The 55,655-nt window shown below is 43.2% G+C and overlaps 3 protein-coding genes across 7 annotated transcripts; 1 reads left to right on the top strand and 2 right to left on the bottom strand.

The window, feature by feature from the left end:
• Positions 1 to 2,855: 2,855 nt before the first annotated feature.
• LSM11 (LSM11, U7 small nuclear RNA associated) lies at positions 2,856 to 23,044 on the bottom strand. Its single transcript, XM_028718370.2, has 4 exons — positions 21,937 to 23,044; positions 12,475 to 12,614; positions 10,735 to 10,818; positions 2,856 to 8,786 (listed from the first exon to the last, which is right to left on the bottom strand). Exons 1-4 carry the CDS (start codon positions 22,373 to 22,375, stop codon positions 8,403 to 8,405), a joined length of 1,047 nt encoding a protein of 348 aa, XP_028574203.2. The 5' UTR covers positions 22,376 to 23,044; the 3' UTR covers positions 2,856 to 8,402.
• A 1,577-nt stretch (positions 23,045 to 24,621) lies between these two features.
• On the bottom strand, positions 24,622 to 32,319 carry THG1L (tRNA-histidine guanylyltransferase 1 like). 4 transcript variants are annotated; one of them, XM_028718371.2, is made up of 6 exons: positions 32,057 to 32,319; positions 30,407 to 30,583; positions 28,211 to 28,380; positions 27,187 to 27,275; positions 26,359 to 26,466; positions 24,622 to 25,953 (listed from the first exon to the last, which is right to left on the bottom strand). In XM_028718371.2, exons 1-6 carry the CDS (start codon positions 32,302 to 32,304, stop codon positions 25,792 to 25,794), a joined length of 954 nt encoding a protein of 317 aa, XP_028574204.2. In that variant the 5' UTR covers positions 32,305 to 32,319; the 3' UTR covers positions 24,622 to 25,791. The 4 variants fall into 4 exon arrangements, with proteins under 4 accessions (XP_028574204.2, XP_028574207.2, XP_028574205.2 ...); XM_028718374.2 differs by having other exon boundaries at positions 28,211 to 28,285; positions 32,057 to 32,197; XM_028718372.2 differs by lacking the exon at positions 32,057 to 32,319 and adding an exon at positions 31,922 to 32,016.
• On the top strand, positions 32,317 to 46,533 carry SOX30 (SRY-box transcription factor 30). Of its 2 annotated transcripts, none has more exons than XM_028718368.2 (5): positions 32,317 to 32,505; positions 40,361 to 40,600; positions 41,346 to 41,582; positions 42,883 to 43,375; positions 44,946 to 46,533. In XM_028718368.2, the coding sequence occupies exons 1-5, from the start codon at positions 32,445 to 32,447 to the stop codon at positions 45,325 to 45,327; spliced, it is 1,413 nt and encodes a 470-aa protein (XP_028574201.1). In that variant the 5' UTR covers positions 32,317 to 32,444; the 3' UTR covers positions 45,328 to 46,533. The 2 variants fall into 2 exon arrangements, with proteins under 2 accessions (XP_028574201.1, XP_028574200.2); XM_028718367.2 differs by lacking the exon at positions 32,317 to 32,505 and adding an exon at positions 32,681 to 34,403.
• The last annotated feature ends 9,122 nt before the right edge of the window (positions 46,534 to 55,655 follow it).

Below are 55,655 nucleotides of genomic sequence, written 5' to 3'. Positions count from 1 at the left end.
TGAAGAATGTTTGAAGAGATGGGTTTTTGGTTCTGATGTATACCAAATAAGAGCTGACAATGGCAGCATTTAATATTGTGATACCTTTTATCCAACAGCACGGCTTTATCCTACTAACAAAGACTGAGAACAGGCTAGCATGATGACTAGCTTGTCTTCAGCATAGGACACATTCTATTGAGTCTGATGTGACAAATCTGGTTGGCGCTATCAAGGGAAGCAAAAGAAGAGGCATTTATCAACAACAGAAAATCCTTATTTTGGATAGGAGAAGCTTGTTTCCAGTAAGTATCTATGAAGATAGTTATTTTCGATCAAAATACGCTGGGCTTCCAGGTATTTTTCGATAACTGTATTTGATAAAGATGGACTTTTAGCATCATTCTGAGGCTCTTTTTCTTCTTTTGCTTTTCCTGAGGCTTGGTGCTCCCCACCCTTTGCTTAACAGAATAATCAAAGACATTTGTTTCAAGTAATATAATGAGACAGAACTGAGCGACCTGCTTCTTCTAGGAAATGCAGTCAGGCACAGTCCCATCCGCTGAGTTACAAACACCTCATTCCCACTGAAATGGTAAAGTTGCAGCAGGGCTATACTATTTGTGTGGCTATACCACTTGCATCTCCCTTATGCATAAAACAAAAAAAACCAATTCATTCCTGTACGTAGAAAACTAGGTAGGGCTAGAACCCTTTTGCCGTAACATGTCATTAAGTGAGGAGAAATCTTTGTGCTGAGGGAATGTTCTCCTTAATGCTACGATGAATACAACCCACAATATTTGTATACACTTTTCTATACAAGAGTATGCAGAGTTAAAAAAAATAATAATCCCCAAATCAGCATAAGTTTACAGATAAAGTAAAATGGTAAAACAACACCACATTGTTAATAGATTGTGCTGCTTGCTAACGGGCAACAGGAAAAATATTTCAGAGGATTCAGCAAAGAACATTAAAGTGCTTTTGTGAAAAACGCCGAAGATAAAGGGATGTAAGCGTAGGAAAAGAGATAACGGCTTTGAAAAACAAGGCTTCATTTCCATCTGGAAGCAACAAGGGGAAAAAGCAAGGGCTTTTCTGCCTGCTTGGTCTTTTTGACTTGACTTGTCCTTTGTCCTCACATTTTGCTATCACAGGAACTATTCCGAATCTAACTTGGGTTACTTTATTTATAGGTTTTCTATACACAAGCACAAAAGTCCCAAGCGGAAAAGGCAAGCCACCTCCTCCTACTGCATGCTTGGCACATGACTGGGTCTGGCGCCCCTTTCCACCATCTCCTATCACAGCGGCGTAACTTCAGCAGAAGGATGCAAAGATATTCTAGTTCCTCACAAGCCTATGAGCATCCTTTCACTGCCCCTTTTATTATTATGGAAGGGTGCCTCTCACACATTAGCTTTCCCCCTTATCTACGTCACATTCCTTCATTTCCTAACCCTTTATTACTGCGGCCACTGTGTATCTGAATGTCATCTGTTTTCTACCTCAGTTTAAGCACCACTGGCCATGGTTAGGAGTAGGACAAGAGGTAAAAAAACAACAAGTCAATTATATTAGTAAAATATAAATAGTGATATTTGTATGTCTGCCTGGTTCCTTAACCAGCTTCGCTTCCTTAGAATTGCTTTAAATAAGAATGTTTACACTGTTACGCTGCCACTTTAAATGAATTAGCAAATACAACATAGGATTCCTTTAGTAATCGTGTGAGCTTGGTCCTACCTGTATTCAAACCCAAAGCTAATTTTCCCAATGCCACTCTTCCTCAGTTAATGCTCTTCAACTGAGCACACTTGCAGTCTTCAGTCACGTCCATGAACACTTCCCTGTTGAGTCTCTCAAGTTTTTTTCAGGATTTCTGCAGCCTTCCCCCGCCCCCCTGCCCAGAAACTGTTGTTACCTCAGTTTCTCCATAATGGTGCTGATTCTTGGGGGCAGAACTCTCCTGAATGCTGCCTCTCTTCCCCGCCATTCTTCTTCCACAGCTCTAGCCAGTGATTTCAGCTCTCAGATCCTCTCAGGTTTCACAAGCCACTCCGAGCCTCTCCTTATGTCCCCAGGTGTCCACTGTGTGACTCAACTTCCAGCAGATGAACAGCAACCACACACACTTTCCCCCGTCCATTCTTGACCAGATCCCAGCCATTTATTCTCTCAGAAGGCCCCCACCTACCCCCAGCTAATAATTTCAATTTGGGTGGAATTCTGCAGCCTTACTGGCCTACAGTCAACCAACTAAAATCGATCAGATTCTGATGCCTTGGCTCAAGGACGTGGGCCATATCCCCCAGTTGGACACATTGCAATAACTGCTGCTCAGCCTCCCTGCAGATACATGGCATCTCCCGGTATAAACTCATCATGACAGTTCACAGTTAATCTTCTACATTAAACTATGAATAAATCCATTTATGCCCAAACGAAAACTTTCACCTCAGTTCAGAAGGGGATCTCACAAATACACACCTCTGAAATGCAGAAGCACACCCTTCCCAATTCTGCAAAGAATAAACAACTCACAACCATAAAGGAATAGCTAACCTTAGCAGTGGAGTCTATTTTGCTAAGATTCCTCCTCCCCTTCAAAAAATAAAAATAAGAAAAAGTCCAGCCTTTGGCCTCAAGGTGATTGTATTCTCCTGCTGTGGGGTGATGGTGGATGGTTTTAAGGCAACTGCTGTTTTTATCAGCTTCTCAGCAGCTTATTTTGGATTGTTTTTCTGCAATAACCTACAACGTAATAAACCAAGTGTGTAAATATTCCTGGCATCAAAATTGTCAGTATATAAATTGTGCCATATATAAATTGTCCTAATAGTTAGCCTGCAAGAAATAACTCTGAAGCAGTCTATGTTACATCAATATATTTATTGCCTTAGAGGTTGAACTCTTTTGTATACAGAAATCTAAATCAATCAAGCAAAAATAAATAAATAAACTGTACATTCATTTTTAGGTTCGTAGCAGCAATTTCTTCTCAGAAATAAAACAGGAAGACAGATTAAACAGCTTGCATGTTCCTTCCAGTCCGAAGTACTCTGGTGGGTACTTGCAACTAAACCGGGGTTTAGTTCAGAGTATTTTTGTGTGTATTATATGCCATATATCTATCCATTCTGATCTGTTGAGTTGCAAAGCTAGAGAGCTAATGCCTGACAAAAAGGGTGTGTAATAGGTATTTTTACTGTATTATTTTTTACATTTTACATTATACAAAAAATGCAAACGTTACCCCTTTATTTACAAATGGGAACAGTCTCAGAGGGAAAATAGACACAGAAAGCAAAGACATAGAAGAATCAAACCCAGTGATTGAGGCTAAAAGTATACCTGCACTACAAATTTAAATCAATTTTGAGCCTGCTATGGTTTTTAAGCAAGGAACCTTGTGAACTGAAGTTCACTTTGAACTATGAAGTCACCAAACTACAGTTCCCAAGGTTTAGTGGGGAGACCAGGCCACTTAAACCAATTTGTAATGTAGTTCAGGTTCACTTATCTAAGCTTTAAACGCTGAAGCCGGGAATGTATCAGGACAGCAGTCAGCTGAAGAGATTCCTAACAATGCCAAGAGAGGTTGGACAAGTATTTCTGGTTGTTTGTTTCTCAGCCTAAAACTGATCTTACCAAGGAGATGATGCTAGGATACAGCTGCACTTTGCTCTGAAGTAGTGAAAATCAAACATAATTGCGAAAGGAGCCTGGAGCGGCTTTCAGGGTCCCCCCCCCTTCTCCTGAGGGAAAGCTTCAATCTTCTGAGAGAAAAGGGAAGAAACAGACTAGCTATGTTTGTACACAACCTGATCAAACTACTTTTCACTCTAAACGAATACAAGTCTGACAGAGTCTCAGGTGTACTAATCCTATTCCTTGTTGTGAAGCTAATAAAGCAGGCATCCAGAAACATGATAAGCCTTTTTCTCTTTCATGACAGGCTTTCACCTCTGACAGCCAAGAGCAATAGCTCTTTTCAGAGACATCTAAAAAGGGCTTGTATACATCAAGAGACAAGTTATTCACATTACTCCTCCACTAAAGTAGGCCTCTGACATCCATTTTGAGGAAGAGCTTCAACAAGGCACTGGTGTATTCCTAGTGCTGAATAGAAATGTAATTCTCTGCATCTTCATCCCCAACAGGAATTCTGTTGCAAACTGGGAAAACAGAATTAAAATATGTTTCTACCACTCCCAGAGTATGCTTTGAGCTGCGTGGAATGAGTAACGAGTTTTGACACATAGCAGATTCTTACTGATGGAAGTGTAAATAGGCACTATTGAACTCATATTGAGACAAAAATTGTCAAAGCAATATAGGAATTATTTTCTCTCTCTGGGTATTTTCTCTCTTTACACAAAAATTCCCCCAATGGCAGTAAGTCTGCAGCAGGAAAAAGTTCAGCTTTGAGACCTCCATTCTGCCTGCCAATAACATAGTTGCAACCTTCAGAGCCACACATACCTGCATTTGCAGGTTTGCCAACTCTTCACAAAAGTTGAAAAGCAAGGGAAAGGCTCAGTACATGTAATTTTCTTGCCGCAGTGATGGAACAAACACCACCTGCCGCACAGTAACCGAGGGTTTAAATACCGAAACCTCTACATGGAAGTCTAAAAAAACAACCACTTTGCATATTTGTGGTAGTGTTCTACAGCTGAACATTTGTCACATCACTGGTATGGAAATGCTACAAACACCTGGGTGACTCACACATGGGTAGAGTTTTCAAATGTCATACTTGCTAAGTAAAATGTGGCCACACAGACCTTTTTGGTTTTGATTCTCCATAACTTGCTGTTGTTGTTTTTTTAAATGTTGGATTGAATTGGAGAGTTATGTGTTTCATATCAATCAGGCAAGAAACTAACAGAAAAATCTGGAAGAGGAAAGCTGATGAAGAATATGAAAACGTCCCCCTTTCCAGACACTCGTGCCTTACTCATCAGGTCTATATAGTGGCTTTGTCTCAAATTTATGAAGTTACTATCTTTGGAGAGCAGGGGCACTTTACGTTTGACACCTACACTTTGCAACTTTAGAAACCAAGTGCCAAGACAGGATAGGAATTCTAGTGAGAAACTCAATTTCTTGCCAATAAATAAATAAATAAATAAATAAATCCATCCTGAGTTAATTTGTGAGGTGTGGGAAGAATAGTAAGATAGGCAGATATGCTTCCATAAGTACTACTTATACAAGGCGAATTGCAACTCCAAAACAACAGCTTGGAAATTAAGCTTAGCACCTTTGATCTAGAGGCTTCAAGTAACAATAGAAAACGTGCAAGTCAGTAAGAGTCCGAAGATATTTTTAAGAATTCAAAAGAGAGTCTTGTGAAGTTGACAGTGGATATGGGACCACAGACAAAGTTGTGAAAAGGATTCTGGAAGACAAAAGCAGTAGCAATTTAAACACTGAAGCATGAGGTAGAAAACTTACAGAGGCAGGCGTATGAAAGCATTTGACCTTCCAAAGAATATGGATAAAGACCAGTGAAGGGAAAGATCATTCAGGAAAAAGGAAAAAACAAAATTTGATGGTCCACTTAAATTTGTATTTGGGGGCCTAACCTTAGCGAAGTAGAATGTGAAAGGGCAGGCATCTCAAGAACAGACATATGAAGCCTACCCACCCCCCAAAATAGAAAATGTGGGAGATATATATATAATAATAAAGGGAGAGGTGTCTAGGTGAACTTTTTAAGCTAAAAGAAAACTATCTGGAGCACAGAGTCAAGAAACTGTACTTTGAGGAGAAAAGAGCCACAAGGAAGAATCAAGAACAGACACAAAACCCGTTAAATCCAGCCACAAGAATCTCTTAGGATCATTTTTGTGATAGCCTTTGCAGCCAAAGGTGACTGGGGAAAATCAAACTGGAAAGGGCAAAAGGCAGGCTGCTAAGGGAATTCAGAAACTAGTATTTCATGTCCCTGGGTTTCTTTTTGAAGCAAGGAGGGCGAAAGAGTGAAAAACATGTTTGTGACATGCATTTTAAATTGCAGCATGGCAAAGGGAAAAAATAACATCATCCAAGACATTTTGCATATCCCATTCCCACTCAATGGAGAAGCTACACATCAGGTCAAGAGGTTATGATAAAAATAGCAAATGGCGGATAAACTCCAAGTTCGGCTCCTTTCCTTTCCTAGCTCTTATACTTTCCTTTCAGTCTGTCATCCTGAGCTGCACTAGGTTGACAATAAAATGGCTAATTCCTTGAACCTCACAATACTCAGGGCAGAACTTCACACAGTGGATCATTCCATGCTTCTTTTTCACACAATTTGAAGCAGGCGGGCTGGGGGGCACAACCCTTTCTCCTCATGCTGTTTTCTCCACTTGAAGATTGCTTTACTCTCCACTGAGGAAAGCTTTGGGACTCCCCAGAAAAAACAACATGAACAAAAAGGGTTAAGAAGCCCCTCTTCTCCACACTGGCCTTCCTTTTCAAACTGCAGCCTCGGTTTTCAGGGGTGAGCATGACATTCAGAGCTCCTCGAAATTGGGGCCACTTCACCAAATATTTTCTGAAGGGGAATAATTCTCCAGATGATTTGGGAGAGGGCTCATCATTAGCAGAAGATTTCCTTCCTTCCTTCCTTCCTTCCTTCCTTCCTTCCTTCCTTCCTTCCTTCAAAAAGATCCTGTGAATCCCACATGATGCCATGACTCTGCAAATTTCAAGGCACTGAGTGGGGGGGAAATGGTTGCCTCCAAACACAAAAGTTGGAACAATCATCTGCCCTCCCCACCTTGAAACCTACCCTACTTGAGCCTACCCATCCCATTTTGCAGCCCACAACTCGGCTGGAGAAATAAGAGGAAAGAAACTGAGCTCCACCCATGAATAGTTTTTTTAAGCCTGAAAAAAATGATAATTACAAACTACATGCAATTATCTAAGGGTTACTATCGATGGTGGAAAACGCCAATCATTAGAAGATTGTCAGGTTATTCTAGAAAATCAGAACTGACTTACAAAATGTAACCTATATGTTTTGAGTTAGAAATCTGTGTTTTTGAGCTTAATAATTCTACAGAGACTTTTAAAATGCCTCCCAATACAATAGTAATTGCATTCCAACACAAGCGATGTCAGCAAAGTCCAGCTATTGGAGTGCTACATACACACACTCACTGTAAACAGAGGGCACTATTATACAGCACCATAAAATCTCTCTTGGCAGACACTTTATATATATATATGTATTGTTACAACATGTTGCACAGCTTCTTCTGATGATTACTGAATCATAAGGGGGGAAACAGTTAATAATACTGATTTTCTAAATAATCACCATGCATACTTTTCGGTAGTCTTAAAACATGCTTCTCAGGAACAATCAAACTAGCATTAGAGGCATGTCATTCAGAACCTAGAAGCAATCAGGACTACGCTTGCAGGTATCACAAGCAAATAATTCTCTTCAATCACCATCAGGGAAATCAGCCACTTCTATAATGTATAACTGTGCCTAAGCATAAAACACCATCTTCTCTATTTTAAGCAACTTATGTACATCGCCTTAAGTCTTTACCGCTGCAACACACAAATGGATGAAATGAACAATTAAAAAAAACCTGGATTGCCATTTCTGGGTTGTTCCAACCCATTTTACAATACATACATTTAGACAAGCTCCAGGTAGAGAAGTTACATAGTTAGCTACATTCACTGTTTGCTGGTGGCGCAGGGTGGGTGGGTGGGGGGGAAGCAGGGGAAGATGGTTTTAAGAGCATAGGCTGTGTAAATACTGAAGAAAAGGCCAAATACTGCCTTTGATCACAAATGAGTTAGAGAGAAAAGGCATCCCATCAGCAAATAACCACTTGATTCAGTTTCCATTCCCTTTTTGTTCAAGACACAAGCTTGGACACCAGAGGGCACTGTGGTTCAACTCTGGAATACCTCCCCCACCCATGCATGCTATTAGGAGGGAGAGATGAGATCCAAACAAGTCCATACCTAAAGCCATTCCTCCTTTTCACACGCTCTGAATTCCATTGCCATTTTTTATAAACGTGCTTTTCCATGATTTCAAATTACTAGCATTCCACAATGAAGTACCAAGGTCAATGGCACACTCTGCTTCTTTTGCAGCCACGTAGCAAAAACAGAGCTACTTTCAGACCACATGGGTTTTTAATATACAGCAATACTTGCCCCACAAATTCTGGAAGTTCCACAGTTCAAGGACTTAGGAGATCTGTCTCTTTGTGGAGACAGCAGCTTCCTTGGCCAAATTTTAGTCCAAACAAGCTGGTAGCTGGCTCAAGATGCTCTTGCCTTCTTCCCTTTTAGTCAGAGGAAGAGAAGAAGTTACAAAACAATTCACAAAGTAGCATGCAGCTGCCACCACTGTTCATGCTGCTGGCTGAGTAACGGCAATCAGATCAATGGGCTAGATGAACAAGCAAGACATTCTCCCCCCGAATAAAAATCTGGTTTATGTGCCGTGTGAAAACTTGCTGGTAATCCACTTTGGGCCTCCGCTTTTTCCGTGAACGACCTCTTGTGCCACCTGCACTCGTCCCCTCTGTTTGGGAGATTCTGCCAGACAGCTCAATCTCTTTCCCATAAGTTCGAGGCAGGCTAGAGCTCCGTGTCCTCTCTTTGCTTGAGCGCTTCTTTGCCCCTCGCTCTTCTGACCTCCTCCAACCTGACTCGGACTTCCACCGAAGTGTCCTAGGATCACATGGAAGAGCTGGCAGATCAGCAGCCATCTTTGAAACGTCCTTTTTAACCAGGGACTCTTGCAGCTTGAGTCTGTCAAACAGCTACAGGGGGTGGGAGGAAACAAATATGTCATGAAAGCTGTCATCTCATTCTGTAATCTGAAAGCATATGGCCCACCACAGAGGGCCAAGCTAGAGAGTGGGTGTTTTTTGCAAGAGGAAAAATACACAGCAATGCTTTTCATGTACAGTACTTTCTGTTGGCTGGATAATACAAATTGTAAGCACTCTAATGCTAAGGAGATTACTTATTTGGCAGTTATGGAGTTATCCAGCTTCCACGTTTTCTGTGTGCATGACTAACGTACCTCACGCATGTACACATAGCAGATTTGGCTTTGTGACAAATGCCACTGCCATGACTTTGTACTGCTCTGTTAAATCCTGGGGCTAAAGCAATAGATCAATCTGATTTGAGCTGTAACCCTTCTGGGACAAGGACTGCATCATTTCAGTCTGTTGAGTGAATAGAGCTTAGTTCATTGCTGGTGCTGAATAAATGTTAAACAGTAAGTGGTACTAGTGGATACATTTTGCTGGATAAATCTGCTGACCACTGGTCATGAAGAGCAATGGCTAATGGAGAACTCACACATGGATGCTCATCATTTTAGGAAGCTGCCCATGTGAAAAGGCTATCAAGGGCATAACCATAGACAGAAGTTTCCTCTCCCTTTAACAGTGTTTCCCAAGGAAGCAGGTTGCAAAGCAACAAGTCCTAAGCCTTCAAGCACATGTATAACAGTTGCAAGGGGGGGGGGGGGAATACACTGTCTGCCACCTATAACTGAAGCTTGCAAAACACATCCAGTATCAAATGTTTTTAATTATATTTTGTAGATATTTATAGTTTGCTTTTATTGTGTTCCATGTGTTGTAAGCCACCTTGTTAACATTTTATGAAAGAGTGGATTAATGTTGCCAAGTGCGCCAAAAGATAAAGGTTTTGGAAAAAGAAATCTCTACCCTTGGCCAGCAACTTTATAAGTTCTTTACAAGGTAAGGGCTGGAAAGTGGGAACGGGGCCCACTTTTGCTGCTCTATCCATTTACCTAACATTAAGAAATGACCTAGAGCTACAGCTTAACCTTAAGTCTGTTTTGAAATAAAATACACCCTTAGTACGTGGGAAATTGAGCTTATAGGCTTAAATTTAGTGCACTTGCACCAGCCAACTACAAGGCTGGCCCAATACATTTTGCTGTCTGAGGCAGAGAACAAGATGGTGTCCCCCCCCCCCCCCATTGCATGTACAGACTCCAGCTGGAATGGAAATTAGCAGGCTAGCTTGGGTAGGCCATGGTGTGGCACACACAGCTCTCCCTTCCAACACCTTGCCACCATTCTCTTCTCCTCCATATCTGCTGCCTCACTCTGCCTACTCTGGCAACCTAAAAGCAACAAGACAGGCCAATAGTTTGATTACAACACTTTATATAGCTACAAAATTGTATCTTCATTCAGAGTCAAGTGGCATACAATATATACAAGGTAGCACCAACTAATGTGTCTTCAGAGAATTTCCCAAAGCAGGGGATTTTTTCAATGGTGTATCAAACAGAGAACGATTCAAGCTTGAGGCAACATGCCTTCCAAAATAAGTATAACCACAGGACGGATGCGCCTGGTTATATCCACGACTGATTCATATATTTAGCAGTGAACACGCTGAAAGAAGTTGATGCTCCAGAGGCAGTAGCAGGACAGTCCTTCCTGGATAACCGACTGTTTCAAACTTTCTTCCTCAGCAAATAAGAGGTCCAAGAGAGTACACAGGTTACAATGGTTCAGCTTTCACTACTGATTAGTGACTCTGAGTGAAGATACAATTTAGTAGCTATATAAAGTGTTGTAATCAAATTATTAGGCTGTTGTGTTGCTTTTAGGTTGCCAGATTTTTCTGTTCGCAACACGGGAGATTTTTGCTGTCACTCTGCCTAACGGCAGGGCTGGCCCAGAACAACAGACAAGTGGGAGAACGGCTACTTACCCTGGTGAGAGTCAACTGTGGCTCTACATAGAAAGCTTTACCCAGCACAGGTTTTCGATACGTCTCATCTACGTCTGTCAGGGCCTAGGGCAAGGGAAGCAGAAAGAAAACATCAAGGCAGGCTGTGGCTGTACATGGCATTTTTGTAATGTAACTTTTGGGGCCGGGGTGCAGAGAATTAGGAATTAGCATTATCCAGTTTACACATTACTCCAATAATTTAATCCTTTCCAGGTTGTTCTTTTTTATAAAGACACTGCTTACAATTATATTTTTAAAAAAGAAAAACGGAAGAAAGCACAAATTTAAACAGGATACCTGCAGAATTACAATTACAAAATGTTTGCACATTTCTTTTCATCTTCTCCTTAGCCCTTTTCAGAAGTGCTTTGCATGCCTGACTGCCTGCCCAGCCCCTAACATCCCCAGGGGCTCCACGCTTCCAAGTTCCCGGGTTCAGTACAAGAGGAGTCTGTGCACATAGACTTCTCCATATGAATGAAAGCCCTATGCTCTGGGGCTCCTCCTTTTGAACTTCTGCCAAAGATGAAGAGGTTGGGAGGGCTGCGTTAGAGGGCACGGCCACTTGCCTCTTGCCCTTCCCTATTCTTCTGAAGGTCTAGTCAGTTTGGTTAGGATTCTGGCCTGGTGATGCAAGTAAAACTTTTTCTCTGATTCTGTATCAAGTTTTGTGCTTACACTTGCAGCTAATACTCTAGACGGGTGGCACATTCAGCTCGTGTCTTAATTCTGACTCGTCAGCTTCCACTTTGAAGTAAACTAAAAAGCCCTTGCAGAGTTAGCATAACATGGAAGGAACCTTAACAGAAAGATGACAAAGTGCTGTGCATATGGGAGAGAGGTCAAGAGAATGGCGAGGCGGTTAGGAGACAAATGTGAAACAAATATATTATGTTTATTTTAAAGGTACTAAAATCTGGGTTAAAACATTCTGAATTTGGAAACATAATAATTGAAAGTTACAGTAAGTTGCGAAATAAGGTAACAAATTGCTGACACTGTTATTGCAAAGAACGCAAGGCCTGGAAGATGTGAGGAGGTCCAACTGACAGTGATAAATTATGGAAAGATGATTTGATACATATCTATTCTTTTTTATTTTCTTATATCTTTATAATCTGTTTCTTGTTTTTTACTCTTGTATGTTTTTGAACTTGTGAACCTATGGAAAGAAACGCAATAAAAAATATTTATAAAAAAAAAAAGAGAATGGCGAGGCGGGGGGGGACCTTAATGCCAGATGACTTGGGGTTCCAGTGAAACAGATGACTACTAGGGCTTTTGTTGCATATTTTAGGGAGATTTCTGCTTTCACCCATACATTTTCAAAGACATTTTATGCGTGTCTTTCACTTAGCAACCATAACATGTAACAAGAAAATAAAGGAGGTGGGAAAGATCTTGCGGGGGGGGGGGGATGGGGGGCATAAAACAAGAGAGAGAAGGAGGAAGGTAAGTGAGAACAATCTAATGCAATTAGCTCAGCTTGTGTTAACCGAAGACAAGACTCTGAAGAAACACTCCCTGGTCAACAGGGTGCAGGACTGTTCCACTGATGAAACCTTGCCTTGAACTGACCAGATAAGAGCCAAGACTCACTTCTACCTGCAAACTAGAGGATCGTCCTTACCCCTTTGCTGAACATACCATCTGGTTGAAGTAACCCTTTGCCAATTGGTTATAGCTGTAAAATCATAGAAAGGGAGTGACAATCCTTACCATATTCCAGAACTTGTCAAATGCAACCAAGAACCCACTGCAGACTCCACGAAGTCCTTTGAACGTTCGGACGTGGACGTTGACTTTTACACCATCACGGACGCATCGGTGAAGCTCCCCAAGCGGACTGCCTTCGTGAACTAGAATAAATGTAAACTGCCATTACTTTTTACTGAAACAAATGCCATGGAGAATAAAACAAAACCGTTCACTGTTTTAACTCAAAGCATTACAGTGAACTCTGCTTAGGGACAAATTTATACACTCCTACCAAGTATCCACTCGGCTGCAATGTCTTAACTAGATTCCTGTACAGCAGGAATAGGAAAGCTTTAGCCCTCCCATTATCCTCAGCCATTAGCCATCCTGGCTGAGTCTGATGGAAGTTGAGAGTCCAACTACATCTGAAGGGTCGCAGGTTCCCCATCCTTACTCTAGTCTACAACCTGCTTTGGGGAAGATCTAAGAAACAAACTGTTTGCACCAATACTACTTTTCACTTTTGCCATGATAAAACAAGTTAGTCTTTAAAGTGACATGTTTGAATGCAGTTAAGGAATAACAAATTTAGCTACGCTTTATAACACTACTGAAGGCTTCAGTTTTCTTATGTCATAGTAACCAGTGTGGTGTAGTGGTTAAGAGCGGTAGTCTGCTAATCTGGGGAACCGGGTTCGCGTCTCCGCTCCTCCACTTGCAGCTGCTGGGTGACCTTGGGCCAGTCACACTTCTCTGAAGTCTCTCAGCCCCACTCACCTCACAGAGTGTTTGTTGTGGGGGAGGAAGGGAAAGGAGAATGTTAGCCGCTTTGAGGCTCCTTCGGGTAGTGATAAAGCAGGATATCAAATCCAAACTCTTCTCTAACAACATACAGTGGTACCTCGGGTTACAAACACTTCGGGTCACAAACTCTGCTAACCCAAAAGTAGTTGCTCTGGGTTGTGAACTCTGCCCCAGGATGAGAACGGAAATTGCATGCCGGCAGCGGGAGGCCCCATTGGCGAAAGCGCGCCTCAGGTTAAGAACGGTTTCAGGTTACAAACGGACCTCCGAAACGAATTAAGTTCGTAAACTGAGGTACCACTGTATAAGCAAAATTGGTCAACCTCACCTAGCTATTAAGATTTACAACCCACAAAATCCCAGTAAGTAATATAAAGTGGAACTCAGGCTTATTTAAATCAGAACCAGTGTCTGCAAGGTCAGTCTTGTCTTATTCTGAACACTGAGCTCCATGGGCTCCAGTGGCGTAGCGTGGGGGGTGCAGGGGGGGCCAGCCGCACCGGGCGCAACATCTGGGGTTAGGGCAAATCCACGGGTTAGGGGCGCAAATCCACGGGTTAGGGGGTGCAAATTACCCTTGCCCCGGGTGCTGACAACCCACGCTACGCCGCTGATGGGCTCAAATGTAAGACTTGCAGAATATGACCAAGGTTTCACAACTCTTGCACATATCAGTTTGTACTTTAGTCCTGTGTGTTTTCGGGAATGCTTATCTGTGGAAAATTTTGCTAATAAAGCACTCTGATCCTGTCCTAATGGCACTGAATGTCCTATTCACCCTCTTATCAATCATATCCAGCTGGCATAGTTCCCTAACCCTATCACCACCAAATACAAAGAGATGCTTCTACACTCTAATGATTTCTCCAGAGGAGGAAAAACCCTGTGTTAGATTTGTCTCTGCAGCGCATAACCATTCTGTGAACATCAAAAACTATTATGCTCTGCATGTAGCTATTATTTTTCTGTGGCTTAAAAGCAATGCAGATGCATTGTCAATCATTTGTGCAGTCTAGGAGGCCATAATTACATCCCTAATAGTTCAAAATGGATTTTTCCCCCAATGTAAAGTATGTGTTTAATACCCAAATTCTAAAGGATAATTAAAAGGCTACTGGGGATTGTCACCATACAACATAAATACTTTTAGTAGATAATCACTGCCTCTGTAACAAAGTGCCAATCATCAGCATGGTTCCAGTGGCTTAATTTATACAAGAAAATGATCTGTACCCCATAGTTTGATGGGCAACTATAAGCACACATAGTAGTCACTTGCCTTAATGGGACTACAAGACCGGCAACAAAAACGTATCAGAACATGTTTAAAAGAGCTGCAGTGGCTACTGGTCTATTTCTGGATTCAGTTTAAAATGTTGACTTTTAACCTTTAAAGCCCTAAACAGTCTGGGAGCCTGGGACCTGGCCATCTAAATAATGGCATTTTTTAAAGTCAGCCTCAAAGGCCCTTCTCCATGGACATCTGTCTTTGGAGGGTAAGTAACTGGCTACAAGGGGGAAGGTCTTTTCAGTGGTAACACCCAAATTTTGGTCACCCCCGCTAGACAAATATGCAAACGCATCAGGTCAAGTTCATCCTGCTTTCGACTCTTTTAAATGCCTGTTATTTTAATGGCTTCGCCTGGTGTTTTTTTATGGCTTTTTCTGATGCTTTCATAGTTAGCTTAAGTGTGTGTGTGTGTGTGTGTGTGTGTGTGTGTGTGTGTGTGTGTAAAAGCGGCAGTAAGGTATGAAAAACGCCTTCTAAGTAAAACACACAGAGAGATTCAAATAATCCTAAATAGAAAGCAAAAAAACCCCAAAACAACATGTTAGTACTACAGTCGTACCTTGGTTTTCGAACAGCTTAGTGCTCGAATGTTCTGGTTCCTGAACACCACAAACCTGGAAGTGACTGTTCCGGTCTGCAAATTAGTTTTGGAAGCCAAACATCCAATGGGGTTTCCATGGCTTTCAACTGAGTACAGAAAGCCACAGCTTGGTTTTCGAATGTTTTCAGAAGTCAAATGGACTTCCGGAATGGATTCCGTTTGAGAACCAAGGTACGAATGTATTCCATGAACTCTTGCGCAAACAATAGGAGTCTGCACACACTGCAGGACCAACATGGTTCAGGGTGTTAAATTACAGCTCAAGAAACATAGGGAGGACACAGGCTGTGATATATAAACACCAATAAGCCATATAAAAGTCTTAAGAGGAGTTCACACAAACACAATAGCTCCTCTAGATTGTGGATAATTTTTATTGTGCAGCACTCTTCTGCTGTGTCAAGAACAGCCCTCCCATGAGTGGAACAAACTTTCTGCATCTCTGTATCCAAGCCATTCACACATAAGCCAGTGTAGTAACAACGTAGCTTATCTAGCATTCTTCGTCTTGCACACCAAATCTTCTGGATAAGCAAACTATGTAAATGTGAATGCCAGGCATGTAAACATAAAAGCCAGATATCCAACAGAGTGGGGCAGTACTAATGCCTTATTTATGCTTATAACAAGGCAAAAAACCCTGACTATAAAAAATTAAATGATGACGCTGACAGCTCTGATTATAGCCTGTTACAAACTGGCATGCATACTGGACTTGTCCTCACAAAATATCAACTCAAAACTAATGTTTCCATTAGTAAGTGAAATTGATCAAGAGAGTGACCCTGAAAGATGGCAAGATTTGAAGCAGGGTAGCCAACATGGCAAGAATACACAAGAATACACAGAGGAATTATACCAGAAAGAAATTGATGTCTCGTATACCCCAGGTAGTGTGGTTGCTGACCTTGAGCCAGACATCCTGGAAAGTGAAGTCAAATGGGCCTTAGAAAGCATCGCTAATAACAAGGCCAGTGGAAGTGATGATATTCCAGCTGAACTATTTAAAATTTTAAAAGATGATGCTGTTAAGGTGCTACACTCAATATGCCAGCAAATTTGGAAAACTCAGCACTGGCCAGAAGATTGGAGAAGATCAGTCTACATCCCAATCCCAAAGAAGGGCAGTGCCAAAGAATGCTCCAACTACCGCACAATTGCACTCATTTCACACGCTAGCAAGGTTATGCTTAAAATTCTACAAGGAAGGCTTAAGCAGTATGTGGACCGAGAACTCCCAGAAGTGCAAGCTGGATTTAGAAGAGGCAGAGGAACCAGAGACCAAATTGCAAACATGCGCTGGATTATGGAGAAAGCTAGAGAGTTCCAGAAAGACATCTACTTCTGCTTCATTGACTATGCAAAAGCCTTTGACTGTGTTGACCACAGCAAACTATGGCAAGTTCTTAAAGAAATGGGAGTGCCTGATCACCTCATCTGTCTCCTGAGAAATCTCTATGTGGGACAAGAAGCTACAGTTAGAACTGGATATGGAACAACTGATTGGTTCAAAATTGGGAAAGGAGTACAACAAGGCTGTATATTGTCCCCCTACTTATTTAACTTACATGCAGAATTCATCATGCGAAAGGCTGGGCTGGATGAATCCCAAGCCGGAATTAAGAATATCAACAACCTCAGATATGCAGATGACACAACCTTGATGGCAGAAAGTGAGGAGGAATTAAAGAACCTTTTAATGAGGGTGAAAGAGGAGAGCGCAAAATATGGTCTGAAGCTCAACATCAAAGAAACGAAGATCATGGCCACTGGTCCCATCACCTCCTGGCAAATAGAAGGGGAAGAAATGGAGGCAGTGAGAGATTTTATTTTCTTGGGCTCCATGATCACTGTAGATGGTGACAGCAGTCACGAAATTAAAAGACGCCTGCTCCTTGGGAGAAAGGCGATGGCAAATCTAGACAACATCTTAAAAAGTAGAGACATCACCTTACCAATAAAGGTCCGTATAGTTAAAGCCATGGTTTTCCCAGTAGTGATGTATGGAAGTGAGAGCTGGACCATAAAGAAGGCTGATCGCCGAAGAATTGATGCTTTTGAATTATGGTGCTGGAGGAGACTCTTGAGAGTCCTATGGACTGCAAGAAGATCAAACGCATCCATTCTTAAGGAAATCAGCCCTGAATGCTCACTGGAAGGACAGATCCTGAAGCTGAGGCTCCAATAATTTGGCCACCTCATGAGAAGAGAAGACTCCCTGGAAAAGACCCTGATGTTGGGAAAGATGGAGGGCACAAGGAGAAGGGGACGACAGAGGATGAGATGGTTGGATAGTGTTCTCGAAGCTACAAACATGAGCCTGACCAAACTGCGGGAGGCGGTGGAAGACAGGAGTGTCTGGCGTGCTCTGGTCCATGGGGTCACGAAGAGTCGGACACGACTAAACGACTAAACAACAACAACAGCCAACATGGTCTCACTCCATATGCTTAGGGCTACAATTTCCACCATTCCTGATGACTGACCAAGGCTGGAGCTAATGGGAACTGTAGCCTTAAACATCTGGCGGGAACGACGTTGGCTACTCCTGGATTTAGGATCTTTACAAATATTACAGTCCTTTTGGGATATAAACAGTATCAGTTTCCCTGCTCCAGCAATCCCCATCCAGGCGCTAAGGTTAGGATCACTTTACAGCATGGAGCTAGGTCATAGGATTGCAGATCTTCACTCCATATCCCTTATGGCTCCTCTAAGCAGTGTAGAGACCCACTACTCACAGCATGACGACTGAGCCCCAAGCAACAATGGCTTCTAAACTTTATGTGCCAGGGAATAATTACTCACCATAGGAAGACCCTTTCTGGCACTATCGCTTTCTGGTTCTCCAGCTCTATCCATGTGCTGTAAAGACTTTTGGGGAGCTGAAGAATCAGCATAATCTCTTCTCTATCTTAACAGCTAAACAGCTATATTTTTATGCATGGGAGAGACCACACTATTATTTGGGTTCTTCAATCATTCTTTGGTCTTTCACAAAAGCAGAGAAAATAATTGTTATTCAAGGCTTAAAAACAAGAAAGGAATTTAAGATCTCTTCCCATGCAGATTATGTAGCTTTATCAGTCTTGGAGCCTGTGAAGTTTCAGAGTTTTATTAAGGTTTATTAACTCTGTAATGCTTCCAGCTACAGAATCAATGAATCCAAATCAGACTTTTTGCAGCTTAACGAAGGATCAGAAAGAGGCTGAGTACAAGAATTCTGTGATATTCTATAGTCTGAGTTTAAGAAGCTACAACTAATCTTGGTACTTTCTTGGTAAATCCTTTTTTTAATTAGTAATCAACTGATTACTGGGGTTTTTTTAATCAGTAATCAACAAAATTAAATATGATTTTCAGAAAAGGGGCACATGTATTTTCTGGCTAGGAAGGATTGCCTCTACCAAACAACCTATATGCATCTATCGCCAATCATACTGGAGAAAACAAAAGCAAAATAAAGAAGTAACACGTCCTTTAAATAGCATGGCTAGATCCATGGGCATCAATGAGTTAAGTCTGCATAAAATAAGCTCTGCGTGGATAGCAATTCAGTGACCCAATAGTAGATTGCTGTAACATAAACTGGCATGAACACTACAGGTAAACCTATGTTGTACGTTGAAAAGCTTGGGCAGATGCTCCACTCAAACAACTATAGAAGGTCAATATTTTGTCAGGATAACACCAATGTAGACAGCATGTGGTCAATGCTGCTGCCCATGGTTATATATGCTCAGTTTATTATTTACTTGTTGGATATGGAAACAGAACACATATTTGTTCCTAAAACCATCTACTTTAAAAGCAAGTGGCTAGCAATCCAAAGTCAGTTAGGAAAGAAGATTAGAGGTTTTATGGTACAACAACATCTGGGCCACATACCAAGTCAGCATGTAAGAAAACCTTAAAGACAATGGAAATTTGTAATTTAAGGCCAAACTACATTAGACTGTTGTAAAGTGTCTTTGGGGGGTGGGTGGAATAGGCTGTATGCCTGAGACAGGATAAAATAACAACTTGAAAAAAACTCCTCTCTCCCCTTTTTGTTCACAAAGTCTCTCTGCTGGAACAACAAGCCTTCTGTTTGTGGAGGAACACAACTGCATACAACCCTATATACTGCTTTTTGGCCCTAAGGTTCCCAAAGCAGTGAACATAGTTATCACTTTACATTTGGTTAGGAATCACCATCTATTTGCAATTTAAGTGCAATTTACTAGCCAACCTTTTCAACTCTTTAGCCTGAAAAATGGAAACTCATTCCATCAATAACAAACAACACTGTACTTGTTCAATTAAGACTTGAGATCTAATTACTGTATTAAGATGCATGTAAACTTTATTTCTGACAGTCTTCTGGCTCTTGGTACGGGTATTGCAAACCATAATGGAAATCACGATCCCACTGAAATAAGTGGGAGTTTTGCAAAAGGATTTCGTGCATAATCTCAGAACAATCATCATCACACTTCAAACTGTGATTCACTTGCCTATCATCATGTTATCACGAGTCGCAGCACTATATTTATAACCCTAGGACGGATAGTTAAGAACCTAGATTATAACAATGTAAAGGACATACCGTTGTTATAACTAGCGGGACATATTGCTGTTTTATCTAGGACACTGGCATTTTTCAGAAGCAAAAGAGCCTTTTCTCAAAGGCTAGTCTCTCCTTGAATCAATACTGTAAGTAGAAAATAAGCAAGAGGAGTGAGGGATAAAAGTGACCTCAACAGACCCCCTGTCTGCCACCAAATGCAGGGCTTCTGCTTTGTATTATACATGTCAAGCCACAGAATGTGGAAAAAAAACCCATGTGTTTGATATGGGGGCACAGCAAGCTGCAGAAAGTACCTGACTGGTTACATCTCCCGGCAGGAGACTTGTGTCTTCACTTTATGCTGTCTCTGAGATGAGGCCCTTAGGATGCAGTCACTCTTGCTTTGCAGCTAAACAGAGTACCTGACCTTTGACGTCTAAATCAACCTGTCCAGTACGCAACCTCCTGGGGGCCACCTGCCAGCAGTAGGTGGGGCCAGAAGCAAAAGTGGGTAGAGCAATGAATCTGAATATTACCTTTGTGGTACACAACACACCCTTCTCTCTCTTACACCCAGGCAAGCAGAAGGCATTATACAAGTTCAATGACACAGCCAAACCAATGAAAAACATCCAAGGGGGATGTGAAGCAGAGCTATTGAGGGGTGTATCTGAGGAGAGCCCAGAGGGCCTGGCAGAAAGGTTCTAGAGGGCCGTATAGGCCCTGGACCTGAGCTTTCCATCCCTGCTCTGAGAGGACCAGGCCTAATATCCACCATGGACAACATCTCTAAGGCAATACACCTCAAGATTTCATGCATCCCAATAACCTTAGCAACTGTTCTTGCCCCAAGGCCGTGGAAAGTTCTCTCACCCTTGTTACTCAACAATACAGTTATGCAGACACGTATTTCAAAATGTTCCTTGCATGTTGTTACTCAACCTGAGGGAATATACTGAACTAAATGTCCACACGTCCAGTTATGAACAACATTTATGACCCATTTTCAATCAGCCTAATGTCAATTACATTTAAGCCAGCATGGTGTGGTGGTTACACTGTTTGAGGGGATCCAGGTTCATATTCCCCTTCAGCCATGAGGCTCCCTGCATGACCTTGGCCCAGTTAGTCACTATCTCTCAGGGTTGTTTCAAGAATAAAATAGGGAGTACAGCCACATGCACCATCTTGTGAGCCTCGAAGGAAAGGCAGGATATAAATGTAGTATACGAGCAAGTAAATTCCACATCAGACCAAGAGGTCATATTTCCTTACGCCAATAATCTTAACGTGTTTTTACACCTTAATCTCTTATCAAAGCACCTACATTCCCACACACTGCAGAGCTTCTCCAGAACTCCCTCTTTATTCAGTTCTCCCTCTTGCCCACACCCATGATCTCTTGCCTCAAAATAGATCATATTTTTATCACTCCAAACACTTCACCCCCTCTCTACAGCCTACACACACCCAAATCAAGAAAACACATTCTTGCCACAATGAAGCCACAAACTTTCTTCTCTTTTTGGGGGGGGGCATGCTTTCGGCTCTTAATTATCTATGGTCTCATACAGATGGAGTTTTAATCGTGCCTTTTGAAAATAGCAATGTCTTTTAGATTCCCCCCCCCCCCCCTTTGGCCAGTTTCAATGCAGGTGGTCTTTCATATATTGCAGGTCGTTTTGAGTTACTCTGCCTAAAAAAGCAACCAATGAATTTAATAAGAAAATAATCACAACAACAACAAATACCCAGCCAGAACTCCAGAATGCACATGTGTTTTAAAACGTATGTTTCACAACACCAAATGGTGTCTTTTTAAACACTGCAATAGCAGCACAGGCTAGTGCCAACTAACACATAAAGAAATCAGCGTGCTATGCAGATTTTTATTTCTGCGGTTTTGCCTGTATGTACACAGTGCCGTGTGCCAAGACCATGCAACACGTACACACGTGGGTCTAAGCCAAGCCAACACATGGGTGACTTGGTGCATCACAGTGCACATGAGCCACAGGAGTGTGTACTTGTCACATCCATAAAACTGTGAAATGCTACCAGCCAGTGGCCCATTTTCAACGTCGAGGAATGCCATCCCCGGAATGCCTTTTCCAGTCATAAGAAAGGGCTGCCTCTGAGCATACGCAGAGTGCAATTCCCTCCCTTGCCGACCAGCGACTTATAGAAGTTCACAGCACATACTCCTCTTCAGAAACAAGCCAGCCCAGCTCCCCTTACCCGGCATCCTGGTGAGCACGTTGCGAGGCGCCCTCCTGCCCCGCTGCTGCCTGGCCCGCTCGGCCTCTTCTCGCTCGGGCTCCTTGGCCACCATGAGGCTGCGGAGACGCTGGATGCGCTCGGGGTCGGCGGGGGCCCGGGAGCCTCGGCTCCGGGCGCGGGTCCCCGCTGGGCGGCTGCCGCGGCCGGCGGCCCCTCGCTGACGTCCCGGAGCGCGGAGCAGGCCGCGCTGGAAGCTCTCGTATTCGGCCAGGTTGTTGAAGTGCGGCGCGGCCGGGTAAGGCAGCGGCGTGCGCTCCGAGTAGAGCGCCAGCAGCGGGTCGAAGCGCGGCGAACTCACGTCCAGGCGCCCGGGGCTGGGCGAGCGCTCCGAGCTGCTGCGGCCGCCCGAGCGGCGCCGGCGCCTGGGCCCTGCGCCGGCCTCCTCCGCCTCCTCCATGACTCCCTGGCCCTGCAGGGAAGTGATCCGCCCGCAGCTCCTCGCTCTCGCCGCTAAGGGCCGCCCCAGCACCGCAGGCGTCTTCCCGCCTTTCTTAGCGCTGCTCGGCGCTCTCGGAAGACAGCCAGGAGCGAGATTCCCAGCACCTGCGCTGCGGCTGGCGACTGCCTTTGGGCTTTTCACCCATCGGCTGCCCTAGGAAGTCGTAGCTGCAGCCGGTTGCCGCTTGTCCCCCACCGCGCTGGCCAACGCAGGCAACATTATTCCCTCGCTTCTCGCTCCTTACTCGGCGTTAGTTAATCCGAAATAACGCCCGACACCCCATCGCGCGTTTAATACTTCCTGCAGTGTCCATGATTCCAGTAGAAAAGCTGCATTGGCTGGCCGGATTTGCACGGTTCTCTCTGCAGATCTTCCTCAGAAGTGGCGTTTAATGCCTATGCAATAATATATGGCAAGTCTTACGTTGTGCGAAAAAAAATTGCGCTAACGTTTCTTAGAATCCGCAGTGAGCCCAAGTGAAGTGCCTAGAAGCGGAAAATCGCACTTCGAACGCGGCGTTGCTGCTCAAGAGTAGCAGGATTTCAAGGTGGCGCCTAACCAAGTTCATATGAAATAATCTTAAATACGAGCTGCTACAGCATACTCTTTTGTCGCTTATAGCAACCATTCTATTTGCAGAGGTGGAAAACAATGGGACCTCTTCTATATAATTCATAGTCAAGAGATTGACAAAATTCAGGGAGCCATCTGGCACACCCACGCCTGGCATTTAAAAGTGTATATGGTATGTTAAGAATAGCAGGTATTTAACACCTACGTTTTCTATTTTTAAATCATTATTTCATTTCATTTTTTAAATAAAAGGGTTGATTCATATATTGAAGGATATCAACTGGAGGTACCGGGTGGGGTGGGGGTGGGCATCACCTTGTTGAAGCTAAGCAGACCCTCAGGGAATCAAACATACACCACCCTGAGTTCCGTGATGTAAGAAAGGTGGCATATAAAACTAAGAAAAGGAAATAAAATACTTGCACTGGTCAAGGATCCTGTGTGATCAGCAGGTCATGAGCCCCAATACCACACTGAAACCTCAGCCAGTATTTCATTTATTTTTATGACAACTTTGCTATGTTTGTAATTATGTAAATCTTTTCATATTGTAAGCTGCCTTGAGCATTGTTTTAACTGTGGAAAGGCAGCATACAAATAAAATGATGATTGGTTGGTTGGACACAAGATGAATGGTGGGAGGAACCAGCTGGGCAACCACCAAGGGAGGAAGGGTCAGAAATCAGGCAGCGGTGGTGGGATAGTAAGTGGTCATGGAGGAGAAACTAGGAAGATGAGGAGTCAGATGGGGTAACAGAGCTCAGTGAGCTGGGAGAGTCTGGCAGAGGAGGGAGGGTCAAGAGGCAGAGGTGAGTCAGGCTAGTGAAGAGTCACAGTTGTCTCTCCCTCCTGCTGCAGCAAGCTCCATCCACCCTTACTACCAGAACCAGGAGAGGGATAAAACGGGTGGAGTAAAGCTAGGCTGCACGCAGACACAGTCTCCGATTGCTTGCAAGAAGCCAGAGAGGAAGAGACAGACAGCTGTGGAGAGATGGGGATTTTTATTCTCAGCAACTGATTCAGGGCATGAGCTGCTGTGCTCATTAGGCCTGAAACCCAGCCAGGTCTATGAAGATCTTATTTCTCTAGTAAAGAGTTAACTCCAGTGTTGAACTGTGATTTATTGATGGGCGTGCTTCGTGACAGCCAGACATTTGTTGATTGATTTGGAGCAGAGGAGAGCATACTACAGGATTGTGGAAGCTACTTTGTGTTTTACTAGTACCCTGCAATCAACCAAATGGGGTACAGTACAAAATATATACATTAGAATTAAAGGATAGGTTGCCTCTGCATAGCTACTGAGTACAGTAGGAGCATCAGAATTCAGCTGAGCTTCGGGTCCTTCACTCAAATCTGTTCCTGAGTACCTCAAACTCTCTTCGTTTCAGCTTTCTAAATTAGCGATTTAGGGGAAGGTTATTGTTGTATACATTAATTGGGAGTTGGACTTCCTTGATCAAACCACCCAGATACTCTGCCCACCCATGATGGAGAGAAAGTAGAACATGGAAGCCTTGAAGTCAAAGATCTATTTGCATGTTTGCAAGGATATTTGTATGTATGATAGGTAGCAGAGTGCACCAGTGATAGAGAATTGACTTATATGATTCCTGAACTATACAAGAGAATTATTCTATAAATCAATGCAAAATTTTATTAACATTACAGCAATAATTTAAACACATATTGCTTGGAAGGTTGTTTTTCTTAATGATTAACCTAACTATAGCAATGAAGATGTCCACCATTTTAGATAAATTGGTTGATTATTGTTATCTCTTTTTCAAAGAGGCTTTAAGGGACCTGGTCTTCTTTAAAAGATAATGCAGGAAAGGCAGAGAGTGAGGAATGGAATGACATTAACAAAATATTCCACATAAAACCCTTTTGTCATTATCTCCCAGCATGTATCATTCCAGTCTCTGCATAGTCAGAGAAAGTATCACATACACTCCAACTCTCCCCCCCCCCCACCTCGGAACAGGTCTTATTACTTCACAGGTCCGGCACAAAGAATGCAGAAGCGCAACACAAACTTTTTTTTGAAGAGTAAAGAACTTCCAGTAAGTTGATTGCCACAATCCTCAACAGCAGGAACTGGATAGTTTCCCAGGCAGCAGAAAATTGAGAGCATGACCTACAAACATATCCTGTTGTGATGCCCCCCCTTATTCAATAAGTTTATTATTCCAGTTTGGTCACCCGAGACCTTCTCTAATAATCAGTAAAGCAGCAAGGAGAGAGTCCAAACAATAAATGTATGATTACGGAGGGAAATTATGTTTCCATAGCTTTCAAAAAAGCCATAACTAATTTACACTTGAGAGAAGACTTCCTAATTAGTTTCAGCCATTTGCTAGGGTATTTTGTTTATCACTCATATAATCCAGAGACATTAGCAACTAGGATAATTTGTAACTTGGCTCCCTGATGATAGAACTTAATTTGAAGCAGGAGTTTAAATGTTATCAGTTTTAAATGGGCAGCTCAAAATCTCATGGGACTTGTACCAGTAGAGTGCCTTTGAGGGCCATAGCCTAAATTAAAGGCATTCCTTTTCAAGTAAAAAGTTTATCAACCTGACAATGATATTATTGTAAGGCACCTCAAAATTTTGATGGGAAAACATACACATCTATGAAACTATAAAAATGAATACAAGCACTACATGGCTTCTTAAGTGCACCACACAAGTTTACTGAAATATCCATCCTGGGCCAGTCACCTATCCGTCTCCCATGGTCCTTGCAGGAGTAAACAGTATGGAGTATTTCACACCAACATCCAGATGGCAAATGTCAGCTATCATCAGCTAGGATTTCAGGATACTGGTCCCAAAACTGATCCCCAATGATATCACAGTGCAAAGCAACTACTGTAGTCCTTGGCCGGGTCACTTCAACTTCCTTCTCTTCCGTTTCCTCTGGAATTTTAATTTTCTTTTTAATGGCTTGATTTACCTATAAAAACAGGTGACAGATTAATGTAGAATCGCAGAACTGAAGTAGGCTAGAAGGCAATTCCAGTTTCATTTCTTTTTAAACTATAATATGAGACAACTCTCAAATTAGAATCATCACTAGTAAAGTTCTGGTCTTTCAGTGGCAGATGTGCTCCTATTGAACCTTCACTACTTAAAATTTGAGGAGTGAAGTTACCAGAGGAATTATTATTTTCACTGAAGACCAGAACATTTCTAGGCTTAAGTTTTGAACAGTGGTAATGTTATAAAAGCAGACACACCTGGAAAATCAGCACACATATGACTGTCAAAAACCACTTACCTCCCAAGTACGGTAAGTATTTTGTATAACAGTTTGTAAAATGCATTACACACAAATAGGTATCTGTCAAAATTATATTACCTTTTGCCACAGTAGAACAGTTCCTTTTCTATACAACAATGATTCGTTATTGTAGTTAATGCTGAACTGAGAAAATAAAATCTCATTCTTGTCACTTGCAACTGTTCCCTAAGGATAAAGAGAAAATATTTTTTTCTTATAAAAACACCACCACACAGGCATATGAAAACACTGACTCCTCTCCATCTAGATCTGAGCACTGTATTTGGAGACAGAATGGAGTGTACACAACCCACCAGTCTCCTTTTCTGCTCTCAATTAGACAAACAGCTAATCCTTATTTATTCCACCTGGTTTTTAAACTTTGAAAAGTGTTATATTCATACTAATATGGAGATAGGAATATAAAGCTATTGGATATAGTTAAAAAAAAAATCTAACCCAGGGGTCAGCAACCTTTTTCAGCCGTGGGCCGGTCCATCGTTCTTCAGACCATGTGGTGGACCGAATGATATTTGTGGGGGTGGGGGAATGAACGAATTCCTATGCTCCACAAATAACCCAGAGATGCATTTTAAATAAAAGGACACATTCTACTCAAATAAAAACACACTGATTCCCGGACTGTCTGCTGGCCAGATTGAGAGGATGATTGGGCTGCATCCGGCCCTCAGGTAACCTATTCACTCTCTCTCTCTCACACACACACACACCCTTGCACTATGATAACTGTGTCACTTACAAACCCTTTCAACCTCATCCAGACTCCCAATTCTCATTGCCCACAACACTTGTGTAATTTGAATGGCTGCACATGATGCTGGCATTAAAACCTCAAGCATGAGTGAACATACTACTTAGCATAATCTTGAAAGAAGACTTTCATACCTGTAGTCGCTTTTGGGCTTGTACAGGTGTCAAGCCACCTCTCTGCACAAGAGTCCAAAATACTGTATTGTAGAGATTATTTATGTGGCCTGCAGGAATGAAATAACAAACATCAGACTACATTGGGAAGCACATTGAACAAGCTTTCTGCCACAGAAGTAGTTACTGAAGGACTTGTATACTATTATATGAACATAAAAAAATTCCTTCCAGTAGCACCTTAGAGACCAACTAAGTTTGTCATTGGTATGAGCTTTCGTGTGCATGCACACTACGGCAGACCAACACAGCTACCTACCTGTAACTATTATATGAATATGATATTGTAAAAATAGTAGTATGTCTTTTTATCTAAGTCCAGTATTTTGGTTCAGTATTTATCAGTGTTTTATATATTATTATCCTACCAACAGTTCCTGTGACATGTTTTTAAAATAGATAAAATTTCCTGTTATGCAGTTTTTTTGTCACATCAAACATGAGGGTTTCTGTAGACCAGCCAGCCAATCTAAAACTACTGCTATCCATTTCATGGAAACACTACTCAGTCAGGTAGCCAGATAATTGGTGGAGGAAGGTGGGGTGGAAGAAAACATGCAAGTAAATTGCTGTGTGCAGTGAAGGGAGAACAACAACAACATGGGTTGCTGTGATTGTCCATCTTATTTGTCGCGCCTTTTACATTCATTGACTAGACTTCTGAAGGCAGCAGCAGGGTTCACATCTTACTACAAAATTGAATATAATACTGTTTGCATTTCTCATGGTGTCGTTGGGATGCAGGGGGGGAAGACATGAAAGCAATGCCTCTCCCATCGTGGCATAAAATTGGAACCTCTCCAAGGTTTTAACTTTTTCCATATGTGTAAGAACTAAAGTCTTGGAATATCCCAGCTGAAGGATAACTCTCTGTAACTACAGGCAATACTGACCAACAATCATAAACCCATGCAAACAAACAAACAAACAAACAAACACAAAAACCTGATGGTGGAGGTTTCTCATGTGTGTAAGAGATGCTTACAATCAGCTTGTCGCCAACTAAGATAGTCCTTTAAATTCTGGTCACTAGGATATAACACAACACGCCCATCAAATCCTGGTGGATACAAAAGAGGCTGGTCCTTAAAGTAATCTTTCCAATAGAAAACGTAGCTGGAGGCAAACTGGGAGACCACATGAGTCATGAACTTACTTGTAAACAGAAAATAAAAAGGAAGTGAAAGTCAATAACATCAGTACTACAACACTGACAAATAAATAAACACTTGAGTACTCTATGTAATGCAAAAATGCATCTGACTCAATGGCCCTGTTCCTGCATCATCAAAATCATGGCTAATACTTTACCATGATATGCCCAAGAGACCACCTTCATTCTTCCCTGCTTGTGCACAAAGGAAACAAAACACAATCCCTGGCTAAGCATTACATCCAACCCATGGATCATGGCTTGTTCTCTTCCGACAAACCATAACCGGTAAGCCAAAAATAAACCTTGGCTATACTTCAGTTGGGGACACGGGTGGCGCTGTGGGTAAAAGCCTCAGCGCCTAGGGCTTGCCGATCGAAAGGTCGGCGGTTCGAATCCCCACGGCGGGGTGCGCTCCCGTTGTTCGGTCCCAGCGCCTGCCAACCTAGCAGTTCGAAAGCACCCCCGGGTGCAAGTAGATAAATAGGGACCGCTTACTAGCGGGAAGGTAAACAGTGTTCCATGTGCGGCTCTGGCTCGCCAGAGCAGCGATGTCACGCTGGCCACGTGACCCGGAAGTGCCTCTTGAGTGAGATGGGCGCACAACCCTAGAGTGTGTCAAGACTGGCCTGTATGGGCAGGGGTACCTTTACCTTTACTATACTTCAGTTTGCTTGGGAATAAAAGAAACCTTTATCCCTGGTTCAACTACAAAACCTAAAACACAGAAATCATGGTTTGTTTCCTCCCAGCACTAGCAGGAAGGAGTGAAACAGACTAAAAGGCACATTTACCGTAAACCATTAATGGCTGAATGTTTCAGAGTTTTCCAGATCTGTGTGATTCACTCCTACATTTTCCAAGTCCAGGAGGTTGAGAGCATCGCATGCATATGAAAACTGGCTAACAGAAAATGAAGATTCTATGAATTTGGCCATTTGCAGGCTGAACTATCATACATAATAGTGCTCAGTCAACTCTCAGGACTGGATGGCTGATTGCATCAATGAGTTCATGACATAGAATGAAAGCCGCAGTATACTGTCATTCTTAAAGCATATCATATGCTAATAACAGCAGCTGATGACCACCTACTAAGCCAAATGGAAAGACTAAACCAATGAAAATGTGCAAATTGAAGCTTATCTGTATACATTCCTTGTTACTTGCTCTCCTACCTTGTGAACTGAATTCACCACCAAAACCCCTTCCACCTCCCAATTTGGTTGCATTTCTTTTGTTTTCTGCAATTATTACTGCATGAACATGAAAGGAGGCCATTACCAAATCTATGAAAAGCAACACATGTTGCATGCATACAACAGTTGTCAAATTTTTATATTATTTCAGATGAAAATGAATTTTAAGCAAAATAAATAGTACACCCCTTGCCTTTACACAGCACCTATTAAAAAGCTGCCAATTTCTACCAAATCAGAATTGTTATGAGTTATTGTCTGTATAGCCAGACACAAGAACTGAGCATAAAGTAAAGGTAAAGGTACCCCTGCCCGTACGGGCCAGTCTTGACAGACTCTGGGGTTGTGCGCTCATCTCACTCTATAGGCCGGGAGCCAGCGCTGTCCGCAGACACTTCCGGGTCACGTGGCCAGCGTGACGAAGCTGCTCTGGCAAGCCAGAGCCGCACACGGTAACGCCGTTTACCTTCCCGCTAGTAAGCGGTCCCTATTTATCTACTTGCACCCGGGGGTGCTTTCGAACTGCTAGGTTGGCAGGCGCTGGGACCGAGCAACAGGAGCGCACCCCGCCACGGGGATTCGAACTGCCGACCATGCGATCGGCAAGTCCTAGGCGCTGAGGTTTAACCCACAGCGCCACCCGCGTCCCTAAGAACTGAGCATAGTAGGGCTTAAAAGAGCAATGTTACTAATACTTTAATCAATATAATATTCTAGCTATATAATAAAATATAAACAAACTGGTTATATTTAAAACATGTTATATGAAGAGTAGATATGCAAATATTGGGTTGGGATGGGAGGAGAGAGAAGCTCTAAAACCAGTTACCTTGCTCTTCTCTTAAACCAGTTGCTTTTCTTTTTGAAAACAAAGCTATATTCATCACTTTGTCCATAGGCAATGACAATATCCTCTAATTCTTGCATTACTGTCTGTGCAGACTTGTTCATCAAGTTAAGAGCACGATCATCATTAGGCTTCTTAAAACCATGTTGCTCGGCAAAGCTTCAAAAAGGGAAAAATACAAAGAAATGAAATTTGTCAAAGTTATTAAAGTGGTTATCAGCATGTTTTTATTTTTAATTTTGGACTGGATCCCATATGCATGTTATTGTGTTTTAGTGTTGCAGTACTAATTTATAATTTATTAAAAGCAGCAGATTTTTGTAACTGCTTCACATTTTTGGCAAATGGAAGGTAAATGTTAAATTGTGGGTGAACATATCAGATGACACAGCAAGTCTTCAAACAACTCTTGTTTATTCACAGGCCACAACAGAACTGAACTAAAGGGTTCAGCCAGCCTGCTTATATTGAGCTACACTTCAACGCAACTGTAACCACTTTCTGTAACTATCCAATCACTGAACGTCACTTTCAATCCCTTATTTGCATATGTGGACCTAAGTGAAAACTATCTACAGTATCCCCCTGCTGGCCCAGGGTGAGAACTTCAGTACATAACAGTCAAACTACTTCCACTGAGGCACTACAAAGAATTCTAGCTATAACTCATATAGCTCAGTGTCTTTTTAAGCAGGATGAAAACCTTCCATTCCTCCTTTCCTTATTCAGAAGCAGCAGGACAATTACAGCTTTTCAAATATTCATTACAATACTGATTGTTATCTGGTATACCAATAGGGGATGACTGGAAGTGAGTTTTGTGAGTTACAAGATGTGAAACAGACAGGTGGATGCAATAAGGGAGGGGTGGCCCACGAACTCCCTGCATATTGTATTCTTTTCAGCACCTGCTGAACACAATCTTTTTCAGACAACCCTACCTAGATGCTTAGGAAGATTGCATGAGTTTTAATTTGTCTTAAGTCTATTCTAATGCAGTTTTAACTTTCTCACCAATATGGGTGGGGTATAAATAAAAATTATAATATTCAGTGTTTTAAATTATGGTTGTAAACTTTTTGTGCATCCTTTTATTGCTTTTTTTTTTTTTTTTGGTAAAGTGCTCTGATGGGTTTTCCCTACAATCAAGTGGTTATACATTTTCTGAACTTAGCTTCATAAAATTTATACACCACTTGATTGTGGGGAGTAAAAAAACGTGCTTAAGAGGAAGGCACGTTTGGCAAACCCTCATCGTGGTCAACTCCCGCAGGGAAACCTACGCCCCCCCTGTGGAAGGACGTGCGGATCCAGAATTTTTACGAAATAAACAGATGCGCACAACGGAGAAATCCTCCCAAACCAAAGCTTCCCACAGTGGTCTTCAGATTACGACAAGTGGCCGCCTTGGCTAAGGAGCTGTGTCCCAAGGATGCTGCCCCGCCCGCATCCGCCTCTGGGTGGGGAGCCCTCCCGATACCCAAGGGCAGCTGTTACCCTGAAATCCGACCACCGGCTCCCTATCCTTGCACGATGCCCTTAACCTCTCCACCCCTCCCTCCTCCCGCCACCATTGGCTGAGCCGTCGCCAGCGGCAACCAAGCTGCCGCCAATAGCTGAAGCGGGGCTTACCGGTGGAAGCCGCGGCCGTCCAACCGGACCACGACCCAGCAGTTGGGCAAGCACGTGGCCTCGTCTTCGAAACCCCGCACGTATTCGAACTTGCTCTTCGCCATGGCGACGCGGCCGCAGCTCAGCCGCGCGCGCAGACCGAGGGAAGCGGCGGCGGCGGCAGGAAGAACGACACCAAGCCTGGGCAGCGCCAGCATCAGCGGAAGCTGCGTCGCGCGATCCCGGAAGGCTGGATCGCATACAAACATTTCCCCCCCCCCCCCGTCCTCCGCTCTAGCCGCCAGTCTCTATGACGCCGCAAGGTCTTTCGGGATTGCAGCTCCCTAACCGCATTAGCCGCCTCTCAGTGCCGGGCGCAAAAAGCCTCGCCGCAGAGGCGACGGGATAAATGCAGAGCGAACCGAAGCTGAAAGCCACGCCCTCCAGTCTCGATACCGCCCATCCTGGATGTGCGTAGGCTGCTGCGGGTAGTTTAATGGGGGCGGGGGAGGAAAAGAGGTCCTCGCGCCGTGTGTGTTATGTGCGCACGCGCGCCTGCCTTTTCTCAATCTGGTGTCGGGGGACTACAATTCCCATCATCCCTGGCCACTGGTCAAGCCTGCCGGGGCTGATAAGAGTTGTAGTCCCGCGACGCCGGGTTGAGGAAAGGCGGGCGAACGTGCTTAATGGGGATTCTGACAGTGTTGTTTCGGGTCTCCATTAACCCAGTTCCCTCTGCCCGTTGAATCCTCCCTTCCCACCATCAGGTGCAACACGTGTCGCACCGTGCGGGGGTAACCCATCCCGCACTCCTTTTAAGTTTTATCCTCGCCGTGGTCGTCTCCATCCTCCCAACCCCGTAGGGGGGAAATGAGCTGGTGTTTGTCAAGGAAGGAGGCGACGCGCTGAAAGCGCACGGACTGAGGGAAGCGCGCCTCGCGCGGCAGCTGTTGGCGAAAGGGAACGTTGGGGGCGAGGGAGCCGGCGGAGGGCGCGCGCGCGTCGCCGCCAAACGAAGCCCTTTCAAAAAAGCGGGAAAGGCGCGTGGGTTCGTCCCGGGGGTCTCCATGGCGACCTCATTGTTACGCGGCCCCCAGGGTCGCCCTGGCGACACCAGGGATGGGAAAGTGCGGGAGGCACGTGGATCCAGCCAGGCGGCTGTTGCCATTTCCCGTCGGTGCCCCGAGGCGGTGCGAGACTCCTGCGAGCCGGAGGGCGGGGTCCGAGCGCGGCGCGCGTGCCCCTTGGCGGGAGGGGGAGCCGAGAACGTTTGCGAACCAACCGCAGGAAACAAACGGGCGGTCACAGAGGGCGGAGGCTGAGCTCACAATCCCCGCAACAATCCCTCTCCCCGGGGGGGCGGGCTACGGCATGGAAGAAGGGGCGCAGGGGGAAACCCCCCGAGAGCAGCACCGCCTCCTGCACCCCGCGGCTTGGCAGGGCGCTCCCCGGATGGACCACCTTCTCCTGCACCCTCTCTCGGGGCAGGGGGCCAGGGACCCGCACCTCCTGCTCTTCTCCCCCAAACAGGGGCCGCAGCACTCCCTGCTGCACCCCCTGCCGCCCGCCAAGCAAAATGCCCTGCGCAGGGAGCAGAAACCTCCGCTGCCTGGGGAAGGGCTTGCCTATAAAGAGCAGCAGCAGCAGCACCTGTTGGAAGACCAGCCCTGCCTTGCCAGGCAGCTCTGCCAGCCTGGCCTCGGGTTGGAACCTGGGGTTTGCGAGAAGCTGGAAGAGGCGGTGGCGGAGGGAAATGGCCAGCAGAAGGTGCTGCAAGTGAAAGCGGAGGAGCGGGAGCAAGAGAACCAACTGCTCCCGACGGGCTGCAGCAACAAGAAAAAGAGAGGGGAGCACAGAGCGGCTGCCAGTCGTCGAGGAGGGAAGGAGGAGGGAAGCAGCGGCGCGAAAGGAGGGGGGGAAGTCAAAGTGGGGAAAGGAGAAGAGCCGGAGGAGATCAAGAAAGAGGTGAAGGTGGAAGAGAATTGTGATGCCAAAGCCTTGGGGTCCGGAAAAGAAGGGGCCATCAAAACGGAACTGGTGGAGCCTCGCGAGGAAGCTTGCAAGGGGAGGGAAGAGGTGGCATCCAAGCCTCGCCCCTCCTCCAACGGCCCAGCTCATGTCCACAAAGATGCTGACTTGGCTCAGTCTCTCGGGACTCAGCATCCTCAAGAACTGAAGATTCCTGTCACGCTCCATGCTGTCCCTCCTGGGGCTAGAATCCAGTTTCAGGGGCCACCTCCATCTGAGCTCATAAGAGTGACTAAAGTGCCAGTGGCACAAGTACCCCTTAAAATGCAGTCCTTGCTGGAGCCTTCAGTGAAAATAGAAACGAAAGATGTGCCTCTCACAGTGCTACCCTCAGATGCAGGTAGTAGATAGGTATAATAGAATTTGCCAAGTTGCCCTTTAGTCGCTATTATGTACAAGTAAACACTTGTAGAACTGCTCATACACATTAATCTGCACCACTATTATTCCAAACTTTTTTTAAAAAAATATGAAGGGCCAGAAAGAAGATAGGGCTTCACTCAAGTTCATGCAATTAACATGCAACAGCTCACTGTATACTTTACTGGCTGTTGCAACCACCAAAGATTATGAAGATGGTCAATTATGCAAAGTCCCTTCTACAACTTTTTAATATTTGCAGGAGCTTTCTGTTGAGGAAGTGTGCCACTGCCCTCTTTAATACATTGTAACCAGGGCACAGAGATTAACAACAAAGTGCTTCTTTCATGTGTGGCAGATTAAAGACTAACATTTTTTGTGCCATCAGCATTTATAGACCAGTATCCACTTCATCGCCAGTTTATGCCACAATAAATCTGTTAGGCCTTGTTCTGACCCTCTTCCAAGGAGCCCAGGGCACTGTACAAACATCCACCTTTATTTTCACTACAATACTGAAGTAGGCTTGGCTGAGACTGTTACCCATAAAGCATTCTTGAGCCTTTGGGCACATTAGGTATTTTGAAGGAGTATTGTGGGCACCAACACCTCTAGTTGCTTCCCCCCCTCCTCCCAGTAGTCAGAAAGAAAGCACACACAGAGATTGTTTGGTTTTTCAAAAGGTTTGGTAAAAGTCAAATCCAGTTGAATTAAAATGAATCCTCTTGAATTTGCATGATTTTATGTGGGGTTCCGCAAAAAGAAACACACACCCACACCCAACCCCACCTTATAGTGGTACACAACACAGTTAAAAAAAGAAAAGGCAGATCCGGTGCTTTCAGGTATCAAAAGCATTGATCAAAGCATGGCTACTCTTGATCTTTACACACAATAAAAAACACCCCCAATAAATTACAGAATATGTCTGCAGACACAGGTGACTATGATTTGATTATGGTTTTGAAGAGATCCCTTGTATTACGAGGATCCAGGAATATCTGTGCCTAAGATCAGTGTCTTTGTGCCATGGCAGCTCTGGAAAGTACCAGATCCATGGTTCAGTCAATTGACACGTGATATATGATGTGATACTGGTTCTGGGAAACACCTGTGAAAAATTCTGCAATTCCAAGGGGATCTGATTTACTGGCTCCAATGTGCACAGGCACATGTGTGCACCTCTTTCCTTATTCCCATGGCACCTGTTTCCCCTGGTTGATCCATTTTCTTCAGGCTCCCAGATAACTCCTCCTTCCCTCCTATGCTATTTACTTTCTTCCCTTCACATTCTGTTAGCAGCTCAGGGGCTGATCTGAGTCTTGAAAAGCATATCAAGCTGAAAGAGCAATGCCTTCCTTTCATTTTTCTGAGCCCTGAAATGCAGACAGAGAAGAAAAAAGAAGTGGGAAAGAGTGCCATCCTTTCAACTTCTTCCTTCAGCTCTATGTTCTTTTCAAGGGGGAGGGAAGTAACAAGCCTTCTGCCAACTCAATGAAGGGACAGTGAGCAAAGTAGTAGTAATAATAATAATAATTTATTATTTATACCCCGCCCATCTGGCTGAGTCTCCCCAGCTACTCTGGGCGGCTCCCAATCAAATGTTAAAAACAGTACAGCATTAAATATTAAAAACTTCCCTAAACAGGGCTGCCTTCAGATGTCTTTTAAAGATAGAATAGCTGCTTATTTCCTTCACATCTGAAGGAAGGGTGTTCCACAGGGCAGGCGCCACTACCGAGAAGGCCCTCTGTCTGGTTCCCTGTAACCTCACTTCTCACAATGAGGGAACCGCCAGAATGCCCTCGGCGCTGGATCTCAGTGTCCGGGCTGAATGATGGGGGTGGAGATGCTCCTTCAGGTATACAGGACCGAGGCCGTTTAGGGCTTTATAGGTCAGCACCTACACTTTGAATTGTGCTCGAAAACGTACTGGGAGCCAATGCAGATCTCTCAGGACCAGTGCTATGTGGTCCCAGTGGCCACTCCCAATCACCAATCTAGCTGCCACATTCTGGATTAATTGCAGTTTCCGGGTCACCTTCAAAGGTAGCCCCACTTAGAGCGCATTGCAGTAGTCCAAGCGGGAGATAACCAGAGCATGCACCACTCTGGCGAGACAGTCTGTGGGCAGGTAGGGTCTTAGCCAGCGTACCAGGTGGAGCTGGTAGACAGCTGCCCTGGACACAGAATTAGCATGCGCCTCCATGGACAGCTGTGAGTCCAAAATGACTCCCAGGCTGCGCACCTGGTCCTTCAGGAGCACAGCTACCTCATTCAGGACCAGGGAGTCCCCCACCCCCGCCCACCCCCTGGCCCCAAAAACAGTACTTCTGTCTTGTCAGGATTCAACCTCAATCTGTTAGCCGCTCTCCATCCTCCAACTGCCTCCAAGCACTCACACAGGACCTTCACCGCCTTCACTGGTGTAGAACCTGGAGGCATTGCTCCCAACAAACTGATTTGTAGCCAAGATTACCAATTATGAATTGTTGTAGCAAAACAAACCTTGATCACTGGCTTGGGTGTTACTCTAAGCCAGATGTCATAGTTTGTTTCTGCTTAGTGCAAGTAAGTAGGAGGCAAACATGCTCAAAGTAAATTTTTATTTAATAAATTTCAATACTACCCTTCAAGAATAAAGTTTTCTCATCAGCCTCAAGGGCTGCCCCACATAGAATGCATTGCAATATTCCAGTCTGGTGAAATTACCAACCTTAGTGAAATTAATGGGGATCTTTTTGAAATACTAGGGTTCAGAATTATCACTTGAGTGACTTTCCAAAGTCAGACATAAAGGTTGAGCAATTGAAGGCTTTTGATCTTGTGCATATCTGCATTAGTTTCGGTGAGATTTACTCCCCCAAGTATAAGGGTGCATAGGATTGCAGCACCAGACAACTTTAAATTTAGCTCTCACCATTTCTAAGCTGTATCCCTTGAGTTCTGACCACAGGAACATCTGTAGTGGATATGTAATTCTTTTCATAGATTAATAGTTGTTGATATGCATTCCAATCCTTAATACTTGTACTTTGAAATAATTCAGGAAGCTTAGATTCAGATGTATGAGTAAAGTTTAGTACCTTAGTGCCTAAAAACAATATTCTGTTTTTAGTACATCTCTGTTTAAGCCAGTGGTTCTCAACCTGTGGGTTCCCAGATGTTGTTGGACTGCAACTCCCATCATCCCTGAGCTCTGGCCTTGCTAGCTAGGGATGATGGGAGTTGTAGTCCAACAACATCTAGGGACCCACAGGTTGAGATAAAATGACTCAGGAACAGCTATTGGTTAAAGTGGTGCTCCTCCTGAATGGTTGATGTATGCCTGGGTGGACACCCCCCCCTTTCCTAGTCTAGGGATGTACCCTGGATTCAAATCAAACACTTCAAGCATGTACTTCAATCGTAAGCTGTTTCACCTAGTTAGGGCTTTTCCTTCCAGCTCTGTGCTGCTGGTGTCAATGCCTGTATTGAGACTGGAGCATGGAGAAAACAAATTCCACACAATGTGTCTGATTGATGTCTGCTGCAGTGGCAGCAGAACTGTTAGGGAACTGCTCAGTATGGAGTTGAGCCAGGACATTTTGCCCCCTTCTGCCTGGTGATGCTTCCCAACTCCATACTTTACAGCACCCTTTCCCAACTTGGTGCCTTTCAGACATTTTGGACTACAACTCCAATAGCCATGCCACCTGGCCATAAGCATAGGCAGGATTTTTTTGGGGGTGGGGGGTGGGGAGAGACCTTTGTTGGGGGCGCAGAACCAACGTGATTGGTTGGTTAGTTAAGTATTTATATTGTTTTACTTGATGGGGGGCAGCTGCCCCTCCCTTGGCTACACCCATGCACCTGGCTAATGGAAGGGATGATAGGAACTGGTAGTCCAAAATATATGGAACACACCATATTGGCAAAGTCTGCCCTACAGAGTGAGACACTGCTGCTGCTGCCGCCAGTGTGTGTCCTGGCCTCTCCCCTGGTTGTTTGTCAACTAGAGTGTCCCATCCCCCCAGTGGGTCTTGAATCCCTGTCCCAGTAAGGGGGTGTGTGTATATGTGCATGTGCTCTTTGCAGATGAAATTGTGTGGGTGCCATGTTGTGTGTCTTCTTCCTATTTATTTTATTATTTATTATTTATTTATGTGGCATAAATGTGGCATAAATTTAAAAAATAATAATAATCAAAAACAACAACAACCCAATAACCCCACCCCCTATTCAACGTGTCATGTGCTAATAAATGAGTGGTGTGAGCATAACAGGATTTGAACTACTTCCTAGAAGAATGCTTGTGGACTGGCAGTAGCATGGTAATTACTGACTGTGCCACTAGGGTTGATGAACAGGGGGCGCTGTAGTGTCATCTTGTGTGTGTGTGGTGATGGGGATGTCTGCTAGGTGGGTGTCCCATTCATTGACTCCCTGTGTGTCAGATGGGCAGTCTCTGATTGCTGGGTATTGCCTGGGTTTTTCCTGTTCCCCTGTGTCCCCCCCTTCCCTGAGCATGCTTTATATACCACTGAACACCACCCCAATCTCTTGAGTAGTGCGAGATCCAGGGGTTCCAGGCACTTACCCAGGGTTCGGTTTCCTCAGAATGAGGGACAGTGGAGACCATGGTGTCTTTAGGATATATGGTTTATTTATACATATATACAACCTGAGCCTGTGATGGAGGTGCTCACAGCATCTTGCTTCTCCCATAGCCACATCCTTGGATTCCAGCACAAGTCAGACATGGCTGTGTGTCTCTCAGCTGCCCAGGCTGCTTCCAGCCTCTACCACTTACACACCTCCCTTGCTTTTGTCTTTCTAACTGCCAGACAGTTGAGGGAGGGAGACCCACTCATTTCTGCTCTGGCACAGAGCCACTTCCTTTGTTACCTTAATGACGCATACTTGCGGGGCCATTATCAAGAAACGTGTCTGGCTATTCCAGCAGCAACTGGATCCTTGTTGGATCCAGGAATTAGGAGGGACTCAGACATACAGTCTACTGCTCCCTCTCTGCAAAATCACAACAGATGCAGTGGCTGCTTTGGCAGTACTATATATATATGGAGCACAAAGACACCATCTCTAGTGTACTTGGCAGTATGCAATACCTTCCTACACTCAAAAATGAAGGGGATTTTGTTGATAATTCAATAAATATTTGCTTTTCAAGTAAGCAAATATAATCATAGCCCTGTCTGGTCCTGAGGACTCTTCCCCAAGCTCTACTCCTTTCCAGCTCTACTTTACACTCTTCTTGAACTTGCTGGAATATGTCCTTGAACTCTGATAATGCCTCTAGTTTGTCTAGTTGATGGAAGGGGTGAGTGAGAGTGTGTAAAACTAGCCTAGTGGACAAAGATAAAATTTACATTCATTGTTCCACCCACTTTTGTCTTTGGCGCCACCTACCACTGACACATGGCCCTCGGAAGGGAATGTGGCTCTGTCTGAAAAAAGTTTCCATATCACAAATCACTTGTGAAGCTCCCCTCGATTTCAAGCACAGTTTGCCATGTGGTTTGAGAGAGTTGCTGTTACTCCTTTCCTGCTGTGATTTTGGAAATGTGTTTATAGCAGCTGAATTCTATTTTTATGGAAGCTTTTTTTAAAAGTCCCATTACATTACAGTACTGTATCACATTTAAAATATAGCATATGCACTGTCATTCTCTATTACTGTATTTCTTTTGGTATATTGCTGTTGGCCCCCTTGAGAGGACTTGATCCAGAAAGGTGTCTTATAAAAATTTAAGGAAAATAAGCCAAAAGCTCCTGTGGGCTTATGACAATGGTTTCATGGTTATTTGGAGCTTGGACTTTATTTCTATAGTCTGCACTAAAGTAATGAGCCCAGAATCATTAGCAAACTCATTATTTTTAACTACAAACTTTGTATGGTACTTATACTGCCTACCCATCCATCTTTCTTTCCTGTAGGGATACCAGACACTCCATTTAGCAAAGACAGAGATGGCCATGTCAAGCGTCCCATGAATGCATTTATGGTGTGGGCAAGAATTCACCGGCCAGCCTTAGCCAAAGCTAACCCTGCTGCCAATAATGCGGAGATAAGCGTTCAGCTTGGATTGGAGTGGAACAAACTCACAGAAGAGCAAAAGAAACCTTATTATGATGAAGCTCAGAAGATTAAAGAAAAGCACAGAGAAGAATTCCCTGGTATAAAACAGGTTTTGTTATTTTACATGTTTCTCAACATCTGATGGTCTTGATGCAGTACTTTGTGTTATCCAGAAATAGGTTTATGAGTGGGGAAAGGTGGGGTTCAAGGATGATACTTGGAAGGAAATACCAAAAAGAACCAAAAAAACCACCACCATGCAGGAACCACAAGGCAGTCTTTCTTAAAGCTTTTGTCACCACCACCCCTTCTATTTCCATAGTCCAATGGTTTCTTTTCAGGCTCTGAAAGTTTAAAAACTAGTTCAGAAGAGGGAGCTGCTTAAAGGAGCTGTACTCTGTAAGTTCTTGTATGCATGGATGTTGCACATGTGCATTTTTACAGCATGTGCCATTGACATTATTTAAGTATTTAAAACTGAGTACAATAGCAGATTTATTATAGCAAATGCTACTGGGCCAAGTTCAAGGTGTTGCCATTAGTATATAAAGCCCTTAACAGGATGGGACCAGTTTACTTGCAAGATCACTTTACCCTATAAATGCTCAATTGACAGCTTCCACCAGTGGAACTGGCACTGTTACAGGTGCAACATAATACTTGTTCTGCAGTTATAAGAAATTGATCTTTTGATCCAGACATTGGAACTCCCTGCTTATTAACACCAGGCAGGTGCTTTCACTGTACTCTTTTTGGTGTCCTTCCTTTGTTATTACATTAATCAGTTTTGAAATAAAATAATCCATTATATTTCAGCGAGCCTACTCTTTTATATTCCCACAGGTTGGGTTTACCAGCCACGACCTGGCAAAAGGAAGCGGTTCCCCTTGACAGTCTCCACAGTATTCTCTGGCACTACTCAGAATATCATTGCTACCAGCCCAATGACAGCCTCCACTGTCTTTACTGGGACATCTCAGAATATTATTACTACAAATCCAACCACCATTTACCCTTTCCGATCTCCCACCTACTCTGTGGTCATACCCAGCGTACAGAACAGCATTGGACACCCAGTCTGTGAGTTCATTCCAATAGTTTATGTGAGTTCATTATACGATAGGAACTACAAAAACCCACTGTCTGTATTCTTGTTGAGAGTATGATTATGTAGGATTATGTAGGAATATTTGATGTTGAGATATGGCCATAGTTTTGCAGTAGCCTTATAAATTCATTTCCAAATTAGATTAGTGAAGTACAGAATGTTTTGTTTATATGCTTGTTTATTTGTTTTAATCATTCTCAAAGCAAAGTTGGGTCATTATTCTTACTAGCAAAACATCTGTTAAGTCTGATGAGAGAAGCAAAAGCGATTCAGTTCTCTTCTGCCTCACCACTCTCCACCCTTTCATATATCATTAATTTAATGAAGAGTAAGACACCAGGGCATGCTCACTTTTCTAAATCTAGTCCTGCCCCATGTTTCCCCAAAATGAACATGGCTTGAAAGTCTTGAAGAAAGGATAAGGAGCCTTCATCACCACTACCACACTGAAGGTCTTTCAGGTTCTGTGTTTCCTCCTTCCCTGCTGAGCCCACATCCCAGTTTTCAGAGGCTGCCTTAGAAATATATTGCCCCTCCCCAACACTCTGAAGTTGACTTCAGGAGGGAAAGAAGAAGCATTATATCCCATTCCCTATGCTCAGTTATGCCAGTGTCTGGAATGAGAATCAGATTTTTCTCCCTTTCAGCTGTATCACATATTGCAACTGTTTCCTTTGGGGTTTTTTTAGAACTCCATGGGAACTATTAAAAACCAAGCTAGTCCCTGTCTGCACAGCCCTGTTTGTAGGTCTTTTCCTTGGTCCCATGAGACACTGTTAGGGGAGAAAATGTTGGGGACTTGATTTTATATAAAAGATTCAGTTTTATGCTGATAGAGAATTGAGAGACTTGCCAAAAAGTGCCTGGAAAGTCTTAGCCTTCCATGTTCAATGACAGCACACTGCATACTGGGCATCATTGTGAGGAAAACTTGTAGGAAATTTATAAAGAAAAGACATTTTAAAAAAAATTTAACAATCTAAATATTGAATGTCTTTCTTAATGTTGCTGATTCATGAAATTGCATCCATAGATGTCTTCGGGTATGAAACTGCAGTAGGTTATGCTAGGGTTGCCATATTTCAAAAAGTGACGATTTGGACATATGGCAACCATAGGTTATGCTATATTAAAGAAAAGCTTAAAAAATGATGAGGGGTGATCCAGTGCTATTTCATGAATCATTCTTTCTATAATCACATAGTATAATATTTATAACGTAGTGTTAATGGGACCTTCTCACTTACGGCTAATACTTTCTCTTCTCCAAAGGTGAAGCCCCTTCTACTATCCAGCTGCCAGGTCCTTCTGCTCAGCATCCAGGCCCTATTACGCTGTTCCAGCCAAATGTAGGAAGCACAGCGCCACTGGCTGCCTCAACGGCAAATCTGCCGATTCGTCCAGTGCTTCAACCTCAGCGTTTTGCTGCACCTTCACCAACAGAAGCTCACCGTGTATCTTCAGGAACAAATTGCTCTATAAAGAGACCAACCCAGATTTCTATCGAAAGCGCAAGCAGGAACCCAAATAATACAAGCACCACACATTCCAGATACAGTGTCTCAAATAGTCAACCCCCTAAGGAGTACTCAGGTGTTTCTTCTTGTTCTAGAAATGGACCCATTCCTCAAGCTCCTCCCATCCCCCATCCACACGTTTATCAACCTCCTCCCATTGGTCATCCAGCCACCCTGTTCGGAGCTCCTCCTCGATTTTCATTTCATCATCCTTACTTTTTACCTGGGCCCCATTATTTCCCATCAAGGTAATGCAGCTATTTATTTGTGTTCTGCAGTAAAGGTGCCTATGTAGACAGACAACCACGGAAGGATTTGCAGACTTCTACAAGGAAAAGATTGAAAAGAACCTGTGTGAATTTCCATGTACAGTCGTACCTTGGAAGTCAAACGGAATCCATTCCAGAAGTCCGTTCAACTTCCAAAATGTTCGGAAACCAAAGCACGGCTTCTGATTGGCTGCAGGAAGCTCCTGCAGCCAATCAGAAGCCATGGAAGCCCCGTTGGACATTTGGCTTCCAAAAATAGTTCGCAAACCGGAACAGTCACTTCCGGGTTTGCGACGTTCAGGAGCCAAAATGTTCGAGAAGTAGGCTGTTCGATTTCCAAGGTACGACTGTATACTCTTCCTTTCTGTCCACCCTTTCCCCCTCTTTCCTCACACATTTATCCTCTATTCATTTCATTCCGCTGAAACATTTCTCATCATACTTTGCAGTGACCAAAGGGCTTTTTAATAAGGGTTTCTTTTTCATTCTTGCTTTTTAAATTTGATCTGTGACCTTGACATTGTTGTTTAAACTTTTCTCCTCAACTCACTTTCCTCCTTTGAAAGGAGAACCTCTCATTCAGGTTCTCTTGACTCTTTGGTCATCTCCAGATGACCTGTTTAATGAGCATTCAGCCTGATATGTTTGTGGGGAAATTAGTCAATATTGCATCAAACAAGTGTTATCGCAGAAGTTTCCAGTCCCTTTTCTTATCACAAAAGGCCATCATGTTCTGCAACAGTTGGTATTCACCCATGCTTATATCAGCTTAGAAGACCTTGCTCAATGAGCCACAGTCTAAAAGCTAGGCTGATTGTTATGAAGAAGGGGGCTTTTTTAGTGGTGGCTTGGATACTGTGTAATGTTCTTATTGAGGTGGTTTATCAATCTTGCTGCTTGCTAGTATATCGTTTGTTTGTTTCAAAAAGCTTCTAGTTAAATTGAGTATTTTTCAAAGCTGTTTATTTTGATGTAGTCTTCAGTTTTACTTCACTTTTATACTGATGGTTTGTTTGCTATTTTATGTTATGAAGTGTGGTAGAGGTGTTATGAGGTGTGGTATAGGTCAAAAGTTGGAATCATTCATTACAAAAAAACAGGTCTGTATTAAGAGTTATGGGATGTATGTGGCTACATGGTCCTGCCCCTGGTTGCTTAACTGGACCAGATGACCTTCTGGACCAGAAAAGGGGAACATATGGTCTTCCAGGTGCTGTTGGGCTCCAACTCCCATCATGTGTAACCACTGGCCATGTTGGTTCAGACTGATGAGAGTTGGAGTCCAACAATAGCTGGAGGGGTACAAGTCCCCACCCTGTTCTTGTTGTCTCTTCTAAATTAGATATTCTGTATAATGTACCATGGGCACACATCTTGGCTTTTTGAAACACGGCCATATTATTGTATTCTATTTGCAATTGTGTCCCATGACTAAGGTAATCCCTTTATTATGGTAACTGGTTTCCAGATTTGAATACAAACAAGCTATAATATATCATTCAGTTTTATGATAAAAGCCGTGATGTAACTCATCTTTGTCTTGCTGCAGCACATGTCCATACAGTCGCCCACCATTTGGCTACGGAAACTTCCCCAGCTCCATGCCTGAATGTCTTGGCTTTTATGAAGACCAGTATCAAAAACATGAGGCGATGTTTTCTGCTCTGAATAGAGACTATCCTTTTAGAGAGTATCCTGATGAGCATACACATAGCGAAGACTCCCGTAGCTGCGAGAGCTTAGAAGGGACATCCTATTACAGCAGCCACAGTCAGACTGAAGAAGAATACTTAAATCCTATGCCACAGCTGGACATTGGGGCCCTTGAGAATGTTTTTACTGCAACCCCATCCACACCCTCTAGTGTACAGCAGGTCAATGTGACTGATAGTGATGACGAGGAAGAAGGAAAGGTGTTAAGAGATTTGTAATTTTAAAAACCCAAATGATAGTATCCAGCATAATTTTTTAAAGCATGAAATAAAACATGTTGGTCATATAACACTATTTTAGTGAGTGTGGTCAAGAAGACATAATTGATCCAGGTTTTAAAATTGTTATGATACATTGGAGGTTTTTCAGGGCACTGTACCATCGCAGGAGTTGTACCTTAATAGACCTGATTTCATATACTTTACCTTGTCACGGTAGGTCATAAGACTGAGCTGTTTGTATTATATGTTTGTGCACCATCTTTCTGTCAAACTTCCAGAATCTGACTGATGCACTTTATTGATGCTGCACAGACACAGCAGTGATCTACCTGCACCATGCATTCAGTTTTACATGCATGCAAAGGAAAGGTGTGACTCATTCATGGAGTCAGGACATAATGCCATCAGTTTTATGTCGATGCAATGCCAGAAGCAGCAGATACATTCACCAGGCTTTTCTAGAGACTTACCCGTCTAATCCTACATGGCAATAGGATCACTCACTTATGGGGGCAGACTTTCCTAACTCAGAACTTTTGTTATTTATGTTCCTAGATGACATAGTGGGATGTTCATTCTAATCTACATATTTATGGAGCAAGTGAAATTCTGTTTATTTTCAGGATTTTAAAATTGCTATCTTTTTAAAGCACTTGTTTCAGATTATATATATATATATATATATATATATATATATATATATATATGCGCTGAAAATGGTTACATAGTAGTCTGAAATTCTACAGCCCCTCTTATGATTTTAACTTCCTCCTCGATAAGAGGATTTCATATTTAAAGCCCACATAAATGGGACTGTTGAATGAACAAGTAATGGTGAATCTAGCTGTGTGTTGTATACAAGTGGGCTATGATTCTATACCAGAGTATATTTAACAGTAATATCTCAGGCATACATTTTAAATGTATCTTTTGAAAAATAGATGTAACAGAAGGTAATGTTGCTAAATGTTCATGTTAGAAAACATTTTTATTTTGATATTTTTCTTTGTTTTGGGGGTGGGGTTGATAGTACATTTGTTCGATTTTTGTTACATTAAAATAAAATCACATGAACTGTATGTTGTTAGCTCTATATATTGTGATGAACTATGAATTAAGAATGTCATGATCCTATTGTGTCCATGTAATAATAAGTGAAAACACAGTAACCACTTTAAAGTCTCTTCAGGGATATTTGTTATATATTTGTTATATAAAAGAAAAGATTGGCGGCTTCAAAAGTTTATACATTCTATACATTTATGGGGTGATTTTATTATAAATTTTTAAAAATCGTTTTTAGAATGCTAGCAATGCGGACAGTACACAACCTTATGATAATATATTTCAAGGTAGCAGTCAGAAATGAAGCAGAAAAACCTAAAAGGAACAAAGAAGTTCATATACTTCACTGGTAATTTTCACTGACAATCGTTGGCAGTGTCTCATCAAAATTGTGTACAGTTTGTCCTTTCAATATCTTTATGGTTTATGGTTTTGCTCTATACTTTGGACCTAGCATTTCCAGTACATTGTTCCAACTGTGCTGAATACAGTTAAGGTAGTTGAGGACCAGGCTTATCCATCATGAATGCTGCAACCAGACCCTCAGCTTCCATTGTGCATTCTATGTCAATAGTGCTTTTAAGGGAAAGTCTTATTAATAGCCAAAAGCATGCCCTAGCTCCGAAACAGACTACTGGGTGAAAGATGACCTTCAAGAATTCTTGTGGGCAAATGTGCTATTTCCCACATAACTATGGCTCCAAAGTATAAAACAGCTGTCGGATTGTTCACTCCATCTGCCTTTTCCCATCTGTCCTGCCCCAATCTTTTTTTTTTTCTTTTTAAAACAAATTGCTGTATTGGCTAGTTGGAACCATATATTGGTTGACTGCAGTTTTATTAAATCCAGACTGATGTTTCAGACATATGCCAAACTATGCTTAGGTGCTATGTGAACGAGCCTGGCTGGACCGTTGGGCTCACACGACCCCCCTCCTCCCTTTGCATGTTTCCATTCCTTCCCACATTTCCTGGTTTGAGGCAAACTGTAGCTTGCCGTTTCACTTGAGCTAGCAAAGCATGGTTTCTGCTATGCAGACCAAGACTGGAAGCCACAATCCACCCTGGTTTCCACTTTGGGGCAAGTGCAAACCATAAGTGTGCTGGTAGGACTATGCTTTGGCTCAAACCAAGAAAGATAGGAGGAAATCACACACAGGGAAGGGAGATGGAGGAAAGAAACTCTGAACTGTGAAAAAGTCACTGCCCTTTCCTTGTTTTTACAGTATTTTGAGATCGCATTTGACTCTTTTAAAGACTCAGATCTCATTTCCATGGAATATTTCCCTGCTCCTGTTAGTTTTTAAGAGTTTCATGCAGCAATCTTTCCTAGCTGCATCTGGGCATGCCAGGGATGGAGACTGGAATATTTTGCATGAAAGTAATATGACTAAGGCATGTAGGCAGTGGTGGCTGGTGCCCATTAGAACTCATGGGGCCGAAGGTAGGGAGGCCAGCAGTAGGTGGAGCTAGAGTCAGTGGCAGGCAGAGCCAACTACTAGTTTTGCTGCCCCCCCCCCCCCCGCTGAATTGTACAAAAGTAACATAGACTAAAGGGACGCGGGTGGCGCTGTGGGTTAAACCACAGAGCCTAGGACTTGCCAATCAGAAGGTCGTCGGTTCGAATCCCCGCGACGGGGTGAGCTCCCATTGCTCGGTCCCTGCTCCTGCCAACCTAGCAGTTTGAAAGCACGTCAAAGTGCAAGTAGATAAATAGGTACCGCTCCGGCAGAAAGGTAAATGGCGTTTCCGTGCACTGCTCTGGTTCGCCAGAAGCGGCTTAGTCATGCTGGCCACATGACCTGGAAGCTGTACGCCGGCTCCCTCAGCCAATAAAGCGAGATGAGCGCCACAACCCCAGAGTCGGTCACGACTGGACCTAATGGTCAGGGGTCCCTTTACCTTTACCTTTAACATAGACTAAGAAGAAAAGAGTTGACAGTCTGTCCCACTCACAGGACTGGTTTGTAGGAAGGTAAGCTGATGGAGGTTGGCTGAGGGTGAACTGAGGCTGGTGGGGAAGTGCCCCATTTCCCCCAATAGTCCAGCCTCCTCTGTGTTAGGTGTGGTGCAAACATTTGCTGCTTTTTTGGTCTTGGTCAAATGGGTTTTGCAGGTTCCCCGAGCACTACGAAACCCAGCCAAATCTGTTTACCACAGACAGCAGTGTTAGGAATGGACACACCATGGTTAAGAAAACCAACAGTGCTTTTCCCCACCCGCTTTCAGCTCTGAAATTACTACCATCTGTCTTCAGCCAAAGTGATGGGGAAAGTTTTACCAGCTAAATATCTGTTTCCATTGACTTTTAAGGCACACAACCAGTAAAACAACAACAAAACCCTTAGTAACCATATTAAATGCATATATTGAGCAGCCTTCTCTATTATGACAAACAGTGAAGCTCGATCACACGAAAGCTCTGCCATGCACTTTTAAAGCCAACGTCTGGTTTGGGGGGAAGGTTAATACTTTCACTCACTGTAGTATATATATGCAAATCCAGGAAGTGGGTGGCACTGTGGTCTAAACCACTGAGCCTCTTGGGCTTGCCGATCAGAAGGTCAGCAGTTCGAATCTGTGCAACAGGGTGAGCTCCCGTTGCTCTGTCCCAACTCCTGCCAACTTAGCAGTTTGAAAGCATACCAGTGGGAGTAGATAAATAGGTACCACTGTGGCAGGAAGTGATTTAGTCATGCTGGGCACATGACTAAAAAGCTGTCTGCGGACAAACACCAGCTCCCTTGGCCTGAAAGCGAGATGAGCACCACACCCCATAGTTGTCTTTGACTGGACTTAACTGTCCAGGGGTCCTTTACCTTTTTATATAGGCAAATTTCATTTGAAAGAATGGCTAAACTCTTACAGATTTTGTTTGTTTGTTTTGAAATACACAGTATGAAATAGTTTAAATTGGTCCAGGAGTCTAACCTTTTGCTTATTACCTCAGGTAAGAGTATTTTGGTATCTTCAAGACTAACAAATTGCATGGCATAAGCTTTTGTAGGCCAGAGGCTCAGAGCCAACATTATCAGTTGCAGGACAACAGCTGCACCTGAACTGGCTATGAAAACTAATGCCACAGTACACCTCTAGAATCTGCCATCTCCAGAGTAGTCCAGCAACTGTATTTGCCTCCTCCCAATGCAAGGTATAAACACAAAATATAATTTGTGTGGCACTGTAATAAGAATGGGCAAGTGACACCCCCAATCCTGATCATCCTAAAACAGTTGTAGGGAATCTTTGGCCCTTTGGATGTTGCTAAAGAACAACTATCAGTCTAAGGAAGTTTTTAGAGATTAGGGACATCCATGTAACTCTGAACTACTTTTTAAAATCAGCACTAGGGAGTTTAACATTATAGGTAGGATGGTTTTGACTGCTCCTGCACCTATGCTTTTAACAGCAGCCTGATAAACAATTGTTTTAGTTCACAGACGAATATTTCCTGGCTTGAAGTGGTGGGGAAATGTTTACCTGCTAGATTTGTGTGTGTCAGGTTGCAGCTGCAGGCAGAGGAACAGGGCCAGCAAAAATGTTTAAATCAGGGGCAGCTGTTGACTTTTGGGTTTGTGCAGCTGCATTTTTTTAAGCTCCTTCCCTTGCACACATTAAGCTGCATACAGTGCTTACAAAGAAAAAAGTACATTTAAACATGTGCAGATGTCACTTTTTTCCACTGAGAAACATCAACTGTTTTCTGTAACCCATTGGAAAGACTTCCATGTGGGAGGGCATTAATATATGTTCCAGACAAAGATGAACTCCAGTTACTCGAATTCGGAATTAATTTGCCCATTCAAATTCATGAATATCACTTCACAAGTTTCTGAATCCGTCCATTTTTAGGGGAATGCAAACACACCCATTGGCAAAAGATTTAAGCACCAAAGCTTTGAAAATGCCCAAAAACATTTGTTCCTGGTTGTTCACAATTGTGACCTTAAATCCAAACTCTCAAAAATGAAGGAGCTAATTATTTCAGAGTTTAAATTAGGCCAGCGACCACCAGAAGTTAGTACAACGGTACCGCAGGTTACAGACATTTCAGGTTACAGACTCCGCTAACCCAGAAATAGTACCTCGGGTTAAGAACTTTGCTTCAGGATGAGAACAGAAATCGTGCAGCAGCAGCAGGAGGCCCCATTAGCTAAAGTGGTACCTCAAGTTAAGAATAGTTTCAGGTTAAGAACGGACCTCCAGAATGAATTAAGTTCTTAACCCGGGGTACCACTGTATTAGAACCTATTTTTAGCGTCATGGCTCAGGCCTAATATAGGGCTGCCATATGTCTGGACTTTCCTGGACATCTGGTGCTTTTGGGTGTTTCCTAAAAATTTCTTTACTTTTTGAAACATGGCAACCCTAGTATGTGTGGTGTATTTTAGAAAGACTAGAAGCACAGAGCATATGACTTCACTAGGGAGATATGAAAAATGAAGAAGAAAATGAAATGTTATAAAAAGTATCTTAACTGTGCAGCAATGTGGAGCCATTGGCCCTCCAAATATTGTTGGACTCCACAATACCATCATCCCTTCAGTCAGTTGTAAGGGATTATGGGAGTTCTAGCCCAGAAACATTTGAAAGACCACAGATTCCCCAAACCTGAGCAACTAGGAAAAAATAAATTACGATTTGTTACCATTAGTGCTTATTGTTTGTGTTTATACACCCAAATAGAAGTCTGCATGCCTCTTATTCACAATTAACAATGTAACCCTATACATGTTTCCCCAGAAGTAAGGCCCACTGTATTCAGTGGAGTTACTCCCTTGTAAAATTGGGGTTACAACAATAAAATATACCATGGTAAAGCAAACAGAAAAGTTACATCTGTAAAACAAGAAATTATAAGACGTTCCATATATAAAACTATTGAAAACAATTCCAACACACACGCATACACACATTTAAAAACAATTCCACACCATCTGGGTTGTCCTTGTTGAGGCCTGGCCAAGATTCACTGCCCCCGGCTCTGCTTTCTGCGCTCTTTCTTTCACTGCCTTTTTACTTTCCCCCTCTGAGAGTGCAGCTGCATACCATGTTAACAATGTGATTAGCAACCCCACCATGAGTTTTAAAAAAGAAAATGCCAGACATATTGGTGGTGGTCGCGGTCATAGGGTAGGTAGGTGCAATAGTAATTATCAGCACTGCAGTCAGTGTGCAGGGAGGTGAGGTCTGAGCCTTCCCTCCACAGCTGTGATCTTGGCAAAAATCACCCCTCTCCACACACCAATCAGCATGGGATGTGTGTGTGGGGGGGGGGGGGGAGCTGCCTTTGGTGTTCTTTCCGGGCACATAGAATAATACAGGCAAGCATTATCTTTTATATCTATCTCTTTTTCAGTGTGGATTAGGTTTTTTTGAAACGATGATTTGTTCAACCATCTTTCCTCAAATGAATCCTGGAGATTTAGTATGATATCCATCCAAGCTGTTCTCTGAACCGCTATATTACTTTAGCAGCCATCCTTCTTGGATCCTTTTCAGCCTGTCTTTTTATTAAACCACAATGAATGTAGCTTTCTTTTCTTTTCTTTTTTTGGGCCATTCTCAAATAAAGTTTGCAAATACAACTGTCTGTGTTAGCTAAGAATGCAGTGCTTCTGCGCAGTCACATCCTCTGCCGAGTGCCACATGAGCAGGATACAACAGTACTTAGGCCCTCACACAATGTGGCTAGTTATTGTGTTGCATTAGCACAGCAAGCCGGAAGCTGCACAGTGCCAGAAAAAGACATTTATACTGTGCAGCTGTGCCTGCCTAACCCAGCTGGGTTGTTGCCACTGCCCAGCCCAGGGCTCAGCGAAGGTGGAGATCCAAGGGCAGAACATACAGGCAAAAGGAGAGACCAGAAATGGCCAAGAAAAGCAATGTCCCATGGTCCACTGAGCTCACAACAGATAAAGGAACATAGGAAGCTGCCTTTATACCAAGTCAAACAATTGGTTCATCTCACTCTGTACTGTTGACACTGACTGGTAAGAACTCTCCATGGAGACACCAGGGATCGAACCTGTGGCCTTCTCTATGCAGAGCAGTTACACTACCACTTGGCTACCACTCCAAGGGATGAAGTGATGGCTGCCCCAGTGGAATGACCTCTGAACTGGAAACCTGGTGGAGAAAAAGACTTCTTTGTCCAGGATTTTGCTGAAGAGCAGAAAACAGCATGTCTATGTATGTGTGTATGGCAACTGAGGGACGGTGGTAGAAACTGAGTCCCACCCTCCTTTCACTATTCCTGTTTCCCTTCTTCCAGAACCCCTTGGCGTACAGACCTGCCATATCTGTTCTTTGTGGAGCACCATGCACAAAGATGGCACAGTAAATGCATGGAACTGGCAAACTTTGGAAGGGCAACCATAAACCAAAGTCAGATTTTGCACCATAAATTCTATAAAGTCAATGTAGGTAGAGTGCAGCAGTAGGACAAGTGAAACCCAGGTTTAACTCAATCCACCTCTTTGAAGCTCAATAACCTTGAGCTCAGTCACTTCCTCAGAGTTGTTGTGAAGACATTATGGGTGGAGGTGGAGCAAGACTAGTAAGTCACTTTGAGTTCCTTGGAAGAAAGGTGGGATACAAGTGTAATAAATACATAATAACAAACCACATTCCACCATCTTTGACTTCCCAAGCCTAATAGATCAGACCCCCACTCAAAATGAGATCCCCATCCATTGTGAGACACGAGGCCCAGACTTCCACATAGTTATAGAATGCTGATGAGGCCTCAGTTCCTGCCATCACCACTGCTCCAGCTTCTTCATTCTGCTTCATGACTGGTTCCTCTCAGACAGCTTAACTAGGGGTTGCCTGAATCAGAAATATCAATGGTATTTATAAAGTGAAAAAGGCTGCTAGTGAAATATTTCTGCTTGATGTAGGATGAATGACATTCACAGCATAGACTATTCAGAACCTCACTGAGCTAAGATCTTCTTGGCCTCTCTCTGTGAAATAGTCTGAACCCTTCAAAGGATATTTTATATATAGAATAAGCTATGCACAACTGGACAGTGAACAGCTCATATTTTTATGCAGGGGGTTTCCTGGAAAATAGGCAGGGGGGTGAAGGGAGAGAGACAGACAGAAGGAGAGAGAGAGAGAGAGAGAGAGAGAGAGAGAGAGAGAGAGAGAGAGAAAGCAAAGCTCAAGTGACCACAACCCAGTGGTAAAAATACTGCCATATGGCATGTTTCATTACAGCATGCTTTCTATTTGTACAACTTAACAGGGGTTTGTTTGTTTTAAAAGTTCTATGCATCTTTAAATGTGATGATCTGGTAAAATGAAAAATCTTGGCAATTGAAGAGCAGGATTGGTAACTCTTGAAACAAAAAAATTCTGTAGCCTGGGTGTGGCAGCCACAGGGGAATAAAAGTCTCTAGGGTGGATCCCAAGATGTTTCTTTTACTATTTCAGGATAGACCCCAGAACAAAGTCTGACTATACACTAAAGATACACAGCTGTTAAAATGTCTAAGGGAAGAGGGGGAACAGCTTTGACCATTGTTTTTCTTGCAACTGTCCAAAAAGTAAATCAAGCAAAACTAGCTTAAATACCCAGGCTACTTCTTTTCTTTTTAAATGATTGAAACTTTATTTGAAAGGCAGGGTGACTGTTATGTGCCTAGTATCTTGAATAACTGAAGAACAAGAGGAAGAGATACCCTTCTGAAGTCAGTGCACCAACACAGCCCCATCACCAATTCCTGTTTCATATAAACATAATTCTATGTGGACAACTAGAAAAGTAGGTCTATCATCTATCGGGTTCCAATTCTGCATAGATGGTGCATAATAGTGTGCATTCCTAAATATGTTGTCACTCTAGGAAAGCCCCCTCCTACAGTACTTGCACAGCATAGAATTATGTGAGGGGAAATCCTGGGTAGAACAGGCTTTCCATTGTTAACACAGACCACAGTCTCCAGCAACCATATCCTCAGTCATAATGCACTGGATTTTGGAATGCCATATGCTTCATGTTTATCATGGAGAAAGTTCTTTAAGGTTGGAAACAGATAGCCATTTCAAGAGAGCTGAGAAAGGCTTGGAAGAAGCTTTGGTTCCAATTGTGTACAGACATTTTTGTTTTATATCTCTCCTTTAAAAAAAAAAACTTATTTAGGAATTTCTATCTTACCTTTTTGTCATGAAGATCTCCCAGGAAGCTTACGCTTCTGGTGAAATAGGATTTTGAAGCAATACAGAGCCTTGCACAGCCAATTAACCAGAAGTGAGAGATATGAGTGTATACACACCAAATTCAACGATCTCATTTTCAAGCCTCATTCAGTCATCTGACACTCACCACATACCATGAGAGCATCCCTGTCCAGCAATTTAAGAATGAGTGGGTTTTAAGGAATATCATGGTGAAGATGTGTCTGACAAAAGCCTTTAATTCAAATCAGCCACAGGTGATTATTGTTGTCTGCTTTGACTTTAAAATAATTTTGCAGCACCTTAAATGCTAAAAAAATGGTTATGACACAAGCATTCATTGACTAGAATCCACCACTTTAATCAAATGCATCTTTAATGTCATTATTTGAATGGTGTCACATTTTTGTGGTACGGTAACAGTGAATGAACCGACTTGGTTTACACTCTTCTTGCAACTTCTGAGAAATAATTGTGTTACATGCTGCAGTGCCACACACTTCTCTGATACAATATGTAGCAGGTTCCAGGACTATTCTTATATTACAAGTTTCATTACAAGACAACACTACTGAAAGTTGGTTGTGTATAAATTTGGAGGTTGAGCATACAGGAAGCAAGCATGTACCCAGGTAATACTAGCCTTAAAACAGCAACAGTCTACCATGTAGTATCCTATGCAGCAGTTTCTCCTCAGCAGCAACTTAGCAAACTTTTCCAACAAATTCAAAACTAGCACCGATTTTTCCCCTCTCTCTCTCCTTTCCATATTCAGACTGACTGAATTGTTTCTCTCAGCCATCCCATTGACAGATGTGGCATTATGCACATTCCAGTGGCTTGGCTTGCTGTTGGTCATCAAACACAAATAATCAGGACCACCTTGTCCAGCATGGAGTTCCAGCCTAGGCAAAATCCTAGAGAGTGAGAAAGCTCCATAATCATGGAACCTATTTACAACAATATGGCTGGAGACACAAAAGCTAAACCACTACTCTCCAGATGATACTTTCCATTAAAAAAAAAAGAAAGCAGCAACTTTATAGGCTGCCAGAAGAATATTCATTCCCCCCCCC

Source organism: Podarcis muralis, chromosome 2 (assembly GCF_964188315.1).
Source record: "Podarcis muralis chromosome 2, rPodMur119.hap1.1, whole genome shotgun sequence".
Classification (NCBI taxonomy): domain Eukaryota; kingdom Metazoa; phylum Chordata; class Lepidosauria; order Squamata; family Lacertidae; genus Podarcis; species Podarcis muralis.
The sequence above is the reverse complement of the archived record's forward strand: the minus strand, read 5'-3'. Positions and strand labels throughout refer to the sequence as shown.

Bases quoted from the DNA above. Each gene is read 5' to 3' on its own strand.
- THG1L (XM_028718371.2), bottom strand. From the start codon at position 32,304: ATGTTTGTATGCGATCCAGCCTTCCGGGATCGCGCGACGCAGCTTCCG. The intron at 28,381-30,406 runs GTAACTGGTTTT...TCTGTTTACAAG, and splicing joins TGGTTTAAGAGAAGAGCAAG to TAAGTTCATGACTCATGTGG. The intron at 27,276-28,210 runs GTAAGCATCTCT...TCATTCCTGCAG, and splicing joins TAGTTGGCGACAAGCTGATT to GCCACATAAATAATCTCTAC.
- SOX30 (XM_028718367.2), top strand. From the start codon at position 33,155: ATGGGAAAGTGCGGGAGGCACGTGGATCCAGCCAGGCGGCTGTTGCCA. The intron at 34,404-40,360 runs GTAGTAGATAGG...TCTTTCCTGTAG, and splicing joins AGTGCTACCCTCAGATGCAG to GGATACCAGACACTCCATTT. The intron at 43,376-44,945 runs GTAATGCAGCTA...GTCTTGCTGCAG, and splicing joins CCCCATTATTTCCCATCAAG to CACATGTCCATACAGTCGCC.
- LSM11 (XM_028718370.2), bottom strand. From the start codon at position 22,375: ATGGAGGAGGCGGAGGAGGCCGGCGCAGGGCCCAGGCGCCGGCGCCGC. The intron at 12,615-21,936 runs GTAAGGGGAGCT...CATTTATTCTAG, and splicing joins CGTGCTCACCAGGATGCCGG to TTCACGAAGGCAGTCCGCTT. The intron at 8,787-10,734 runs GTAAGTAGCCGT...CACCCCCTGTAG, and splicing joins CACAGTTGACTCTCACCAGG to CTGTTTGACAGACTCAAGCT.